General features: G+C 41.1%; 5 protein-coding genes and 1 long non-coding RNA gene across 15 annotated transcripts in view; 2 read left to right on the top strand and 4 right to left on the bottom strand.

The window, feature by feature from the left end:
* Positions 1–884: 884 nt before the first annotated feature.
* hsd20b2 (hydroxysteroid (20-beta) dehydrogenase 2) lies at positions 885–4,587 on the top strand. Its single transcript, XM_005922129.3, has 11 exons — positions 885–1,113; positions 2,053–2,099; positions 2,614–2,689; positions 2,766–2,876; positions 2,968–3,035; positions 3,141–3,185; positions 3,286–3,320; positions 3,412–3,493; positions 3,630–3,695; positions 3,795–3,944; positions 4,028–4,587. Exons 1-11 carry the CDS (start codon positions 963–965, stop codon positions 4,139–4,141), a joined length of 945 nt encoding a protein of 314 aa, XP_005922191.1. The 5' UTR covers positions 885–962; the 3' UTR covers positions 4,142–4,587.
* Positions 4,588–4,768: 181 nt separating this feature from the next.
* Positions 4,769–6,204, bottom strand: LOC121814535. Its single transcript, XR_006054405.1, has 3 exons — positions 6,146–6,204; positions 5,290–5,385; positions 4,769–4,892 (listed from the first exon to the last, which is right to left on the bottom strand). It is a non-coding gene; the product is annotated as an uncharacterized LOC121814535 (long non-coding RNA).
* Positions 6,205–8,466: 2,262 nt separating this feature from the next.
* slc12a9 (solute carrier family 12 member 9) lies at positions 8,467–19,318 on the bottom strand. Of its 2 annotated transcripts, none has more exons than XM_005922124.3 (14): positions 19,037–19,318; positions 17,042–17,279; positions 16,790–16,924; positions 16,550–16,687; positions 16,137–16,439; positions 15,926–16,033; positions 13,567–13,678; positions 13,334–13,491; positions 13,167–13,249; positions 12,963–13,087; positions 11,673–11,865; positions 11,399–11,573; positions 10,271–10,417; positions 8,467–10,175 (listed from the first exon to the last, which is right to left on the bottom strand). In XM_005922124.3, exons 2-14 carry the CDS (start codon positions 17,244–17,246, stop codon positions 9,349–9,351), a joined length of 2,709 nt encoding a protein of 902 aa, XP_005922186.1. In that variant the 5' UTR covers positions 17,247–17,279; positions 19,037–19,318; the 3' UTR covers positions 8,467–9,348. The 2 variants fall into 2 exon arrangements, with proteins under 2 accessions (XP_005922186.1, XP_005922187.1); XM_005922125.3 differs by lacking the exon at positions 19,037–19,318 and adding an exon at positions 18,429–19,018.
* Positions 19,319–22,699: 3,381 nt separating this feature from the next.
* On the top strand, positions 22,700–34,954 carry gnb2 (guanine nucleotide binding protein (G protein), beta polypeptide 2). Of its 2 annotated transcripts, none has more exons than XM_005922127.3 (10): positions 22,700–23,629; positions 25,326–25,405; positions 25,521–25,559; positions 26,064–26,170; positions 27,190–27,253; positions 27,491–27,653; positions 30,850–30,916; positions 31,029–31,230; positions 32,163–32,379; positions 34,124–34,954. In XM_005922127.3, exons 2-10 carry the CDS (start codon positions 25,349–25,351, stop codon positions 34,228–34,230), a joined length of 1,023 nt encoding a protein of 340 aa, XP_005922189.1. In that variant the 5' UTR covers positions 22,700–23,629; positions 25,326–25,348; the 3' UTR covers positions 34,231–34,954. The 2 variants fall into 2 exon arrangements, with proteins under 2 accessions (XP_005922189.1, XP_005922188.1); XM_005922126.3 differs by having other exon boundaries at positions 22,701–23,629; positions 25,323–25,405.
* Positions 34,955–36,220: 1,266 nt separating this feature from the next.
* mink1 (misshapen-like kinase 1) lies at positions 36,221–68,365 on the bottom strand. 3 transcript variants are annotated; one of them, XM_014333520.2, is made up of 32 exons: positions 66,982–68,365; positions 62,146–62,211; positions 61,540–61,722; positions 61,341–61,451; positions 60,629–60,719; positions 60,405–60,535; positions 60,264–60,318; positions 57,682–57,760; positions 56,280–56,455; positions 56,117–56,186; positions 55,822–56,032; positions 52,966–53,073; positions 52,268–52,354; positions 49,402–49,578; positions 49,144–49,314; positions 48,602–48,868; positions 48,218–48,297; positions 47,997–48,100; positions 47,805–47,896; positions 47,491–47,514; positions 46,540–46,691; positions 46,314–46,431; positions 44,316–44,432; positions 43,940–44,051; positions 43,587–43,736; positions 43,347–43,490; positions 42,742–42,876; positions 42,506–42,606; positions 42,230–42,379; positions 41,994–42,153; positions 41,773–41,912; positions 36,221–41,451 (listed from the first exon to the last, which is right to left on the bottom strand). In XM_014333520.2, the coding sequence occupies exons 1-32, from the start codon at positions 67,036–67,038 to the stop codon at positions 41,368–41,370; spliced, it is 3,903 nt and encodes a 1,300-aa protein (XP_014189006.1). In that variant the 5' UTR covers positions 67,039–68,365; the 3' UTR covers positions 36,221–41,367. The 3 variants fall into 3 exon arrangements, with proteins under 3 accessions (XP_014189006.1, XP_005922190.1, XP_014189008.1); XM_005922128.3 differs by having other exon boundaries at positions 48,602–48,760; positions 66,982–68,364; XM_014333522.2 differs by lacking the exon at positions 47,491–47,514 and having other exon boundaries at positions 66,982–68,364.
* A 724-nt stretch (positions 68,366–69,089) lies between these two features.
* Positions 69,090–70,217, bottom strand: part of pld2 (phospholipase D2) — a 20,177-nt gene continuing 19,049 nt past the window's right edge. For all 6 annotated transcript variants that reach the window (XM_005922118.3, XM_005922120.3, XM_005922119.3 and 3 more), the window contains one exon: positions 69,090–70,217. This exon is cut by the window's right edge and continues 1,508 nt beyond it. The gene's annotated coding sequence lies outside the window, so the exon portion shown is untranslated.

The raw sequence follows: 70,217 nt of genomic DNA, 5'->3' as shown, positions 1-70,217 counted from the left end.
TGACCCATTTTTACACAAAACACACTTTATTTTGCCACGGGGAGTCATTATGGCTCTGAACACTGCAAATGACCCAGTTCAATTTTTATCATTTTAATGATAGCAGCTTGATCACAGCTCTAAATATGCTTGTGTAGCATTTATGGGCTATCACATGTATTGTTGCTCAGACAATTATCGAGAGCATTTTGAGTTTATCAGTGTACAGACGTTGGTTGTTGCATGAATGGATGGGACTGTTTCTACTGACAATAAAGGGTGACAGATTGTAACTGCAGCTGAGATTTATCAGCTGTCAGTAGCTGTCACAACTACGTTATTGCTTTTATCTGCACTGACACCATTTGATGAGTTGTACTTCCAGGCTTTTGACGATTAGATTCACATGTGATTGCTGTTAGAACCTGCTGCATCCTGCAGGGCGTTAAAGGGAAATCCTGACATTTATACGTACCATACAGGACTCGGGTTACAGAAAGAGCTGTATATTGGAGAAAGTAAGCTTGGGCTTGAAGACAAAAATAAAAAACAGAAACACTACAACTGCAGCATGTTTGAAAGACATCTTAACAAAAAACTTTGCATTTTGTGCCATCGGACATGACAGTTACAACTAAGAGCTTTCCCTTGTCGTTTAGCATGCTTACGATCAACTGCAACTTGATGTTTTTATGTTAAGTGAACAAACTCTTAATAATATCATTGTGAAATTATAGTGTACAACTCTGTAAAGACTCAAAAGCTTAGGTGTGCTTCCAAAAAGTGGTCTGTAATGGAGGTTTAGGGCCATATGTGTCCAGCAGGGTCACCTTTCACGACAGCAGCATTCAATCAGGGGTGGGGTAATGTAGAGGAGGAGGGGCGTTACAGATAAACAGTTTTCACTGCCCAAAGTTTGGCAGTTGAGCCACTTTTTTGGCATTTTGTACTCTGAGCTAGAAGCAAAGGAGCTCTGCAACAAGATGTTGTTTGCTGACCTACTGGCCATCATTGGAGGAATGACTGTGACTTTCTACCTTCTGAAAATCACTTGGAGATGTTGGTGTGGATTTAGAGAGTTTGTTTTATCATCAAAATGGCAAGTGGACTTGAGAACATACGGACAATGGGCAGGTAAGGTTAAAGAAGAGGAATTACAGCGTACTCTTCAAATGTAACAGTGCCAGCTGTGGCGGTTTTAGGGTCAGGACTGCAAAGCCCTGGACATGGTACATCTTTTCTTAACATTTTTATCATGCCAACTCTCAGATCATCACAGTGTCTTCGGTTTACATAGAACTGACTGGTTTGCAGTCAAAATACATGTGTTATCTGCTGCTATGTTGGCCGCCACACAAATCTCTAAGCTTATCTGGGACAGGTCTATCTATCCCCAGAGCACAAACTAAACAAGGAGAAGAAGCGTTTAATTTTAATGCTCCACGTATCTGAAGCAAACTCTCAGAGAACTAGAGGCCTGCTGCAGCACTCCTTTCATTTAAATCAAGGCTGAATACTCTGAAATCACATTCTTACATTCCACTTGCAACTTTTACTCTTGTGTTGTTACAGTTCCTCCTAAATGCTTCTAAAATTACATTGTTACTTTGGAATGACTCGTTGAGATGAGGCATGCAAATAAAGTTGCATTTGAGGTATATGTTTATCTGCACTAAATACAAAATAGTCTAATTCTACACGAGAATCTGTAACTGGATCTTTTTTATTAATAGATACAATTTTGCCCATGCTTTGACTGCTATTATTCCAGTAAACCTATCAGATGATACTGATTTTTATTATTCTGCTTTTTGATATCCTCTGTCAACTAGCAATCTTACTAGTTGGTTATCACTACATTCACAGTAATGCTGGTTGTGCCGTACTGCTGATCAGAAATAATGGAAGTTTCTGCTTTGAATCCACATTTAAAAATGTATTTTTGTATAAGGAAAGCAAAACACATTATCTTTGTCCACAACAAATCCATGTTTAAAACTCCTGCTGGGTTTGACAGGAGTGTTGAAAGAAATAAAACTGATCTGACGTTTTTCTGCTTTCCCCTCTGTGCAGTTGTCACTGGTGCCACATCTGGTATTGGTAAAGCTTACGCCACTGAGGTGAGTCATCAGCTCCCCTTAACAATCGCTCTCTCTCCCATCCTACCCCCACACACACACACGCACACACACACACACACACACACACACACACACACACACACACACACACACACACACACACACAGCTATTTTGTAGCCGAGACTTTCTTTTGTTACTTTTGTCACTTCTTTTCACGGAAAACAGAAAGTTGTGAATTTCAGTATCTTATAATGTAGCTGCGTCATTACGATGGAGTTTTAGGTACTGTGTAGTCATGCAGCAATTAATATCGCCTCATGATGTACTGTTGATGTGATAATCATTCTTGCAAATATATTTTTGTTCACGCAATGTGAAAAATTATCAATTTTACAGCTAGCTTATAAATAAGTTTTCACAGTTAATAAAATTGTTGATAGCAAACTCCAAGACCAAGACATGTGTTTTTTAAGTTCAGAATTATAAAACAATTTGACTGACTTTGTCTCCTTGTTGTGTGACAGCCACAAACTCTCTCTTTTTCTCTTCCAGCTGGCACGAAGAGGCCTGGATATTGTTTTAATAAGCAGATGTGATAACAAGCTTCAAACTGTTGCCAGAGAAATCGGTGAGTTCAAGGAAAATACTACTTTCTGCGGCTATTGCGACAAAATAATCAAAAATATATTGTTTGTTTTCGTCAGAGGGTGTGTATGGAAGAAAGACTCAGACCATCCCAGTGGACTTCACACATGGCTACAGTATCTACCCTGCCATAGCCAAGGAACTACAAGGCCTGCAGATTGGAATTCTGGGTAATACATACCCACCTACTTTCCAACTTGCCTTTTTCTTACATACTTACTTACTGAAGCTGCTAATTTTGCATGTCCTTATGCCACATAGTTAACAATGTGGGAATGACCAGTACTGACTGTTTTGCCTATTTCCTGGAAATACCGGATGCTGAACAGGTAAGCGTTGTCGTGTTTTAATGTTATTATCTAAAGTTAATGAACTGTTTAATATATTTCTTCTGATAACAATCCTTTTTTCATTTTCTGTGTTTTTCTGACCAGAAAATCACTCAAGTGATCAACTGTAACATACTGTCAGTCCCTCAGGTGAGAGGTCTTTGTGGGTATTTCTGAGTAATTTTCACAGCTTTCTCCAATAAATAACCACTGATTGATACCTAAATGAGTTTATGTTGTCTCAATTCAGATGACCAGACTGGTTCTCCCAGACATGGTTAACAGGTAAAGACAGAAACATTCAAATTTAAAGTGATTATTAGGTAGCAAGGTATGGGATGATGTAATGGATGTCTGCCTTCCATCTTTGACCCAGAGGAAAGGGGCTGATCATCAACATCTCGTCTATGACAGGTGTCCATCCACAGCCTTTGTTGACGCTTTACTCTGCCTCCAAGGTGCTGTTTCAGTATGACGTACTTGCACTCATTGTTTCAGATATACGCTGACCCCGTCACACTGTAATGTTTTCTCACTGGCACACGGTTTGATGATGCTCACTTGTTGGTTTGTCTGTTTTCTTCTTTATTCCAGACTTTCGTAACATACTTCTCTCAGTGTCTCCATGCAGAGTACAAGTCAAAGGGAATTACTGTCCAGGTAAATTGTGCAACTCTGGTCAAATTCCAAAATTTCATTTATTTATTTATTTTTTCAGTTAAAAGCCAAATAACTCTGGCTCCCTTAATCTCTCCTCAGTGTGTGGCTCCCTTCCTGGTGTCCACCAACATGACAAAAAATGTGAAAGTGAACAGCTTCATGAAGAGCGCTACAGCGTTTGCTCGTGAGGCTTTGAACACAGTGGGTCACTCCAGCTGCACCCCTGGCTGTCTATCACACGCAGTCCAGGTCAGTTATAAAGTGCTAAACTGTTATAGCTTAGAAATGATCCCCTCCAATACGTTAACATGTCACTTTTCCAACAATTACAGAATGCGCTTCTTACAATGCTCTTGCCGGACTGTCTTCGGATGTCGACATTCCTCATTAGGAAACTACGAAGCTCATGCAAGAAAAACGATTGGACCGGTGAAAACAGGGAGTAGTCATGTGACTCCATCTGCACTGATATTGAGGTTGTTTTTTTTCTGCAGGAGAAAATTATCACTCAAATATTACTGAATTACTTCAACTCTATGGTGAATAAAACCCATTCACGACTGTTTTAACTCTTAGACAACAAACTGGTTTCACCGTTTTACCTTAGGCATGTTGACATGGTCAAGATGACCTGATGACGTTCAGAATAGGGATGAAAGGTGATCTGTGTGACTTTGTATGTGGCTTGGTTTGCTTTCAATCAAAGGGTTATTTCATACCCCTGAGAGAGTTTGATTGCTCTTTCATACAAATATGAAAAAGTAGTAAACTGATTACAGCAGGGGTTGGCAACCCTAGGGTTAACTGATGCCACGCCCATAGCTGGACTGGCCGTCAGGCATACCGGGCATTTACTCGGTGGCCCGGTGACTTTTTTTTTTCTTTGTAACTGTATAAACAATGAAAGGTGGTGGATTGGCCAGATGCTGGTCGGTGTGTAAAAATAACTCAGTTGTTTGGTGGTGGCTGTCAGGGCCGTGCAGAGACGTTTAAAGGGGCGGGTGCTTAAAGCTAAAAAGGGGCACATTGAACCAGGCTGAATAACAACAACACACATTCATCAAGAATCTAATATGGGTAACAAGGCAAAGCAAACGTAGCCTATGTTTTACCTGATGGGTACAATGTTGCTGTTAAGGTGTTGCTGCTGCCCCTGCTGCTGATAGTGCTGGAGGGCAGGGCTGTGCTGATCTGAGACTGTAGACATTAAAAAGTCCATAGGAGAGATGGTAGCTGATTAAACAAGTGTCATGAGATAATAACAAAATGCAAAGATTGGTGACAGCGCTTGGAACCATAAGGCAACAAAAAACTTGAGAAATAAACTAGACTGTGAATCACTCTTTGCTTCTCTTCTTCCTTCCATCCCATCATTTCATATATCACTCTCCACTTGCTGTCATCTGAGAACAAGGCACAACTTGCTATTGCAATAAACTATTATTTAATTATCCACACTCAACAACTCTTACACTTAATCTATAATAAAATGATGACAGAAAAATGTTATAGAAGCAAAACATTTCAGTTGTGCTTATTATTTTTGTTTATACTGGAATAGCTCTCCAACAACTGGTACATGTGTTAATGTTACCTGTGCTCTTTGTAATCCAGCTGCTGAGGGATCCACTACCTTTAGTAGCCTCACACAGCTCCTACTGTTTCCTCCTCATGTCCTTACCAGCCATGTCTGGACAATGATATATCATGAGTAATAATTTAAAAATCCATATACATAAAACACACACATGCACACACAGTGACATTTTAGACCTTCTTCAGAATACTGTATATACTGTGGGCACAAGTTTCCATCATGGTGCTGATCCAGAATCCTTCCCTTATTATTTATTACTAGAGCTACAATAATAAAGCAATGAGGGGAAAAAGTAATAAATATGAAATAATGTATTTATGATGATTCCATTTGTTTCACTATCCACTCTGTGCAGGGGCAAAGCTTATTACATTTTTAAACTGTAGAGATACAATCATTTTACTGCTGTAAAATCCAAATTTTGTCTTATTTAAAATATAAATCTAATATAATCTGCTTCTTAATGTATGTTCTTTAAAATACAGCGTGTGTTTTTTAATATATTATAATTATAATAATATTATGTGGACATGCATATTAGATCGTTTTTAGTGAAATATAATCCCCCAGAAAGGCAGGAAATGCCCTGTAACTTACTTTAAAACTAAATATGTTCCCTAAAACGGTGACAGAGCTACAGACCCATGACAGCCTTACCAGGTAGCCAGCAGCTATGACCAGCACTACTTGTGCAGTTAATAAAAGGACAGGTAATGTTTGTCACGCTGTTGCACACACAGCACGCTCGTTTGTTTCAGTTCGTCAGTTGCACAAGACAGCTTACCAACGTGTACGTAATAAGCTAATACTCCTGTGTGCTACACACTACAGTGTACGCTGTACACCTACTTACTGGTTTTGTCGCATCAGTCTGTGTCTCTGAGTTAACTTGTGTTTCTCCTACAGCTCCGGACCGCAAAAATGCGCGTGCTCTTTGTGAGCTCGTTCCCGGCTCGTAACCAGCGCGTTCTGCCGTCAAGGGCGATCATTGGTTAAATGTGATCATGTGACTGATGCAAGCCAGATCCTTTTATTTAGCAAAACTGTGATTAATAGTTAAATATTATTGTTGAGGGGCACAGACAGGACTCCGCACGCACACACACATATAAAAAGAAATAATTAAAAAAAAACAAAAAAACAATTGCCTCAACAAAAGGGCACTTTGGGCACCCATCAGGAAAGGGGCGGGTGCTCAAGCCCCTTCCGCCCCCCCTCTGCACGTGCCTGGTGGCTGTGGTGGTGCTTCCTCAGATTCAGTAACATTAGCAAGTGGTGGAGGCCAGCAGGTGGATGAGAGAAAGGGGAGGCAGGAGGAGAGACCCAGGCGGCCCGCCGGTCCGAGTGTCAGGTGAACTGAACTTCAGGTAAGAAGTTATGACCTGCAGTCCATCTGGGTCAGATATAAACCAAGTTTAGGTGGAGTTTATTTTCGTTGTGCTGACTTTTTACAGTCAGTTACAATAACTCTTACTGCGTACTAGCTAGCATGACGGAGTTTCTATACAGCTGGGTGGGTGCTTTGATGGTACTAATAGTGAACTTTATTTTATTCATAAGGTTAGTTAGTAGAGTTGCCAACCGTCCTGTAAAAAGACTGAATCGTCTCGTATTCAGAGAAAATATTATGCGTTTCGTATTGAGGTGAAAAGGAACAGTTTGTCCCGGACTTCAGCTAGAATAAAAAAAGACACAAAGCTGGAGTTATTCTGTCGTTACGCTGCACAGTTGCCTCTTCTTCTCTCATTCTCTCCCCCTCTCTCGCCTGTTGCTACTTCAATCATGAAACGATCAATGATCCGCTGATCGTTTGTTTATCACCAACTTTGCACCAGAAAGAGGAAACCGCCGGATGTCGCGCTAAACAACAGCAGCACGTTTAAGCTTGATCAGCTGTTGTTAGAATGTATTTAATATTACTTTCTACTAGCTGATGTTTGCTGGAGCCACAGCTGTAAAAGCTGCTGGCCACGGTTTGTATATCTGGTGAGAGGGAAACATGAAGATGAAACCAGGAGATGTCCTTACTGAATCATCAGAGCTGAACAGGTGATGGAGAAACAGGTTTACCTTTTAGGTGACATGAATGAGTTGAAGGGAAGTTATGAACTGTTTCTGAGAGACAAATAACACCAGGATCCTTTTTTATGTAGCTGACAGCTGGTACCTGTGCAGTGGCGGGTCTAGCAAAGTTTTGCCAGTGGGGCCAGGTAGGGCATTAACAGGGAAAGGGGGACACAAAGAAATGCCTTCTTATTCTCATTTAAAATGTCTAGCTTTTAATAAATAATTATCTGAAGCTTACAACCAAAGTTTCCATCTGGTGTAAAATGTATAGAAATCATATATATAACATCGAAGCAGCTGGAATCCACAGCTGTGTGTGTTCATGGAGCTTGCATTTTCACCTGCTGGACATCACTACCTGACAAGTTTAACTGTCTTCAGAACATTGCAGAGGCCTTACTGACAGTATTTGGTTCTACATATCTGTGTAAGCAGATTTTCTCACATGAGTGTCCTCAGGTAGCCGTCTTAATGCTGGACACTCGGAGACCTGTGTCTCTGAGTGGGAGACCAGAGATCACATTAACATGTGTGTCTCTGTATTAACAAACATGCCATATTGGCCCAGTTTATTTTTCTTATCATTGTTGTGAGGAGACCATAAATAACATTTGTATTTTCTGTTGTACAGTTCATTTGCGGTTATGGATAAAAAGTGTCTTTTTTGGTTTCATCTGTGAACAAATATAATTCTATAAAGTGGTTCTATATAGTGTGTAACCGTTAATATAGAGCGTTATTAAATTTATTGCTAATGCAATCATATGGCACACTGACTTCTGAGGAAATTTTAAATGGCACTCGTCATCAGAAAGGTTGCCTACCCCTGGATTACAGTAAAAACACTAATGCAGTAATCAGGAAAGTGAGCAATCAAGAGTGCAAACTGTTTTAATGGGATTAAGATGAAAAGTGCATCAACACAACAACTTCTATCTTTAGCTGTGAAGTATGTGGAAAAACTACAGCACTGTATAAAAACAATGAGAGAAGTTAACGTGGGTGGAGTAAATTATTCTGCAGTAAGAGTAGTGAGAATGACTTTTCTGATGTGAGAATTGCACTGAAGGCAAAGAAAAAAAAATAGTAATACAACTGGCAGATATGTAGATTTGATCTGTTTTTATTACATTCTGTGGTTTGAACACATAAGTGGTTACAACAAAAATATTAATTCACATAACAGCTCCAGGGATGACAACAGACAGTGCCTGTGGCAGTAATTTCAGTAATATTAGAGTGAAGTACTTTTAGAGTCTGCTCTGCTAGCACCAAGTCCAATCCACTTTTTTTTTTCTTTTTTAAATAAACACAAATAATAGCAACAAATGTATCATTCTAATGTCAAAACTGTAACAATTCCTTTTATATCACTGGGGAAAAAATTCATAAATTGGCATGAGGACATGAAAAACAACAACAAAAACAAATAAATACAAATCTGAATGAAACAGGGTCCCAAACAAAAGACGTCTTTAGATCTCTTGGTCCAGCAACCAGCAGAAACATGAGAGCGAAGGAACGAAAGTAGGCAGCAAAAAAAAAAAGTACAAACGAAAAGAACACAATGTCATTTAGAAACTGGAATTTATTCTGCACTCGTTTTTGTTAATCCAAAGCTCAGCATTTCATCACTGAAATTATAGGCAGATATATTCTATATGTAATGCCCTGGGCAACCCGCGCAGCTTAAAACAACGTGCGCGTTTGTTACGAAGAGCCTTTGGCCTGATTTTGTTTAGACAGGTCTGAAGATAATGCAAGAAGAAGGTTGTATCAACAAAAGCAAAGTATTCTCCCGGTTCCTGGTTCAGTTGAAGCCAGTTCAATAGTTCAAGTATATAAAAATAAGGAAATATCATATTTAAATGAAAGACCTCAAGTGCTACTTGACCATCGTTGCTACCCGCATTTAAGTGAACAATGAGATAAGACACTATTTCAATGACAAATCGTACTGCGATGACAAAAAGTCATCACCGCACATGCTCAGAGGTCAGTGTACGTGACTGGGGTGACGCCGTGAATTAGAAGCGTTGGACCTAATTCATTGGTCACTGCTTCCAGCTGAGCTAGAAACACCTGTGACTGGCTGCGGTGTGAAGGAGGTTGAGGTAAATACAGGAAGCGAACGGTAGCTTGCGAGCTGTGCTCCATCAACATGTGGTTCACTGCTGACAAGAAGCTCTTGGACGGAGCTTGTGCTGGCTCTGCGGTGGGAGTGTGGTGCTGCACCACAGAGTCCCACGGCACGATCTTTATCGACGCCCTGATCCTCAGCTTCCTCAGCAGCTCTCGAAAGGTCTCTTCGTTGACCATCCATCCCTGGTCGCTGGAAGCGGTTCCCACGTTGAGGAAAATTCTCATTTTTGCATGCCGCCATTTGTTGGACATGTTGAGTACGCAGGCCATCTGCAGCAGAAAGAGGCTGCACACGTCCTCGTAGTCACGGCTGCCCGGCTGGAGCAGGTTGAGCGGCCACACGTCTATAATCCGCTCCGAGCCGTCGACCTTGCTGTCTTTATCTTCTCCCTCTAACTGGAAGAAATACCGACCCAGGCACACGCTCTTGTTCATTTTAATGGCGTCAGAAATTATCCCAACGTATTCCTCTGGTGCGAGCCACCGCGGGCTCTCTGCATCCCGGACGGGGGGGAAATGAGCCTGCAGTGAAGGCAGGTCAACCCCAAAATTAAATTCATCCTCGCCGCCTCGTTCCACTGCTGTGTCGCAGAAGGCAGAGTCCTGCAGGAGGAAGTCCTCAGGAGTGCAGCTGTCATAGAACCCCAAAATCAGCATGTTGGGCTTCATGCCACCTTTTAGAGGAATGTAGGAGTCAGCACATAAAGTAACGTCACACTCTGGACTGAATGCAATCACCAGAAAAGCGAGGAGACAAAAATGAGCTTACCTAGGCCTGTGATGCGAAGCAGATGCTGAGTTCCCTGTCTGACAGTAGGAGAGAGTGTCAGGTCAACAAAGGCCTTCACCCCAAGTTTATCAACTAGGCTCATCCAAAAGTTGTACTGCTGCTGGACTGGATCTGAAGGCAAGGTGTCTAAAACACAGAGTAGACAGAAAAATACATTCACCAAAACTAAGCTGAGAGCTTCATTTAATAGATGCAATTTCATCAAGGAAATGGTGAGTGGTAAATGGACTGGTTCTTATACAGCACTGTCCTGCTCAAGCACTTAAAAAGTGCTTTATGCAACATGTGTCATTCACCCATTCATAAAAGCATGTTTTTCTATGTCTAAGTGCTTTCTATCTGATATTCACACACATCCACACTCAAATAAACATCTGGAGCAACTCAGCTGGAGCCTCTCCAAGATGCCACAGAATGAGTCGAACCCTGGTCAGGTCCCCAGGCTATCGCAGGGCTAGCACATAGAGACAGACAACCATTCACACTCACATTTGCACCTATGGGCAATTTAGAATAATCATTTTAGCTAACCTAACCCACACAAACATGAGAACATGCAGACTCCACGCAGAAAGGCTCCAGCAGGATAGTGGATTGTGGCAGTATGGATTAAGGATTGAATAAAAAGAAATGTAGTTCCGCAAGGCCAAATCAATAAGGAGCTAATTATCTATCTGAACCCTCAGTTTGAAGCTACTGTGCCACAGGAAAAAAGTCAAGTGCAAAAGCTCCTGCACATTAAGTCCCCACAAGGAAACTTTTCATGTTGGTATGTGTGATCAGGCCTGTCAGAGCTCATATGAATCCTACTACTTACAGATGACTGCAAGTTGATTCATAGCGTCAGGCTTTCCAGGCACAGGACATCAAAAGGTAGGTTTTAGCTATAAATACACAATGTCTCAGCACTACAGATAACAAAATGCTTTGGTACGAATTAGTCACAGAACCCAAACAGTGCAAAACTGATACTGAATGTGAGTATCTGAGGCCTTCAAACAACAGCAGCAGCAACTTCAGTTAAGTCATAAGCAAAACCACAACGATAAGAGTAATTTAATACTGTTAGCTGCAGACGGCCATAACACGCCACCTAATGAGCATTACCCAGATCTCCCAGCTGCACATGACCCAGCACATACAGTCCTCCCTTCTTCAGCTGATTTACAAACAGGATGAGCTGGCTGGAAGAGCGGGGGTTGGCCACCATCAACAACACCTGCGGCCTCCAGAACTTCACGTGGTCTTTCCTCACATCCAGCATCAGCAGATACTTGCGCACCTAAAAACCAGAGCGGATAAAGAGAAGCGAAACTATTGAGAAACTGTAGTGCATGCTGGACTTTGTGTGTATGAGTGCGAGTGACTGTGTCCAGATAACCTGGTGGAAAATGAGAGCCTGGCTGATGTAGCCCCAGCTGCTAGTGGGCGATCTGTAGTGGAGGAAAAGCAGCAGCAGTAGGAGGAGCACGATGCTGCCCGAGGAGTACACGGGATTGATGACGAACATCATGGCCAAACAGCTCACAATCCCCAGCAGGCAGGTGTGCCAGGAAAAGAGCTGGAAGGTTGGTCTGTTAAACACGCACACAGACAAGACATGAACAGCAGGAGCGAATGGATATCACTTATATGGCAATATATGTTTAGCTTTTGAAGTGTCACAGAACAAGTGTTTTCTTATGTCCTTCCAGAATTGATTAATTGATTACACTTTCATGGTACCATAGCACAATGTTAAATGTAGGCACAGAAGGACTAAAATGCTCTCGGGCTGTGATATTTACAGTCCTGTTACTAAGTGCTTTCAACTGCTTTGCGGTCACAATCAAATCTATTAACCATTTGTTCTCTGAAAATGTCAGACGTTTTTTGAAAAATTACCATCACATCTTTCTTGTCAACACAGACTCCTAACAATTAAACAATAACCTCACGATAATACAGAAAAGCAACAAATTCTCACATTTGAGAACCTAAAATGTTTTTCACTTTTGCTGGAAACCATTCAGATTATAACCAAAATCAGCTAATGCAGTGACACATTATCGCTGCAGCTTCACTGCAACTTATCCTCCTGCTGAATTCATGCTAATATGATGAAGCTTGCTGTTGTCTGTTAATGTGACGACATTGTAGGTTCCACAATGTCAAGAATGAGTTGCCACTGACAGAGGTCAGCAGACACCACACACGTTTTTATTGTTCTTTCACTACTGGTTGATCAGTATTTATTACGACTCTACTTAAGACATTTTGCAGAATTTAAAACCTTAAGCATGAGTTAAGCATTTTAGTCATTAACATGTGCATATTTTGAAACTAGACATCACAAGCAAGGTGTGGCTCTGAATCAAAAAGCACTGGGCACAGCATGATAGTGTGGTAGCAACTTTTTACACATATAGTGCTTTATCAGCTGTTTTACACTAAACAGGGCTACATTTTATAACATGAACACTATGCTAACTTGCACATTAAGTCAAAAGTTTAAGTGTTTAAAAGTGTTTAATGAGGTGATTAATCATGCAAGTAGTAAGGTTTTGGGTCCATACGAGTTAACCTTTAAAAAAAAAAAAAAATCCTAGTTTAAAGCATTCGTCCATTGGCGCCATTTTTTTTTAACCCAGAGGCTACAGCCATCTTTTAATATACAGTCTGTGCTCATTACCTGAAATTTGGAGCTGATGCCCACTCAAGCGCCAAACAGGCCAAGTCAACTGCAGCGTAGGCAAGTAAGTAGAAAACAGTCACCAAACCTGCTATCGCATTGAGCTCCCCTGCAAACACCACGCACTGCAACAAGCCACAAACTACAGGTTAGTCAACCAGTTCCAATTTCAAAAACAGGGACCTGCGGGCTGCAGGAACTCACCTGTGTCAGGCCCCAGGTGAACAGCACCGCCACCCAAGGATTTCCTGAAGCTGATGTGATGGCAGCTGGGGCTAATGGCAAGCCTTTGAGGAAAACCATTAAAGTTTCATAATTAATCCCATAAGAAGTATAAAAAAATATATTTAAAAAAAAAGGATGAGCCTTACCAAAGAGGTGATCCAGAGCAAGAGCATGCAGGATACGGGACGCTCCTATCATGGCACACATCGCTGCTGACAGTGAGGCGCAGTATATCCCAATAGTGACAAATGGTGGCCATAAGTTGATCCGTTGCAAAAAGCCATAATCTTGAATCAACAGGGTCCTGAAGAAATATGTTTGTTATCATAACTCAAACTTCTTAATTGTATGTCATTTATATTTGATAAGCCATTCCGACCTGTCACAGGTGGCGCTGATCATGAGGAAGAGCAGGACGTAGACGATGAAAGTGTAACTGACGGCTATGATGGTGCCTTTAGGGATTGCAACACTCGGATTCTTCAGCTCCCCTGCAGAGATGAGTGGAGTAAGAGCTGCTGTCATGAAGTGCATGTTTATGTACGTGAGACCAATTTTTGCATGTTCATACAGTATTGTGCAAAGGTCTTGAACCACCACCGATTCTTGATACTTCTCTGATAAGGAGCCAGACTATTATGTCTTAAGGAATAGTTCTCCAGGCTTTCGAAAGAGCTTTTGAAGTTTTGAATTGGCCGCTTCTTCACTCATTTACACTCCAGTAGTTGCACCTGACCATCTCCAGAAGATGGTCTTTCATAAGCCACTTCACACTGACACCTAAAAGACACCTAACTCAAGGGATGAACCAGTGTTGCGTTTATAAAAAACAGACAACTTAGCGCAGAACCAATTTTAAATTGTACCTTTAGGCACTTTGTTACCAGCAGCGTGTTGCAAAAACACATCATTTGTTACTGTCCAAGGAGCTTGGAAAGAAAAGCGTCTGGACTTCTTTAAGTTGCTAGAAGACGTTTCACCTCTCATCCGAGAAGCTTCTTCAGTTCTAAGGTCAAATGGTGGAGAGTCCCAGTGGTTTACGACACCAACTGTCACCCATCTATAATCCAGTTTTGAGAACCCTTCCCAGACGCCTTAACGCCCACTCACATCCTGGGCCATCTGACCTCAGGGAATCACATGATAGGGTGGGCCCAGGTTTCACAATGAGCTCACCCGAAACCCTGGCTGATTGTGACCCACACCCGTTTTCACACCTCGGCTCATGTGATTAGGTAGAGGATCATCAGGGGGTCCTTTGTCCCTCTTTGGGGGGGACACTCCCACTGGGTTTAACTCTGGGACTCTCCACCATGTGACCCTTAGAACTGAAGAAGCTTCTCGGATGACAGGTGAAACGTCTTCAAGCAACTTAAAGAAGTCCAGACGCTTTTCTTTCCAAGCTCCTTAGACTGTGTGAATGGGTGAATGACTGAATGACTTAGTGTGTGAATGGGTGAATGACTGAATGTAGTGTAAAGCGCTTTGGGGTCCTATGGACTAGAAAAGCGCTATACAAATGCAGGCCATTTACCACTACGATGACCTGGATGACTGAAAACCTTCACAGACATCATTTGTTGCCATTTCTTAAGAAAAGATAACAAAGTTTGATAGATACAAAAAAGTATTATTTAAATGTTTACATGATTCCCAAAGAGCTATCAGCTGAAAACTTGACACATGTCAGCTTAGTGTGCAGCGTGTCCTTAAAAACTATTTGGAACCTGGACAAGTGGAGAACAAACGTCTACTTGTCCACTTGTTTCCAGGTCTTAAAAAATATCCACAATATTATCTGAAAGTCATGCCCTTAAGAAACGAGAAAAGGTCCAGCTAAGGCCTGACAGAGAACTGAGAAATAAATCTCGTCCACCAGTTGATCCATAAACTGTTCGCTGAAGCTTTATCAGAAACAATCTCTGTGAAAGGGTGGCTATCAAGGAATTCTTAAGAGAAAAGGAAATATGTACAGAGGAGGTCAAGGATATTTACAGCCATCTGTGAAACACAGTGGAGGCTCTGTCAAGGTTCTGCACTCCATTTCAGTCAGTGGTGTCAGAGACCTTGCTAAAATTGATGAAATTATGAATGTCATCAGTTTGCAAACATACTACCAATGCAGAAAAAAAACCTACCTGGGCAGAAAAACCACACAGTGGAGCACGATCAGTCATGATCAATCGAAGCATCGTGACAGAAAATGGAACAAAAAGCAGCCAACATCCAAAGACGAGCTTTGAATGTCTTTCAAGAGGCCTGGAGAACTATTAGTGAAGACTACTTAAAGACATGACAGGGTGCATTAAAGAATAAAGTTGAACACACCAAATATTGACTTTCAAGCTTGTTAGACTCTGTTTTTGTCTTTTCCTCTCATATTTTCATGTATCTTTGCACTTTTCAATAAATTATTCCATGCATTTAAATTCTTTCCTCACAAAATATAAAGAAATGAGGGATGACTCAAGACCTCTGCGCAGTGCATAATGCACCATGAGGAGACCTTGAGAAAACAGTCAGAGATCTTTTGGGTATTGCGGTAACGCAAGATAATATAAGAAACGATAACAGGAAGTGAAAGTCCTGCTTTTAAATCTACCACTAGATTTTGGTAGAAACTGCAATATCTGCCTCTGAAATGTCGTTCAAATAATCAAAAAGACGTAAACGTTCAAGAAAAAGGAAAGTATTTAAAAATATCGCTAGTAGCACTGTCACCCCCAACAAATTTTCACCTGACATGTTGGCTCCAGCCATGATTCCTGTGCAGCTGGTGAACATGACCGCAAACACGGTGGCAAAAGACATGACAGAGTTGGTGCTGTAGTCCAACGAGTAACCAGCTAGAGAGAAAGGGGGGGGGAAAAAGAGGAACCTCAGCAAGACCTTAAATAGATGCTTCCCTGTCCTTACAAGCATTAACACTTGTGGCCCATCTATACTTACGGCCCAGGTTGTTCTTCAGTGTGGTGGCGCTGAAACCAGTGTAGCTGGCGTTGTAATGGAGGGTCTGGTTGCTAGGTCCGTGGTGGGTAATGGTGAATTCTTGAGGTTTGACTGCTACAGAACTGATGAAGACAGACAGCAGCGATACAGTGACCACCAGAAGGATGACGAAGGCAGTGCGGGAGTAGATGTGGGCGCCCACCAGACACACAAGCAGACACAGCAGAAGGATTACTGCAGAATACAACACTCTGTACCAGTAACCCTGTGAAAGCACCCGCACGCCCGTGGACACAGAGGAGTCTAAAAAGAAAAAAAATCAGGCAGAAAACGTATGGGATAAAGTAAATGAAGTAGATCATTTAATGGAAAAAATATATATATAGTGAAACAAAATACGAGTAGGACCTTACCGGGATCTGCACCAAATACATCAAGTATGGCTTCTACGAGACCTAGAACATAGCCTCCACATGCAAAGATTTTTGCTAGAAAGAACATTAAACCAATACTTCCTCCAAACTCGGGTCCCAGAGACCGGCTTATCATGTCTGATTGTGTTTTTGTTAAGGCTTATGGTTCACCTGAAACTGTGGCAAAGGATGATTTTAAAAAAAAGAAGAAGTTTGAAACAGTTTGGTCTGTAAGGATACAATACGCTCCACCGCCCTGTATCGCACCATTGGTGGAAATAGCACAGATGGACAGTATCGTAAGAGATATGATGGTGTAGGCTACAACCACCATCAAAAGAGCCTGCAACAGGCCCGCATGACCAACCACAAACCCTGCAAAGAAGGAGATCACACCACGTGAGTCACTACAGCACAATGACGTGAGCCATTAAAAACATGCCAAGCGTGGCTTTTAAAAAAAAAAAATCTGTTCAAACATGCGCCTCTCACCTGTTCTCAGAAATAGCACAATGCTGAACATTGAGAGGACAGTTGGCACCATAACACCGAAAAACGTGTTCAATTTTCGAGGATTCTGATTTGGTGTCCCGGAGCTGGATTCTTGGGTGGGGTCCGCATCCGTGCCACATACCGCTGCAGTCACATTCAGACCGCACACCCCTGAGGTGATCAGGGGCGTGCGTTCGTTTGACATGGCTGCAGAGAAGAGGTTCTGCTTAGTCTACTCCTGTGGAAAAAAAGAAACCAATAGAGACCGTTTTAAAACCATTTTGAAGCAGTTCTACAGAGTTTAATCTGCTTCAGGCAGGCAGCAGCTGAACTTGGAGTTGATGGCCTGAGTCACTTCTACCTTGTCTGTCTGCTTTGTGCACAACACAGATTGCTGTCATTTGTTAAGCCCAATTTATCTCTCACTTATCTCCCATTCTCCTTTTGTTGACTTGGACATATGAAAGCCTGCAGGCTAAAGGGCGTGGCACGGTCAATAGGAACTCCATTTTCACACAGTTTTGAAATCACGCTGAGAATTTGCCTCCTCGCCCCTTTCAGTGCCTCCTAAAAACAAGTGATCATCATGTGAAACAACAGCAAATGCCCTAGAACGTCTTATAAATACTTACAAGCCCTGATCAAGTAGTTACTCTTCACCAGCTGAGAATTAGCTGGTTTAAAAGTAAGTACTTTTGTTTTTTCTTTATCATCACGATCAAACGCTCACATGCTGCAGAAAGAATCTGCAGGCCAAGTTTATAGCAGACTTCATTATGAAGTTCCTGCTCACACTTCAGGTCGGTATTTGTAGTCACCTGATTCGCAGCTGCTTGTCTGTTTTGACATACAGGAGAGAGAAAAAAAAAAAAAAACAGCAGCCACCTCAGCTGAGCAGCAACCAGGTGGCCTTGCGTGTTTTGTTCCTCTCAGCATTCGCTTTGTAATTGTTCCTCAAGGAGATATTTTTCATCACTGAACCAGCAGAGCAGCTTTCTGAAAGCTATTAGCTCAGCTACAGAAATCACATGATAGGAAACCCAGACTGCCACCTAAGTCATACACAACAGAGCTTGACTGAACATGCCAGGTACATTTTCTCCAAATGATTATAGAGGGTTCTAGCTAGCAACTGATTTATGTCAATGATACTATCTGTTAAATATCGGATTAGTTATTAGACAGTTAATTTAGATCTATTTCTCAAGGATAACAACAAAAAAGGGCAAACACTTATTGGTGTCACCTGCTCACATGAGGTTTTCCTTTGTCTCATTTGAGACATAAACTAAAGAAAGCGTCAGAAAGGCACTTGAATTCACAGAGCTTCTCAGCTGTTATTTGTTTTGTGTTAGTTGCAAGTCTTTCGTAAATTACATAGGCTTACCCCCATCATGACAAACGACTTCTTGGTGGTTATAAAAGGGAAGTTAAGCATTCAGACATAGCCACATGCATCAGTTTGTGAGTTCCTGTATTCTAGTTGATGCTGAAACGGGCATTATGGCGCATGCTCTGCAAGATGCTGTCAGTGACGCACTGTGCTGATGTTTACGATGATAAATGATGATGATGATGATGACGAAAACCACGATTCAGTCTATCGGGAATTATAGGCCCTCCTGGGTCCCCGGACCCTATTTTTATAAACATGTAGGTAGGTAAAATAAATCACCGCTTCCGTCACATGTACGTTGGATGAGGGTGGAGCAACTGGAGCATAAAAACTTTACATCTCCAGAGAAGGGTAAATCGGGGCAAAAGCTTAACTATGCGTGTGCTGGTGCATTTTGGGTAAATTTCTCCCCAAGCCCGACGGTCAGGAAGTTCGGGCCGGCTGATCCCGCCATAATGTAAACAACACAGCTGATCTAAATGCTCCTGAACTGTCATTCAATCGGCAAAATCAAACATGTTTGCCACGAAACGCGCCCCGTGATGTGATGTGCCTTCACCCCGCCCCCAGCTAAAAAAACCGGGCAGAGTCAACCTTACCTCTCGGCACACTTTCAACCACTTCCTGCTTGTGAACTCCTTTTGTTGGTTTGGAAGCTGGGTGTTTGGTTGAGCCTGTGTCAGTTGTGTGGAGAAGTCTCACGGGTCAGATGCGCAGTAGACTCACAAATGTGGAAGCAATGGGCTGGCTGACCGAGATTAGCTTCCCCTAGAGTTGGATGCTGCGAAAGATGTGCTGCCCAATAATAATACAACTACCGCGGCACGCCTCGTTCCCCCTGTTATTTGTTAAAAAGTGTCACGGGAGAGCTGACACTGCTCATGTGACTGCCTACAGGGGAGGGCAAAACATTACAAATATGAGGAAAGGTACTGCTTGTCAGAGAAAACCACGCCCCCAACTGGTGGCCTCGCCAGGGCTTTATAAGTCACTTTAAATAAGTGTAGAACAGTGCAGGTGATGACTCTGGATCGCAGTCTGTTCTGAGCAGCCTGTACTGAGTACTGTATGAACACCGGCTCATTTAGCACACAGTATAGGTCGATCTGTATCCTGGAGTGCAATGCCATTTCTTCCCTCCAGGGGTCACCAAATATCAAAGAGGACTTACTTGTCAAACATGGGCACCGACTAAACCTGTCAAATAATGGCGTTTTTCTTGATTAAAAACAAAAATAAAACCCAAAGAAAATCAATCTGTTCATCTCCATCCATTCAACTCCAGGAAATCAAACCACTTCTCGATGTAATCGAGAACGTTTGTGCGGGAGTTGCATAATGTCGGTGGGTGCATAGCCTGCAGACTGAAATGTCATGCAGCATGTGCCCTCGGAAGCACTACTGCAGTATCAACATCTGCTCAGATGTTTGCAGAAGGCTCTAGTGCACGAAGTGCTGTGCAAAAGTCTCGAGCTGTCCCTCATTTCTTTCGTTTTTGCTTCCAAGTCTTGTAATTTTTTTTTTTTTTTAAAGGTATTGATTGGTTCTCCAGGTTTTTTGAAGGCCTTTTAAAGATTTTTTTTCTTTTTGGACACTGGCTGCTTTTCCCCTTATTTTCAGTTGTTTATTAAGCCACTTAACATTGACCTTTGAATCATTCAAGCTCAAGAGATGAGCCAGTGTTGTGTTTACTCAAAACAGAACACTTAGCAAAGAACCTATTTTGAATATCTTTTGGGACTTTGTTACTATCAGCCTTGTGCAAAAGCACACAGTTTATTCAAGCTTCTTCAGCTGAATCTATTTTTTTATGCCAAAGATAATGGAGTTTGATAGGCATAAAATAGTATTTGCACCAACCAATGTGATTCTCAAAAAACTATTAGTCAAAAGCTTTGTATATCTTGGCATGGGGTACAATGTGTTCTCACTAAAATCTGAGAAAATTGAACAGGTAGAAGACAAAAGACAGACCTAAGACAGCCTCACCAGGTGAAAAATATCTAAAAGATCATCAGAAGGGTGAGTGACAGTGGCTGTCAAGAAGCCATTCTTAAGGAAGGAAAACACAGAGAAAAGCTCAGGTATGCCAAATTATTCAAGAGCTGGACTGAAAAATCAGTGGCAACAGTTTTCATGGGGTGATGAATCCTAATCTGAAACTTTTGGCTTCAGGTTATCATCTGTATGTACGACGAGGACAGGAGAGAAGTGCAACAGTAAGCATGCACAGCCATCTCTAAAACATGGTGGAGGCTCTCTCATGGTTCGGGGCTGCATTTCAGCCAGCGGTGTTGGGAATCTTGTTGAATTTGATGGGAATATGAACTCTGATTTACAAAGTAACTACTTTTATTAAAGTGCAGGGTAAAAACCATTCACACTCACATTCACACCTATGGGCAATTTAGAAGCAGTCACCACTTAACCTAACCCCACTGACCTGGAGAGAACAATGCTAACGCGTTGCCCTATCAGAACAATCTAAATAAATACTCAAACCTCTTTTAAAATTGTCAATTCTGGAAGGTATGAGCATGATTTTCAGCTTTAATGCACTCTATATTAGAGTTAGTCTCTTGCTCATCTATAAACTACCCCATATTACTGCAGGGTTGACAGTCTTGCACTGGCTCACTGTGTATTAAAGAATTAAAAAGTAGTGCTGTTTGTATTTAAAGTCTTAAATGGTCTTGCAGCTGCATATGTGATACATTTTGTGTCCATACATAAACAGAAATGCATCAGCTGTGGCTGTCTTTAAATCAGAGCGGATGAAATACAGCTTTGGAAACAGCTGAAATGGAACTGTTGCTGGAGGACAGGTTGCTGTTGTGTTGTTTTATCTAATAATTCAGTTTAATTCCAATTCATTTTTATTTATATGGCACAAATTCAAACCAACAGTTGCCTCAGGGGACTTTATATTTAAGGTAATGACCCTACAGTATTAGAGAGAAACCCCAATAATGACACAGTCCCCTGTGAAGAAGCACTTTGTGACAGTGGGAAGCAAAAACTCCAGCAGAACCAGGCTCAGAGAGGGGCAGCTAACTGGATGAGTATGATGGGAAAAATAATGTGAACATCTTGACCATGAATTTTAAGGAACCCATTTATTTATTTTTATGTTACTTTTTTCTTGTAAAGTACTTTGGTTTTGGTGATATATAAATAAACTTTACTTGCTTACCTACTTTATTTTTCAGCATCACAATGATCCCAAACACACACCAATGCAGTAAATGCACACCTAGAAAGAAAAACACACACTGCCACATATAAGTCATGGACTGGCCTCCCCAGAGTCCAGACCGTAACTCTTCCTGAAGACTATTTAGAGAAATTACAAGCTGCCTAGCACAGTTCAGGCTGTGTTGAAGAATAAAGGTGGTCCAATCAAATATTGACTTTTAAGCTCGTTAGAATTGTTAAACTTTGTTTCTGCCTGATATATTGTATTTCCATGTGTGTTTTAACATGCTTCAATAAATCTCTGCACCATTTTCCCATTGCTAAATATAATGAAAGAAAGATCTTAAATATTCCAGAAGTAAATTCGAAGTAACGCGATTACTTTAACTAAGAAAATCCACACTTAAGCGCTAAAAGCTTTTTGTTACTTCTCTGCAACCTGCATTTCATTCATTTTATCATTTCTCTGCAAAAAAAATAAAAAATACTCTCAAAGAGTTTTCTCCACAAAAAGTTCCCTTGTGAGGGTTGACTGATTACAGTCATTCTTGATCCCACTAAGTTGTAATATCGTAGATTCATGTTTGTGCATTCATCAGGGGACAAAGGTGGGAAAACTCTGCACACACATCATCCTGCACGGTGAAGGTCAAACACCCAGCTGAAGCAGAAATGCTCGTCAGGAAACAGCACGATAAACAGGACATGTTTATCAGAGGAGAGGGGCTTTACGGACACATCCTCAGTTTGGTGCACTCATAGATTTATGGGATAGATCCGAGTACTAGTCAAGCTCCCACGTGATTCAGTGATTGTTTAAACCTGCTAAATCTTCTTTCTTTTTTTCAAACATGCATTGCAATATCTTCATCTCACTGAAATCGTCTCAATGTCACGTGAAATTAGACATATAATTCATATTTTCTGTAAAACGCCTGAAAATCCATCAATCATATGCTGTAGATTTTTATAAATGTAATCGACCTGTGTCTGGTGAGACAATAACTGTCCATGTGAGCACAGGATCCCCCGAGTAGTGGTCTGCACAGGAAGGAGGAGGCGGGGTGCATTGGATTTACGTGTATTTAAAAGATGGGTGTGGTTGACTTCTTCATGCCCGGATTTGAGGATCCTGCAAGCGCTCACCGCGTGATCCGGCACCCTGTTACTAAATGATTATATTCAGCAAAGAAAAGAAAAAAGAAAAAAAAACAGGAACCGTGTGGATACTGCCCAAGCGGTAAGGGCCGCCTCTGGTTACTGTCTGCAAGAGGAAAACACAAAACCTAGCGTGAAGGCTGGAATTCTAAACGCTTCTTCGTCCTTTTTAAAATTTAAATTAATCAATTTATTGATCATTTATATTTGTTGCACTTTCCGGATTTTACTCTGTAATTCACTGCCGACTTGGAGGCGTCTATCCTGATGAAGTATCGGCAGAGGGAGGAGGAAACCAAAGAGAGGAAGGAAACGAGGATAACGTCACGAAGACTCGGAGTAAAACGGACTGAGAATAGTGTTTAATGGACGATCCCTGATGCGGGCCGGGGAAAGAGCTGGGGCCAATTCCGTCTGTTTACGCCGTATTGGACGAAGATGTTTTTGTTAGGTTGCCGTGTGTGAAAAGTGGAAACGATCCGTAGAGGAAACAGCAGCTCGGCAGCAGCAGATATCATCTTGTGTGTGTGTTTTTTGCTCAGGAGCTCCGCTAAAGCAGAGAAATGGAAATGTGTGCAGCCCTCCTCCGGTTGCCTGTTTACTGAAGGGTTTGGAAACAGGCTGATCGTGACACACGGAACTTTTAAAGTGGATCTCCTGTGAACTTGATTTTTAATGACTGAAAAAGACTTGTAGTTAAATCCTCCGCGGGATTTGTCTTTTTTTCCTTTTTTTTTTTTTTTGAGGGGGGGACGTTGCTTTCAGTTTCTTTCTTTTTTTATTTTTCTTTGCAGCAGGGGGAGGAAAAAGGGCAGGAAAATCATCGGGAGAATTAACAGGTAGCCACCCATTATCCAAACGCTGTGACAGCAGATAGGTCAGCCTGTGTGTGTGGCTGGGTGATGGTGTGCGTATGGCATCATTTTGACCAAATACGATTAGCTACATCCGCAATTTTAGGAGCTCGATGTCTAAAATGAGATGTGATGAAGGCCTTTATGACTGTGCTGATCAATATGTGAGGTGATGTAGCTAGGGTAGGGCCTTTTTTGAATTATGTAAATCTCTAAATCTAGACAGTGAAATAAAAATCTCTCTCGAGTGCATCCTTTGAGACTGGCCTGTACCCTCTTTCTCCTCAGTGCTGACTGTATTTCATTGGGGAGGCTCTTAGGCCATGCGTTCACATCCTCTGCCATCAAACATCCACTCATGCCCGGCATGCAGTGGTTGGAGGCAGATTTTAGCCATGCCATGTTAGAGCACCTCCACATCAGATGTGCAATCAAAGGGGTGGGGCCAGGCACTCCTGGCATCTTTGCGTTTTTGTTCTACCACATGCTCTCGGAGGTTGGTGGAGTGCCAGAAGTGCTGGGGACACCGAGGACCTGCCATATTAACCTTTTATAAAGAGCATGGCCTAGCATTAAGGGTCGTGTCGCTGCTAGGCCATGCATCATCAGTGCGGCAGTGTGATATGCGTGTCCTCACTCTCTGCTACTCCTTACCCACTGACTTCAGCACAAATCTGCGTGTCCGCCAGTTGATGCTCAGAAGCAGCAAAAACATGCATCTGAGCATCTGGCAGGACCCATGGCCTGATATATGATCCCCCTCCCCACACCCCCTTCTCTACCTCCCTCCTCCTCATCCTCCTCTCCTGCAGCATCTATTCTCCTGATTGGCTAAATGAGCAGCTGTGCCAGGAGACTGAGACCCACGATGCACCCCTTTTGGCTTCCATTAGTGCTGTGTGATCCATCTGGTCGCAGGTCCCTCCAGGGAACAGTGGTCTACTGTAGCTAATTGCTCTTCCTTGCACAGTGTAGGCTACTGTATGCATGCTATCTGGGGTTTTTATCTTGAATTTGAATAGCTTCACATATGCAAATCTATAGGCCACCTGTTTGGGAGAATATTTGAATGTGCAACTGTTTTCCCATGAGGAACAGGAAATACTGTAGTGCACGCCGCTGGAAAGCGCAACATAGAGATGAACAGTTTTCGTGTACCTGTGTAATTTAAGAAATTAGGGACTCCCCTGTTCTTCAGCGTGAAGTGTTTGTTTAAACACAGTCAGCGGCTCAAATGAAGGATTGCTCCATCCTGCATTAGTGCAAAGTTGGACTTGTATGAGCATTGCTACCAGGCACCAGATAGTGAGCATTCACTCACTATCTGGTGCCTGGTAGCAATGCTGGCTTTTTGATAGCAGCTTAGTCATTGCAGATTATTCTCCTCAGTTAAACCAGGATGGGTGGTTGTACAGCCATAAACAGATTACAAGTTGTATTTTTTTCCCTCACTGTGGGTTCAGTAAACCTCAGAGATTAAAATTGGGATTTTATTTGATTATTTTATTTCCCCAAATGCAAGTAGCGTTCAATTATTGATGAAAGTAGACCTCTGGATTAGTAGGTTAGGAAGTATAAAAATATGATAATCCCAAAAGAACTTAATATGCACTGATATTCATTTCATTTAGATTTATTTGATAATAGAGTGTGATATTTAAAGTCGTGCCCCATCCAGCAGGTGACAGCTCGGACAGTTTCAAAATGAGTGAGCTGGAACAGCTTCGTCAGGAGGCCGAGCAGCTTCGGAACCAGATACGAGTGAGTGATGTGTGTCTGCTCTGAACAGTTTTACCATTGAATAAAATACTGGAAAATTTGTTATTTACTAGCGGTGTCCTCTTTTTTTCCTTCCCTGTGACTTCATAACCATTAGGACGCCAGGAAAGCATGTGGAGATTCAACCCTGACACAGGTGAGAGCAACTGAATGTGTAAGATGTATGTCAGTCACCTGGGGATGGGTTAACCTGGCGTCAATATGGACCTATATACTTAATAACATGATATTGGGCACAGTGGAGAAAGCAGGAAAGCTATTTTTTTTATTGTTTTTGATCAAATGTTACTCTATAGGACAAAAAATCCATCCCTGCTACTCTCAACATGTCTCCAGGTTTCACCTGCACAGAGGAGTGACCTTTTCTTTTTGTAGCACAATTTAGAAATAATAGATGACGGCCATTTGTTGAACCAGCAGTAGTATAAATCATCAATAATTTCTGAATTTATTTTTACAGGTGCATTATTCATATTGTCATATTTGACATGTGATATTAGTTATTTCTGTACCGGTCTTGCCTTCGGTGTCTGATAGCCACTGTACTGTTACTCTTTAGCAAAACTTTTCTGCCAAACCTTTTATCACACACCCAGTGAATGATCAAAAGAGTGCTAACTTGCTAACTTTACTAACTTAGATAACCGCTGGTCTGGATCCTGTGGGGCGGATCCAGATGCGGACAAGACGCACCCTCCGTGGCCATCTGGCCAAGATCTATGCCATGCACTGGGGTACAGACTCTAGGTGAGTCCATACTATTTCTAATGCTTTTGACTGCTTCTTGGTTTAATTTTTCTTTGTATACTATAGATTAAAGTTCCACCTAAAATGGTTGAGTGTAATCGGCCAGCAAAGCCACTTCAGGTAGCCACTTCCTATCTATATTAGCTAGAATAGAAAAAGGCGGATACAAATAAATGTTTGACCTAAATTTGGCCCACATCTGCATTTTTCTGGGTATTTAGCCTTTACTGATGGAGCTGACTCAATGTGAGTCTCCTCACCTCAGTTGAGCCACAGATCCACCTCATATGGATCACATCTGACCCACAGAAAATTTGCAAGTGGTGTAAATAGACTTTAGGCCACCTGTGTCCATCCTGGGAATTAATTTCAGTTCATTGGCTGTTTGATGGAGCTTTTAGACTACTGCATTACCCAGTTTTCCAAAGGAGAAAAAGATATAAGTCCTATAATAAATAATTCCTGTCTGTAATGCTGTGAAAATATGCTCCACTCTTTGTCTTCATGATTCAACAAATGCTTCGACAGCTATTTAGTGGATTGTAATGACACATGGGACATACCTGCTCGAGATGAACTGTAGCACGTTTGGTGAAGATGTAATGCTTGATTTTCCACTCACACATGCAAATTGCCAGCGCTAATTAGTAAATGCTGAATGAACAAGCCAAACAGTCATAGTGGGCTTGTTAGCAGGCTCGCGTTAGCATTTAGCTCAAAGCGGCACGATACAAAAGCACAAGCATGACAAGCATTGCAAGCATTTTAATTTTAGTTCTGTGAAATCATTTGCTGACTTCAGGCATTAACCATGAACATTTCTGGCTGAGGCAAACATTAAAACAACTGATTCTTCACCTTGAACTCACAGAATCATCTCAGGCTGCAGTGTTTTGACAGGAAAAGCATGTTTCAACAGGTTTGGAGCGCAGTGTGATAACAGGACTCAAATGCCAAAATTAAAGAGATCCTGTATTATTCAAAACTTTTTTGTTTTTTTTCCCCTTTTGTGTCTTCAGGCTTCTGGTTAGTGCCTCTCAAGATGGAAAACTGATTGTCTGGGACAGCTACACAACTAACAAGGTAAAATCACCAAAAAGACAAAAAGCACGGCACGTCTCCAGCTGGAAGACTTGTCTGAACTTGAAATGAAAGTGGACTAACGTCTTCCTCTTGTAGAAGTGCTGCTGACTTTCCATAATGGCTTCTTTCTCAGTGTTACTGTGACTGATTGTAAGAGTCACAGTGGCATCGTCGTGTGTGTTTTCAGTGTTAATATCTGCCCATTTTATGCTCTTTAAACTACCTCTCTTTTCTTAGATACACGCCATCCCCCTGCGCTCCTCCTGGGTAATGACCTGTGCGTACGCTCCCTCGGGGAACTACGTGGCCTGCGGAGGCCTCGACAACATTTGCTCCATCTACTGCTTGAAGACACGCGAGGGCAATGTCAGGGTCAGCAGGGAACTACCTGGCCATACAGGTGAGAGAACATGGCGCCCTAAGCTAACTATGTTAAAATCCTCTCATGAGTAAAACTGATGAGATGTTTCAGATGAGCGTACGCCCCCGTGGGAAAGCTCCACTCCCAAACCTCTAAACAATGAAGACTTCATTTACATGGTTAATTAATTGCAGTCTTAATGAGCTGAGATATTAACTCCTGTCTGTGTGACTCTGATTTGTGACACTATAACTTCTGTATGTATTTTATTTTTGATTTTATATTTTCAAGAAAAACGTGAAGTAGATGATTTATTGAAATGTGCAAACATACATGTAAATACAGTATGTTAGCAAAAACTAGGTTTGCACAATTGTAACGAGGTTGAAAGTCCAAATTTGGTATGACTGCCTTTATTCTTTAGCATATTCTGAACTCTCTTAGGCAGTTTGATTGTATTTTCTTCAAGAAGTCGTCAGGAATAGTAGCTTCTTGAAGAACTTTGCAATGCTCTTCTTTGAATGTTTCTGCCTTTTGTTCCATTTTCTGTCACAATGATCCTTCACTGCTTCAATAATGTTGAGGTCCAGGCTCTGGGGAGGCCGATCCGTGACTGACAGCGATCTAAAGATGTGTTTGTTCTACCCAGTTCTACCCATTGTCAATGCATTGACTATGTGTTTAGGGCCACTGTCATGCTGAAAAAGGAAGCATTTGCTAATTGGATAATCAGATGCTTGTCAGAAGGTATTGCATGGTGGATCAAAATCTGGTGGTACTTTTCCCACTGGCTGAAATGTCATCCCAAACCATCACAGCCTCCACCATGCTTTACAGATGGTCGTAGATACTCACTGATGTACCTCTCTCTTGAACTCCTTGGAATGTATTGAACCAAAAGATTTCAAATTTGGATCCATCACTTCATAAGATGTGTTGCCACTGCTTTTCAGTCCACTTCGTGTGTAAAGACCTGTTTGGGATGCCTCTTCTTGGCAGCCACCCTTCCACTGAGACCATTCAGACAAGGCTTCAGTGAACAGTAGAGGGATTAATGTTATGTGTTGACACAACACTGGTTCATCCCTTGAGTTAGATGCCTTTTTCTTCTTTGAATGATTCATAGGCCAGTGTTACAGGGCAAATAAAAACATTCCTCTGAAAGTGGTCAGGTACAGGGACTGGACTGAAAATGAGTAAAAAAAGCAACCAATCTCTAAAAAGCCCTCCACATTTTTACTCCTTCTAGAGCAGCTTTGCACAATTTACAGTTCAAAATAAGCCCCATTTATCCTGGCACTTCTCAGCTCATCCACTGTCTGAAGCCAAGAATTTTAGCAGCCTTCTTCCTGCTTTAAAGCCAGCTGTCTTCTGATTGGCTGCCTCTTCAGTTTGAACAGCAGGTGGGTGGGGCTGCTGTGCTTAAAGCCAGAACTTTTTCCCTCTTCACTGACATCATACAGAAGACAAGAATAGAAAAAAGTGTCTGAAACAGGGCATTGAGGGTTTTTTTTGTTTTTTTTTTCTGTTCGTCTTTAATATGAAATGATATAATTCTATGTTTCTATGTTATGTAATTATATGTATATAACAAAGGAACAGTGAAAAGCATAATAAGTCACATTTAAAGAATAGATAACAGAGTCTGATTGGCTTAAAGAAGGCAGGTAAGAAGGTTACAAGAATCAGCCTGATAATGATGGAAATAATGATGAGAAGAGTTTGACAGTGTGGGAAATCAGATGTAATAAAAAGAATACAACAGCAGGACTGGCACAGACACGCAGACATACAGGCACCACATGTAAACAGATCTTTCCTCTTGAACCTATGGAAAAGCTTCTTTTTATTGCCGTCGTGGATAGATTATTATGACCACAGATGCAGGATGCAAACATGCCACATGCCCACGTGTTTGCTCACGGAAAGAGTACACTCTGACGTGCGTTTCATGAGCACACCCAGCTTGCTCACACACTAATAAAAGGCATCTTAGAACTACATTACATACACAACTTTAAACTTACGGTTTCTTGCACTCGTGGACATGAAGTTTCGAGATTTTCACGAGTTCATTGAACTGTTCTTTTACCAGGTTGGAATCTTTTTTATTTTTTTACAGCAGACATTTTTAATGACTTAAAAATAAGAATTGAGTGCAAAACTTTGATTTTATTTTGGTGTTTCTATAATCCAGTATACACAACACCACCTGCTAATATTTGGTTAAATGTCTTTTAGCAAGTTACAACTCGGCCAGACGCTTTTTGTAGCCACCAACAAGCTTCTGGCATAATTCTGCCCGGATATTTTAGCACTCTCCTTGGCAGAATTGGTAAAGTTCATTTAAACTGGAGGTTTTTCCCTTCGCTCTTAAATGATCTGTTATTGCGTATTTTTCAAATGTTTGTGCAGGATTTTGTATTTGTTTTGAATGTTTTGTACTTATGTGATATAGGTCTCTATTGAAAATTAGATTTTTTTTAATCTCAATTAGATTTTTACCTGGATAAATAAAGGACTAATTTGAAAGAAAAAAAAAAAAAAAGTCCAGAAAGGTTTAGATCGAGGTTTTGGGAAGGCCAATACTCCATCCATCCATCCATCCATTCGCTTCCGCTTATCCTTTTCAGGGTCGCGGGGGGCGCTGGAGCCTATCCCAGCTGTCATAGGGCGAAAGGCGGGGTACACCCTGGACAGGTCGCCAGTCTGTCGCAGGGCTAACACATAGGGACAGACAACCATTCACACTCACATTCACACCTAGTGGCAATTTGGATTATCCAATTAACCTATCCCCACAAGCTGCATGTCTTTGGACTCCAATACTCCAATATTTTAAAAATAATAATTAATACCTATACTATAAGTAAGGTCAAAGGTCTCCAATGGCTCCAAAGTCCTGGTCATCTGCAAACTTTGCTGATGTGTCAATGCATCTATCATTGCAGCTTCAAAGAAATTTAAAAAATGATCCCAAAAAGACGCTTGAAAAAGAAGGCTTTAAAGTAGTAATCATGTAAAATATGTCAACAAGATATATCATAAAATATCTAAACGAATGAGTAGTTTTAGTGGCGCAGAGACAACATGTAGCTCTATATGTACACTCACAATAAATTTATAGTCATATTTACGTTTTACATTCTTCTCCTATACAGTAGTAATTTAATGTAAAATGCGTCATCAAGTGTCACTGACATCATCCGCGTGTTTGTGCGTTCCGTTCTCTCAGGTTACCTGTCATGTTGCCGTTTCATTGATGACAATCAAATCATCACGAGCTCAGGAGACACCACATGGTGAGTCACACAGATCAACACACACATGTGCAGCCTAAGCATCGTTTTCCTGCTTTCCAATCACTAACCCTGTGCTTTTTTTGTTGTTGTTGTCGTTGCTTTTTTTGCCCAGTGCACTGTGGGATATCGAGACGAGTCAGCAGACCACAGTTTTCTCGGGCCACACCGGTGATGTCATGAGTCTGTCCCTTTCGCCCGACCAGCACACCTTCGTGTCGGGAGCCTGCGACGCTTCAATCAAACTGTGGGACATCAGGGACAGCATGTGCCGGCAGACCTTCACGGGCCACGAATCGGACATCAACGCTGTCTGTGTGAGTGTCCTCAGGGACCGGGTGCCCTTGTAGGCCCAACTGCTTTTATTCTTCTTAAAATCGCGGATTATATATTTTACAAGTGCAGTTTAGAGCTCTTGTTTCAGAAGAGTGCTCTGGCCGTGGAGTTTTATGAAGCTGCATCACTGATGTGACAGGCAGAGGAGACCTAATGAAAGATGCTTTTGAGTTGCATTGTGGGAAATGTAGTATTGGAAGGTCGCTCAAAAGCAGCATCTTAAAATGCAGTTTAGAGTTTTAAAAGACAACAGGACTTTTATTCCAATTTACTACATTCAAAATCAGGGTTTAAGGTGTGAGGATGAGAAACCCCCACAACACACACAAGGTCAGCAGGAGCATAACATGTAGGGGTTTTTTTAGCTTGACCCACATCATAGATTAAAGAAACTGGATGGAGTTGGTATGCTTGAGACACCATTTTAGACATTTATTCTCAGACACATCATGAGTTTCTGAATTCCTGGCACTGTTATAAGCTAATCTGTGGCCTTAAGTGGCACTCTGGCGCTCCTGCGTACTGTCTAACACGTCATCAGCAGCATCAGCTCCAGGATTTGTCTTGGTGACGTCACACACTGTCTCCAGCCACCAGCTTTGGGAGGGATTTAAATGGGAAGCGCGCTGCAGGATTAACAAGATTATCAATTAACACCATATCTGAACATCCTGATCATCTCAGGAGACGATCTCCGGTTGGGAGTCTGGGTTGATGGCACAGGCCATCTGACAGTGTGGCAGGTGGACAGATTCTGTGTTAAAGCACTGATCCCATTCAGTTTTCTGTCTTATTAAGGGATTTAAGAAAGGCAGGAACTCTCTATAGCAGCTTATGCTGTAACTATATTTATTTATAATTAAAAATATAAATAAATAATAAATAAGAGTCATCCTCATTTTCTCCTCCCCAGTTCTTTCCCAATGGCAGCGCTTTTGCCACAGGCTCTGACGATGCCACCTGCAGGCTGTTTGACCTCCGCGCAGACCAGGAGCTAGGCCTCTACTGCCATGACAACATCATCTGTGGCATCACCTCTGTGGCTTTCTCCCGCTCCGGGCGCTTGCTGCTGGCTGGTTATGACGACTTCAACTGCAACATATGGGATGCCATGAAAGGAGACAGAGCAGGTGGGTGGAGCAAGCGAGAGAACAGAGAAAAGGGAAGGTTCATCTTCAAGCTAAGGTGAAGATGAAGTGATTATCTATCAATTACACCACACGTGTTTTTGTAGTATTCCTTCTTTTGACTTTTCAGTGCTAAAATAAAAGCTTAGTTTAGTGATTCATTTTTGCACTGCAGAGGGATGATTGTATGTAGGTGTGCAGTTTTCTGATGCCTGAAACAACAAATAGGTTTATACAATGTTCAGTTTAAATGAGAGGGGAGCTTGGTATACAAGTACTGCTGATAACAATGATTTAAAGTACAGAAATAACAAATTGGTTGTAATTTTTATTTTTTCTGGTTAGAGCCTCTTTCCACCAAACTCCTATCTGAGCTTCAGCTGTAAGAGTTCAATCAAAAACAATGAAAACACAATCTGAATAAAAAAAAATAGTGCGACTAAAACTGCTTCTAAACGGAGTTGTCGTCGCAAAAAATGTAATTCTTTATTTGTGTTTTGGGGTTTGTTTGTTTGTTTGTTTTTGAGGAAATTAAGCTGCTTGCCATGTGTCAAGATCAAGGTTATTATAGCTAAATTATAGCTAACTAAAATTCAACTAAAACTAAAACTACATGTAAAAAACATTACTGGTTTTACCTCTGACATATGTCCTCCCTACAAGAGTAATTAAAAGTCTAAAATTTAACACTGTTTAGGACCCTAAAACAAAAAGAACTAAACTAAAACGAAACATTTTCAAACAATAAAACCAAACACAAAAATCCCCCCATGAAACTAACAAACTAAACTGAATAAAAAAAACAAAAACTCAAAATGAAATAACAATAAAAACGAATTCTAAAATGCTAAACTGTAATAACTCTGGTCACGACTTTTTATTTTTGCATGCGTCTGTGGAAACAATCACTATTTTACTTCTCATTTTTCTCTGTTGCCAGGTCAGCAGCTAAAGTATTTTATACAAGATGTGTCATGTGTGCTACTGTGTACTGCTAATCAAAACACATTTAAGAAGATCAAAAGCAGAGAATAACCTTAAATCGTTTAAATAAGTGAAAATTATGCCTTTTTCACAGATTCAGAAATGGCTAAACTTATAACTTAAGTGCAGCTTTGAAAATTAATAGAAACAAGTCCTTCAGAGGCCCTTTTATCTGTATTACTACAAGGTCAAGGCATTATTAGGACAGTACTGTACCACAGGAAGTATAATTATTTACTTCAGAAAGTAGCGATATATATTGCAGGAAGCAGATCTAGAGTGTATACTGCACACGATCTGATATCAGATCATCCGTATGGCGCACACATGCTGGTGAGTCAGAAGTTCATCCTACCACAAAAAAAAAAAAAAAGATATGAAAGCATAAAAAGAATTGACAGTAAGTTCAGTGATGGAAGAGCAGCACAGTCTGCCTTAAGCACAGTCATTACAGTAGCAGGAATTTTAGTACAAGTGTTGGGACAAACTTTCCAAACAATGATTAGTTTCCATTGTAGAAAGAACATCGTGAGTCTGTTTGGCCGCTGATTGCATCAAAAATAAATAGATAAAAATGAGGTCACATTTAGATTTTAAAGATTCCTTTTGAAAAACAAAATCTTTGTCTGCACACTTAAGAAACAGGGGGATACAAACCGTAGCATCGATCTTAAGTTAACAGTATGCTCACTGTTTGATTTTTGAAGAAGTGCATTGCACAATGACAAGTTGACTTTTGGTTTTTTTTTTGGCCCTCCTGCAGGAGTCCTGGCAGGCCATGACAATCGCGTGAGCTGTCTGGGCGTGACGGATGACGGCATGGCGGTGTGCACCGGGTCCTGGGACAGCTTCCTCAAGATCTGGAACTGAGCCATGCACATAAACAGCGAACCACACACGTCCAACAGACACCGCTCTTATCTTGGGACACAGTTTGCACCCTGTACTGTCACTGTATGTAAGATTCCACAGACGAACCGCAACATTATACTGTACATAATATATATGACTTAGATATGAGCTTACACACACACACACACACACACACACACACACACACACATGTATTGTATGCAGGATAAGATAACAAGACCTAAACACATGCCCACACTACCTACCGCCGATGAAAGTGCACAGCAGCAAGGCCACAGTGCAACACACACATGCACATAACAGGTCAAAATATGACCAAATACAGCCGAATATTCAGCTGTTCGGCCGAAAACACAAATCCCATCAACACTATCTGACGCACTCATTCTCACACACGCTTATCATGAGACATACTGCTTCTCGTGTTAAGCAGTGGAGCGAACGTTACCCGATATTTTCGTCTTATGACTTTGCTCGAAATACACTTCAGACTCATTTTTCTTTGTTGTTTCGGTCTCTTTACCACACGTATCTCAGCAGTGGTGACGTGAAGGCGGAACCACCTGAGTGCATTTACATAAAGAAAGTAAGAAAGAAGGAAAAACATTCACCGATGAACAGATGATTGAGCTCAATGAAGATATCAACTGATTTTCATCTGTTTCAGAACGTCACGCAGTCACTGTCTTCACCCAGTTTTTTTTTTTTCCCCCCCCCAATTCTACACACTTATTTTATCCCTGTTCTTCCTGTGTGCCTCAAATACACTTATTAACAGAGGATACTGAGACAGTTACATGAATCCAAAAACAACCTGAGATTAAGAGAAGTTGAGAAGTAAAAGCACGTCTTATTGAGTAGGAGCCAATAATCAAACTTTGACTTTGTCACTGTATTATCTGGACATTACTATAAATTGTACATATTATTAATAAATAACTGCCTCTCCTGCCTTTTATTGTGTTTTCCTTTTAAAATTGTTTCTAAAACTGACACGTTTAACTGAGTATTAAGTGCATATTGTCAGGTATTCTCATTATACAACCTCAGGTTTTTACTTAAACCTGAGATTTGAAAGTAGCACTGATATAGACATACATGGGTTATTGGAATATACAGTCCCCTGCCTCTTTATTAGATATATTAGGTAAAACAAATATCTAATCAGCCAATCACATGGCAGGAACTCATTTAGGCATGGTCAAGATTCGAAAAAAGTCCCTTGGTGTGATGAGTCTTGATTTCTGCTGCGATATTCAGATAGTCAGGCCAGAATTTAGTCCTGTCAAATAACGAAACCATGGATACATCCTTTCAGGCTGCTGCATGTCAATATGAACCAAAGTCTCCGTTTCCTGCATCTTGTATAATCTATGCCAAGAAGTAAAGCAGTTTTGAAGGCAAAAAGGGGTCAAGAATAGTGAGGTGTGGCCAGTAAGTGTAGTCTTAAAACTTAAAGCTGGCACACAGCAAACTTGGTTATCTGCTTAATTAGACATATGTGGCAGCAACCTGAACCTTCAGTCTCCAAAGAAATTTTATGTTGAATGCCGATGCACGTCATAGCTTTTCCACTAACTCATTGTTAACAGACTTTAGGTACATGGAAGTGTCTGGCGGATGCTTTTGTCTTTAGACACCAGGGGGTGCTGCAGCTCATTCTGCATCTCTGACTCAGAAAATGAGGACTGTGAACCAAAAACAAATCTTGAAGAAAATTTGTTAAATCTATTTACAAGTTAGGCTATGAAGACTGAGTAGTGCCTTTTGTTAAGTGGACCCTACACAGTTGCTTCGTAGTAACAAAGGAGGAGTGACAGGAACATGAAGTCCAGGCAGACTTTTAGCACCATGATGTGGCTGAACACTGAAGTACATCTCACTCCGTTCACTGCTGTTGTGTGATACGAAACCAATGTCATAATACTATAATTCCCTACTGGGCATTTGTTGCAGTGCAAAGAAAAACAATTCAAACAGACTCAAATGCGATCAAGGTATTTTATTTTTCAAACAATCTGTATTAAGACATGAATTCATTCAACACAATCTTGAAAGTTTAAAGTTTAGTCTATGAAATACAATCTGGAGTTAATCTCTCACAAGGAACACAGACGCGCGCGCACACTAAAACATTGCAAAGATGTCTTTCTAAAAAACGAACCAAAAAGTTATTGAAAAAGAACAGGAGATATTGTGTTTCTGTCCAAAGAGCCACGTCGATGTAGAGCTCCCCATGTTTTGATCTGCCTCACTCCCCGACTACAGCTGCTAATCCTGTCACACGGGATTGATTAGAAATATAAGTTAGAAGAGAAGAGTGCCTCATGAGATGATTATCTATCAGCCATTTATCGATACTTAAGAGTTCACAAAGGCAGTTTTTGGATTACATCAAGCGTCCCAGCATGTGATTGTGTTAAACCGACATTTTTTTTTTTGTGTATGTGTGATTACAAACAAAAGCGAGAGCACAGAATGATTTTTGTAACACACAAACTAGCCTATGTTAAGTCTGCCGAAGGCCACTGGAGAATCACGACCTGCAAGTCACACTCGCATGGACAATTTTGAAACTCTTCAAACGCTTGTATTGCTTTAAATTAAAAAAAAAAAAAAGGAAGAAAGAAAGAAAGATGAACAATCCTCCAAATCTACAACTCAAGAGTCAAATCACACAAATTCAGCGGTCAAGTCTGTCCAAGCTTACGGCCAGACTGACGCAAATCTTCCCAGAAAACTAATGAGCTGTGAGGTTCAGGTCTTTTAATGGTCGTTGGCACAAAATGAAATAGCACTTTCACAGCTTAAGGTGCATTTAGGGAAATCATCAACCATAACCACTCGTCCGTCTTCCAGACCGCAACACCATTAGAAGATTTTCTGCTGCACGACATGAGGCAACAAGCTGAGTGTTTGGGAGTGACGCTCTCGGTCGGGTTGGCGACAAACGTTTGTCAAAAGGCTTTCATGGTTAACGTTAATAATTTAGCTGCAGTGCTCTCCAGAAAACCTGCCAGCACAAACCATGCAGTTAAAATGACGAGAGTTAAGTGATGCTATGGCTTTTTGATTTTGTTTACATGGAAGTGATTATTTTTTTGTGTATGCAGGATATTTCACGTAACTGCGAATGGAGTACATTATGGAAGTTATGCGTTTAAACGAGGGGAAAACGCACTGATTTTACACATCAAAGCTTTGCATACACTCAAGCTTGAGCTCTCCTACAATTTGGATGATTTTCATTTTTTCACAAGCCGTCCATCATGCTATATGTGTGAAGTAGCCAGATTCATGTTTAACACTTCAGAATCAGATCTTTTTATTTCCAGGCATGCATCCACTATCCTGTACACTGAAGCTCCCACAATCTCACACTGCAATTTCAGTTAAAGATTCAAGTGTGCAAAAATGTAGTCTCATGCAAGAATTTTTGTTGGCCTTCAGCCCCGAGCAGCGCGACCCGACATCACACGAAGCACCTACTGACACCAAAAACAGACTCTGACGTGTAAAATCAGTGGAATTACTTTCTATACTTCATGAAAACGAAAGATTATTGGCTCGTTTGTGGCGTGTGAAGAGCCGATGACCCCACACCACAGACTATTGGGCTCCTAACATCAGTGTAGTTCTGTCTTCATGATCATTGCGATCATCTCCTGAGAATATTATCAGCCTGTCACCCCCCTGTAGGCCATTTACACCAGAGGGCAGATCCAACCTCAAGTGTCTGAATCCCAGCCACATCTGACTCCTCCGCTAACAACAGACATGTATGTTTCTGTCTGGATAGATTTTTAAGACTGTCCACATACACACACAGTTGTCTCCTGCTTAGCTATAACAACTCCTAATTACACCCGGACTAGTTTAATGAATGACAGAATGAAAGAGGGGAATATTTGGTGGAGGGGGGCAAATAAAATATCCCATCTCTCCGTTAGACTCGGGTATAGCTTTGATCTCTCAGCCTTAAAATACATTGTGCTTAGATTAATAGAGCGGTACACACTTTCATATAAATACAAATCTGTCGTATAGATGTACATTCACTTTTTATTTCTCAATATAGACTCATTTACATATTTTATAAAATAGGCTTCTCAGGATAAGTCACGCTACTCTCCCCACTACAACATTACACAATCAACATGTTAAAGAAGCGCTTAGATCACCTGTGCAGAATGAACCTACATTTTTAGGAGCAGACATCACTCACACACAAACACACACATACACACACAGTTTAACTTGATGTGTGCACATTAACTTTTGTTTCTTCCTCTACATATTCATGGCTTTACTCTATGCTGGCTCCTGCTGTGAGTACATCCTCAACACGTTACACTGGATTAACTGGACATATATTAACTTATCTGTTATTGCAATTCTCTCAATAGATTCTTGTCTGCTGATTATTTGAAGTTAGAATATATGTTGCCCAAAAAATAAAACAGAAAGAAAGAAAGAACAAAGAAAAAGCATTTCAAGTCCATTTAAGAGATAATATGGATTTTACTTAAGTGCACTTAACTGGCACAGGACATTAATCTTGACGAGGGAGCAAATATAATTGTGCCTCTTCTTCGTGTGATTTCAGTAAAGAGATTTTTGGGGGTGGGAGCGAGGGGGCGGGCATATAGGGGTGGGGAGTGGGCTCACAACCCTTCCAAAAAAAGCATCTCACCTTCCCGAGTCCAAGGCACTGCTTTAACTGTAAACATGGCAGATTGATAAAAAATAAGGATTTGATCATAAAAAGCACGAGTGCCAGAGCTCCGGGACGATTGTAGTTGTAGACGTTTGAAAAGTAGGTCATGGCACATAAAAGATACTTAGGAATAAAAACACATTCGCTTAAGGGGAAAACAACTTTGATACAGTACTATATAATCTATTTCAATGGCTTACATGCACACCAAAGTATCTGTGTGAGATATACTTGTAAATGTATGTTTGCTGAAGGTGCTTTCCATGCCCATTTATCGCATACTCTCAGAAAATTAACCACCTATTTATAGAACTTTCGATTCAACGCTCTGTCCTGAATGTACACTGCAGTCTTGATAGCCTTCTTCGTTTTTTAATGAATAAAATATATCTCCTTAGCTTAAAGAGCAGGCTTTAACAAACCTTCCTACAGATCACTGGCTAAGATTCAGTTTCTAATTCTTATAATATTTACATAATAGCTCTGATGTACAAGTTGGTGAACAAACAGCACATTTTCCCAGCAACCACGCTAAACATCCACCTCTGGCAGTGCAGTGAACCAAGTGACTCACTGAACAAAAAGCTCCATTCATCAAGCCTCTTCCTGATAAGGCTGCCTCATGCTTGTACCGTAGTGTTTGGTCTAGAGGAACAACCAACCTCGCGCTTAAGCAGCTTCCTGAAGTCTAATTCCTCTTAAAAAAAATTAACAAAATCTAATCTATGCAAAGGAAACACAGAATCATACCATAACACCACTAACTCACATTTTGGATTGGTATATTGAAAGCAAAATATTGGTTAGTGATCTGTAGGAATAGTTTCTTGGTCAGCATCCATAAGCTCCTCTTTCCCTTTGGCCTTGCTTCAAACCTCTGCTGCAAAATATATACGGTGAACTTTGGCAGAATGTACAGATATAAAATATATTAAGTCTCGTGAGTTTCAGCTGTGCTCTCCAAAGTGCCTGATGAGATGGAGCCCTCTGCGGTACAGCAGAGTCCCCATTAATCGAATCTTTCTACTGGCCCAGGACAAATATGACTTCTATCACACACAGAGGGCTGTTCTACCGCAAATGCCTGGACAAACACTTCTCACGAAAAAAATCCACACTAACAAAATAGTCTAAGAACTAAAATATAATACAGTAGAGTAGATCAGAGTGGTAGGAAGGTGGCAAACCCTCCTCCCGTGTCTCACTAACATCCTCCTCCTCCTGACAAATCTCCCGTCCCCTCTCTCCCCTTCAGAGTTGCCGTCATACTCCAACACTGCTAGCCAAATATATGAACTCCCCTGCTCAAAACACTCCACGAGAATAGTATATATTGCAATATAATGGCAACGTAATTACAGTAAAATTAAAAATACCAGTAGGCTAATACCAATACAGAATCACTACATATAAATATCAAATTTGTGTAGTTTTGAAAATCTATGGAAACAAAAAAGTTTAGATACAAGCCTGATGAGACATACAACTGATTGTTTCGCCTAAACTACAAAAAGGCAAAGCAGGAAGTTTTCACCGTACTCATTCTGAGTACCGTATAGTATGGAGACTTCTGATTGATCGTTCAAAGTGAATTTATTCTGTTATTGAAGGATTTTAGGCTTATTTGCCAGTGATTAAGAACTGAACCATATTTTGGTTTGGTCAGAGAAACAAAGTAAGAGTTCCTTTAACTGTCTACTGTAGATTTTTTAAAAAAAAAGAAGAAGAAGAAGAAAAAGAAAAAAAAATTTAAACAAGCTACTTCGCCGGACTTTGTCCCTTTGTAATATGTTTGTAATAATTCTTTGAGCCTCCCTGAATCTGTAGAAGCCTCAAAATAACCAGGGGCCACGAGCCGTTGCAGGTGTTTATCGTCTCACGTCGGCTATGCAAGAGGCCTGCAAATGATTCGGATCCAAGTCTAAGGTGCTATCTATTTACAGCTTCATTTTGATATATACCATTAGTAAATAATGCCTTCCTCAAAAGTACTGCAGAACCATCAAGGAATGTTAACATACTTCACAATTAGGAACTAAATATTTACGACTGAACACGGGTCCACAAAGAAAAGGAAATCAAGACAAGAATATATACAGTACAAATGAAATAGATGGTATCAACATATGAAGCTCATCGGCTGTTTTTCACGGTATCCTCGAGGGAGAATGTTTTCACGGGGTCACGGTTGAAACTGCGTCTTAAGGAGTGTAAGTTGGAATGGATTTTTTTGTATGTATCTGTGTGTGTGGTGTGTGTGTTGTGTGTGCTATGTGTGTGTGTGCGTGTCTCTTTGGACTATGAGTGCTTGAGTGTGAGCTTGCTGGAGAGAAAAGAGAGAGTGATGTTCACGTTTGGTGCATGCGTTAGCGCAAATTTCGGATGCACTTCTTGCTTCGATCCCTGCTGGGGTCCTTTCACCAGTTCATGATGCAGTTTCTGTTCAACGTCATGAAGTAAACCTGGCTGCTGCCTCCGGACCGCACTGATGCGAAAAACACCTGAGGATAGACACAATCGAGATGCATGTTATTCCTTTTTAAAGATGTTACCAACAAGCTGCATCCAGAAGCTGATCAACGCTGTTAAAAGGTGTTCATGGCTGGGACGGTGTGCTGGAAAGGCACTCGAGGTAATCACCGATTCACATATAAATAACTCTTTGTGTATCTCATGAGCTTCGGGGTTCTGGTGACAAGATTACTTTCTTTCAGGGTAGCTGCACACCTCTGCAATCAGTGGCTAAGCTAAGCTAATCAGCTGGAGGCTCTGTGTTCATACTAAAAGCAGAGTTAACCTTCTACAAGTGTTTCTATGTTTACCTTATCATTTCTCTCGCAGAGGAACTTCAGCCGCTGAGCTCTTTTGTGCATAAAAACACCGTCCAAGTGGCCAGTCTCCACAGAGCGGATCTCAATGGCCTTTTCTCCCCAACCCATGATCTGGTTTGAGCAGATATGAGCTGCAGAGCACAGTGTAAGGTTAGGACCGGATTAACCAGTTATAGTCTTTACAATTCAATGCTGCTTGGTGTGACCCGTACCAACAGATGTAGGCATCTCGCCCCACTGCAGGACAACGTCCTTTATTATGCGCCCATATGTGTTGACGTAGACGCCCTCGTCCTCATAGCACAGCAGCATCTCCATGCCGTCTGAGCTGGGCAGGAACACGATTGCGTGTGGTGTCACTTGGCTCTGGATCTGTTTGAGATAGAAACCCGGAGGGATGAGCTACTGTCTGCTTTATATTTTACAAATCGTTGCCGTAAAAACTTACGTGAACGGGAATATAAATATCATAGTTGTTTCCAGAGTCCACATCAATGGCGTGGAAGCCAGCGCAAGATCCATAGATGACCTTCAACCTCTGGCCTTCCTCCACTGTCAAGTCGACCAAGACAGGCCTGTGTGGCAAATCTGAAAAAGACTGGTTTAAAGGGGTGAAGGGTGATAGGATGCAGAAGGGGAGAATGAGAAGATAATCAACTTGAACCCGCTTCTGGTTGACTGCCCTTGCATAACTAATCCAGCTCATACGAAAGGGGAGACTTACCTTGAAGGCCATGAATTTGTGATAAGGTTTGGGCGCCCAAGCATAAACTTCCACCGCATTCTTCAAAGCAATCACCAGGAACTTTATCCTCTCGTATTTCACTAGACAGAACAAGCACAAGGCCATCTGACATCAGACACTTGTAATTAATAATTTACTGTGCCGAATGCATTCATCACCAATTTCTCAGGAGTTTAATAAAGACCACGGATAAAAAGCCATCATCTGTCACTCACCCACTTTGTAGTGTACACAGCCCTCCATCTCTCCCACTGTGGTCCAACCCTGCTTCTTTTCTACCTCAGGATCATTGTGGAGGATCTTATTCCTCAGCCATGCCAGGTAGTAGACACGCACTTTGTTTTTCTTGCCTTAATAGATGCACAGAGAGAAAGATCAATTATAAATCTGACTACATTATAGTAATTATTTAAGTGCATTTATATAATGTGGTTACATTATTTTTTTTTATCCTGCAATTAAAGGTCGGGAAATTACAAAATGCCACTAATGGCACAATTAAAAATGCACGTTTTTCAGCCACAGCAACACAGTCTTCTCTCAGTCTACTTGCCTTTTTAGACTTTGGCCTCACAGAAAGGAAATTAAAGTTGAAGGGTCATTGTTTTTGACATAGCAGAGGAGACTCACAACATATGACACAGCTGTCAGTACAGTGAGTGAATAAAAAAAAGCAGTGAGAGACAGCTTTGTAGGGGATAACAGCCAACTTTTGTTAGTATTTTCAAATGTAGAAAAAATAAGCTTGTTTATCATCTCATGACCAAAGGACAGACAAACTTAACCAGCTGCAGCAACAGCAGTGGGCAGCAGTTGTGACCTGATATGGTGATGAGCAGGTTGAGGCCCTCCAGGACGTCCATCTGCTGGAACCTGCGAGAGTTGATGAGGGGGTACACCTTGCCCTGACCACTACGATCCAGTAGCTTCAAACCATTCTCCGTGCCTACCAAAAGGTTCACACCTAAAGACACACACACAGACACACACACACTTCGGTAAGAGTGTTTGCATTTTGCATTGATATTTTTTCATTAATAAATACTGAACCGGTTCTTACCCCAAAGTGCAGCGCACAGGATCTCAGAGTTAAACCTCTTCTTATACTTGCGGATCTCTGGTGTGTCATTAGGAGGACGTGTGTTGGTGGGATTGACATTCACCATGGATCCTTTCCTCACTTCCATCTTCAGCTGATCAAACCTGGAGCCTACACATAGAAGCAGCAATGGGAATGGCTTATTTGAAGAGGGAAAACACAAATCAGTACAAAATACATATATACTAATGTTTCAATAATCCTATTTTAAATCAACATTACATCCATTTTCAAGTCATCAGACTTATTCTTGTAAATAAAGGAAAAGTATTCTGATGCAAAAACAAGGTTAAGGTAGTGAATATTTCGCTCACCACTGACAGATATGTTATCGCCTGTACCTCCTGGTGACTGGTACATCCCCAGATCCACAAAGGTAGTGAAAGAGGATTTGCCAGATGCCTTAACCAAACCTCTGGACTGATACTGGGAGAACAGGATGTGTGTGTTAGTTGTATATTCTTGTTTAAGTCTACATTTCTTCTGAAAATGTATTTTTCTTCCATCTCCAAGTGTTTTAAGTGCTTGTGTGGCATCAAAACAGCTTTAAGAGCTGCACTACTGATATTTGTAAATGCATTCAGTTATGGGTGAACTTCGTGACTGATCTGATGGTAAATGTGGAACACATCGGGAGGGAGGGGGGAGGAGGAATTTAGGGCTGATATACTTAGCATCAGTAACACTTACATCGTAAACAGAGTCCTTCCCAGGAGAGGAGTGAGTGGCTGAGTCAGTGGGGGAGTGAGAGGGCTGCACCACATCTGGCAAGTTAGTGTATCCGTTATGGCTGCGCTTCTCTGGGGTCTTTCAGATGAAATAAACACAAAACAAACAAACAGAATTATTAAGTATTACATAATGATATGACAGACTCAGATTAGGATAATCTGCTGCACCAGTTACTCAGAAACATTTAGCACATAAACAGTGACTCTGACTTTGAAAAGTTACTTTAAATGTTCAATACTGTAACAATCAGTAATGGACATCGTGCAGTTTTCTGTCTCCATTATGTGAACGACCCCAAAATCATTATCTGAGTTGTAAAGGCTCTGTCATGCACAACCACTGGATGCTTTCCCAGTCGAATTTCTTTCAGGAAAAACTGAACATGCACGAGCTGTTTTAAAGCCACATTAAGGAAAAATGAGTAACAAAGAAAATAAAAGTCTAAACTGACAGGAACCTACATGCACAGCCATAAAAGCTATTCATTAAATACAAATTTATCATAAACGTTTTCACAAGTTTATGATAAATTAAACCCTATATGTCCTCAAAACGGTATCTTACACATACTCGGGAATGAATGAATGAATGAAGAATCTCATTTGCACGCTGCTATAAAATGTGATCCTGTCAAGATAATATTTGACGTGCCCCGCCAGGCTGGAGGACTGTCACTGTTCTAATGTGTCGCAGAGGGATGTGGTGCTGTCACTGGAAATGGTTTTAGGATTTGCATTAAAAACGGAAAGCATTCAACATAAAAGCAATCAAGATTCTTCCTCTGTGTGCTCAGTGTGTTGTGTATGTCATTTTAGCACTAACGGCAGACTATTTAATAGCACCATATATTTCCCTGGTGATCATTAGTATCCCTCAGATGGTATAAAACATGGACGCAGCTTCCAGGTCAGAAAATGAAGCCAGTGCAGAAGTTTCTTAACCCTGAAGGCTACCAGATGGTGATAATTGTGGTTGCAAAAAGACATTCTGTCCTACAGAAGCATATGTGAAATCAGCATTATCTGGACCTCTGTAAACCTTCCTCATGAGTTAACGATGAGCTGTTTTGGGTCATACTGAATAAAAAATTAAGTCTAGTTTGTAAATCTTTGTCCCACTATGTCTCAAAAAGGAGAATTATCTTGGATAGACTCATTTCATCCCTCCCTTCCTCCTCATCACATCCCTTTTTTTTTTCTTTTTTTTTTCTTTTAACTGAAACGGAGACTATAGAAACGCTATTCTCGAGGCTTCAAAACACAACATTAGAAACCAATCGATGGCATCATGGTAAAAATGTCCTCCTTTTATATAACTGTGGCCTGTCCCAACTATACATTTTGTGCACTTTCAAACTCACACACATATGCACAAAACTACTGCACTTCGTTAAAAGTGACAACTCATTATGAGCCGGCTGGAAGACACATGCTGTCATGGCTGTCTGTCAAAAAAAAAATCAAAAGACATTTGACAATCTAACTCGGGCTGGCTAAAGGCTGTCTTCAGGCAACATAGGCACTAAAATAAAAGGAGTTAAAAGAAAAGAATAATTAAAGTTACTAACAACAGCTGTGCAATACAGAAGCTGTGGTTTCACAACCTCGCAGTCCACTGTTACGCGACACAGTGTTGTACGTGTTCCGGTTTCTGATTCACTTGCGAGTGCTTGTTAAGCACTGGTGCAAAATGTGGAATCTTCTTTGCTTTCAGTGCATTGATGAAATCTGAAAGCTGCCAACATATTTATTTGTGCATGTACAATGACTCCACATTACATAATGTCTTCTTTATTTGGCCATTTGTATACACTGTATATGTAAAAAAGTATAACACCGTTGACGTGGACCAGAGGCTCTTGTCTTCCTGCTTTACAATATTCTGTGACACAAACTGTGTTGATTTCTCCGTGAACTCAATGCATTTTAAGCATCATTACATATACAGATGACTCACCCTCTGTACCAGCATGGTCTGATCCCCATAGCCTCCAGCTTGCTCTCCTTCTCCTGCCTCGCCCTCATCTTCATGAACCACCATGGTGTTGACTGAATCAGTGTCTGCATCTCTGTGGCTGAAATCAAAAAGGATGTAGGATGCTGATTTTACACAAGCAGGTTACTCTTCATTTAAAAGCAAAGCTCACACTGATCCCTGAATTGTAAGTATTAGTTGGTGTTACCGATCTGTGGGGCTTTCTTCCTCCTCTGCTCCCTCGCCGCTTTCGCTTTCTTCGCTACTCTCGCTGCTTTCCGAAGAGGACGAGTAATCGTTGGCTTTGACTGGAGGTCTTGGCGGCTCCTCGGCACGCTCCTTGGCAAAGAGGCCGTGGTCCTGTCAGACAGGATTGCACATAATCTCAGCTATCAAAGAAAATAGCAGCTAACACGACAGCATTACACAGTATGCAAGTGTTTCCCATATACTGCCTTTATTTGGTATATCGTTTTTTCCTACTGGCACACAGACCAGGTCGCTGTCGCAGTGGCGTTTGCCCAGTCAGACCTGGACTTCACCATGTTGGACTGCAGCTGGTGAGATCCAGTGTGAGCTGGATCTCAAGAGCGAAGCATGTGAGTGAGGGTCACTCGACGAGCCTACAGAGCTGTCGAAGCTGCGGCCTGAGATGGTCCAAGCCCATCGAAATCAGATCTTACAGAGGAACACTAGCCTAATAAACAATAATATTTAATAATAAACCTTGAAACACGTGTGTGCTTCGTTTTGTGTGCTCAACACAAGCACACCTTCCCAAAGCGAAAACTGCTGCTGCCACACATAAATCTAATTCTATGGGAAACACTTCATGTACTACTGATAAACAATCCAATCCAAAGACAGCTGGTAAGGCAGGCATCGGGATGATGAGCTGAAAAACAGCAGCGATGCAAATGACTCATAATGGATGCAGGTGTTTAGTGAAAGGTGTTCAAACTGCAACAGAATACATGCAAAGTCCTTAGAAAGGATTTTACAGAAGGAAGTTCATTTTATTCCAAGAATAAAATGAGATTTACGTGATGAAAGCAGGCAGTGTAGGGCATGCCTTAAATTCTGTACAAACACTGACAGTAAATGCAAATACCAAGTCATGCAGGAGCATCACAAGCACAGAAGAGACATTGATACTAACCTCCCCTATAGCTCTCTTGTAACTCTGCACATTTAAGGTAAAGTTAAAAAATAGGGATTTAAAAAAAGAAAGAAAGAAAAGGAGCAGCATATATCAGTACTGGCTCAGGAGTAAAGTTGAAGTGAAGAGAAAACCTCGAGTTAGTTTTCTATTAATTCATTTACAGAACAGGTGCATTTAATTTAAAACTAAGCGTAAGCATAGCGTGTTAGTGTGTTTTTTTATTTTACAGATGCTTGTCTGTGGCGAGCACCCCTTTGAGTTCTGTTAAAGCTGGCTATACAAGTAGGCACAGTGAGGAAACAGCCACTCACAGCAGGACGCCCAGGCCGGGAGGAGGTTCGAGATTCTCCTGGCTTGTGACGAGGATCGTGGGAGAGAATGGGCGAATCCATTTTGGAGGAACCTGAAAATAACAACGTCACAGAGAGTAGTTATGCTTCTGAAAATATGCTTACTGCAAAGACAGTCTGCTGAGAAATGGCACTGGGGAGATGGGAACTCACTGAGGATGCGATGCCTCTCTAAACTGCCCGTCTGGGGAAGATTGGATATGATGCTCATGCTGTCTCCTCTCTCCCAGCGATCATTGCGACTGAGATCTGGATTGCTGCCATGAGGTTAGAGTGAGGATAAAAATCAATTAAATCAAGTTGTCATAGATATTTATTCTATTAAAAAGGCACCAAAATTAAAGAAATCTCAGATCAAAGCATGTCTTCAGTACCTGGCTCTTACTGGGTGCCTTATACCAGAGGTTAGGTTGGTGTTGAGAGCTGTGGCGATAGACGCAGTCCTCTGTGGAATCTAAGAAAAACGATGGCAAAGTCTTACATTTTCCAGGCAGCAACAACTTTCATGAAGACTGTGTCTTGTAGACCAACCACTCGAAGATGCACAACAGCTTTTATCATGCAAATTTATTCCTAGTTGGTCGAGTCTTCCCTAGATGTAAGCAAATGAGCTCAACGTACTACCAGCAGCTTCTCTATGAGGTACGCATTTAATGTCTCATTAATAGCTGCAGCTCAGTGAACAGTTGAGGTAACAAAAAAGTTCAAACTTAGGTTGGACACCGACTACAGAGTCCAAAGCAGCTGCTGAATCTTACCTTGGGTGGAAGTTCTACATCTGGCAGGCGGATCCATGGGCCACGATCCTCTCTGATTTGGTGTGCCTGTGGTGCCTGGGTTTCAGAAGTGGGGTCTGAATTCTGACGCACCAGCTCTCTGGAGTGGATAGGGCGGGGTGTGGGGGTCAGGGAAGGATCCTGGGTAGGGAAGGCGGACATGGTCTTAGTGGGCTGGTCACAGAGTGACTGAGAGCGAGGGACAGGGGCAGCATAAGGCTTCAGAGGAACCAAGTGAGCCATCTGGAACTGCAGGGGACAGGAGCAGCAGCAGCAGCACACCGGGAGGGAAGCGCAGCAGTGGAAAGAAGAGCGAAAAAGGAAGGCAGGCGCAGCGAGGGTGAATGGTCGCATTTGTAGTTCAAGGTGATTTTGAGAGGGAAAAGAAGAAAAAGAAGGCATAAATAAGATAAGAAAAAATTAAGTTGAAGGCAGCAGAGGAATAAGAAATAGGAAGGTATAAAGCAATTGTATCTGCTCCAATTAAGGGCAGATTATTATTTCAAACTCTCAGAAACACCCACCTTGCCCTGCCCTCCTTGGGGTTCAACAGGCCTTTGCATCGGTGGGGTCTGCGCAGACTGGACCGCTCCTGACTGGCTGATTGAGTCAGAGCGTGACTGGATGGCAGTGTCGGAAACAGTAGTGCAGATTTTGGGTGAGCCCTGTCTGTTGAGCTTACTTCTCTCCTCCACCTGAAATAAGGCGTGCGAGAGGAGAATTTACTCTGTAGTGTTCGCTGCTTTTGCTGTCTAATGATTAAAATGCCGGAATGCTGGTACCTCACGGGCCCAAGTCGGTTTGTTGTTGGGCTCCAGGTTTTTGTTGTAGTGGTAAAGCTGAGGTTTCTTGTCTTGCTGCTGTTGTTGCAGAGACACCAGGTAGGCATGTTCCTGCTGCAGCTGTCTCTGCAGCCGCTCGGACTGACGCTGTTCCTCGAGCTGCTTGCGTTTATATTCCTGAGCAGAGAGAAACACTGCACTTAAGACATTGCTTGCCTCAGACTGGACACAAAAGCACAAGTCAAATCTGCAGATTACAGCAGATGCAATGATAATACACCGGACCTGATTTCAACCAGAGACAACACATGTTTAGGGCTTTAACATATCCAAGTGCTCCTATTTCAGTCAATTACCAGCCCACATGAAAATAATATTGATCAGGTCTGTAGCTAAATGCTTTTGTGCCGTATGTTAGACAGTGCAAAAATGAGTCATCTGACTTATTGGTTTTTTATTGAGTTGTAGGCATGGGTCTCTAACCCTTTTGATGGCCAGTGCATTCAGAAGAAAACATGAAATAACAGAGAAGTCAAAGCTTTGGAGGTTAAAATGAGACTTTCTACCATGAGTCACCACAACATAGGCTAAACTTCACAGTTTTCTTTCAATCGAGAGTGAGTAACGGAGTCCTTACAGGCAACGGAGCACTAGATTTACAGGCCAGCTGATGCTGCATTGAGTGAGAGCAGTTTTAACCATAATTTTCTTTCGTCAAGCGAATACATGCACACTACAGGCCAAGAGGCCTTTTAAAAAATTAAGACAGGGATGAATTTACAGCTTTCTTGCAGCAGTTGAAGAAAATAAAGCCTTCTAAAGGCAATGCAAACAACTTCGTTGTTTACACGTCTTATGTAGAGGTTTGCACAGAGAAATGAATTGTATTATATTATAACAATCCTGTTATAAGAAAAAAAATACTGTCTATATGAAATATTTGTTCAGGAGTTTATCACATAACAAGATAAGGAACCAAAACATCAGAATAAAAGAATTAAACATTCGCAAACTGACAACGTTTTCAGAATCAGCTTGTTTTGGATGACGTGGACAGCAGGAGGTTTCTCTGATTATGTATAGTTGGGAGTATCATATTTCTCTACATTGATTACTCAAACTGTACTGATCTTCATCTAGGAGATGATTATAGGAAAACGGAGAAAGAACAGAGTTTTGTGTTTTTGGCAGTGAAGTTGCAGAGCGCCCTCTGGAGGTCAAATTATGCACATCAACAGTTACAACCACGCTGAACGGTGTTTCTTTCATCTCTTCTTTGCTTTGTTTCATTTGCATTTATTAGCTCTTCTGAATGCCACTTTTTGACAAAAACGCACAAATATGTATTTATGAAAAAAATGCCAAAACCTCATTCCACCTGTGAGGCATCATTTGAATGTTTGAAAATAATAAATTTCCTTAAAAGTCCTGATCTTAACCCCGCGGAGGTATTTAGGGCATGTTGAATAAACTTTTTTTAAACATATTGATGAAACAAACATTGCTTTGTAGGAGGTTTGGTCCCAAGTTCATTTTCTTGACTGGTTAAATCTAAAGCAGCAACAGAAACAATCTGATGGAGGCTGCTGTCGCTAAAAGAGCCTCTGCAATTCGCTGAGTTCACTTCTTCCTTCCTGATCACTCAGCGCTTTCATGAAAACTTGTACAATTGTGACCGTTTGTGCATTATCACTTCAGTCAGAATATGTTCGTCAATAATTGTATCAACGATCAGACCACATTTTGAATCAACTTTGAAATGTCAAATTCAAAAGGATTCAGTGTTGTTCACATCCGTGTAGCTGTCGATGTGAATACCTTCTTACAATGTAATTTGGCTGACTGGAAACATCCTGCAACTGTCACAGATTTCAAGAAGTTGGGGTTATGACCTTGTGACTAATGGTTTTGGTTAATAAAAAAAAGTTGTGAAAAACTGTCTAAAGCACTACAGAAACATTCCTACTGGGTTAATGTTCCACCTAGACTTAATTTAAAATAGCAAGAGAGGAATGCTGCTCACTACTTGACGATGTACTCCAATTGTGAGCTGGAGGTAGGCTTACAGTTACTGAACAAACTGGATGTATTAGAAGTAAATACTGTGATCCACAGAAATTTGGCCTACAAGGCCCATACACCTGAATATTTTGTCTCACTGCACTGTAGGGCAATTACGTGCAGCACACACATAAACGCCCCTTTTATGCCAAACCCAGAGGAAGGATAGCGCACTTGTTTTCAGCCTTGTGCTCTGGTTCCCTGTGAAGACCTACATACCCACAGGAGCTCTGTGCAAGACATGAGAAAGCATTTGAAATTCCCTGACGCCTAAAGTAAATAGGATAGGATTATTTTTCCCACTCTACAAAACAGAAACAAAGGCTTCAGTCTTGATGACAGCAACTCCTACGCTCCACAGGTGCACGCAGAAACAAAGATGCCACGAGTGCAGCGATTCTACCCTTCAGTGTGCGCAAGATAACATTATACAATGAAAACTGCCCCCAAAATCTAGGTCACCGCATGTCTTTTAAATAACACATATTGTGGGAGCTACATCCATATTCTGGAAAATGAACCGCTTATTTACATCAAGGTGCTCCACATGTAGAATCTTACAAACTCAAGCTGAGCTTTTATAGTCTGATTGAGAAAGAAAAAAAACAAAAACATCTCATCTCTGACTTTTATTCCATTTAAAAAGCATCTAAACCCAAACACAAGCAGGCTTGCAACACTGCAGTGTTTGGTTTGGGAAAAAAGCTGCCCTCCTTTTCAGACAATATATTATAACCAGGAGATAAATGTGCAAGTCTCTGCAGTTTGAAGAGGAAATGATTAAGGAGTAATAAGGACTAGTTACCATTAACAGCGCTTGCTCCTGAAGCAACTGCTGTTGGAGGATTTCTAACTGCCGCTGCTCCTCTTCTAACTTATGCCTGATAAACTCCTGAGGAAAGGTAACAAGGGAGGAATGATAAACATTGAGGTGATGAAGGAGGAATGAGAGCATGATTGGGGGAGGGGAAAGACCATAGAAGCAGAGTTATGTAATGTCAATCCAGTAACAGAAACCATGTGTTGCATGGATTAAAATCAACAATTTTAGTCTCAAAACAGTCACCACCCATGTTAAGAAGCTGCAACAGAGACTAATCAAATGACCATTAAAACATACTGTCAGCACTAAACAGAGACCGTGAGAAGTGTCTAGATTTAAAATGAATGGCAGTGAATGTAAATATTTATCAGGACACTGTGACTGATCTAAGGGACCAGACTGATATTTTAAAAAGGGGCTATTTGGCACTAAAAGGTGACTGTGCCATGATGCCAGACTCTTGTTCTACTGGGTAGACTGGAAACAGCATAAGAGGCGCAGAGAGCTCACCCACAGAAAACTCATCTCTGAGTAAATACACTAATTTAGACCCTTGCTGCTATGGCAACCTACTCCTGGAATTTCACCACCAGAGCAACCTGCACAGTGTTGCCGCTGGACACGCCTACACTTCGCTCCGATTGGCCGACTGCAATCCCACTCCTCCTGTGGTTGGTTACCTGCTCCCTCTCTGCCAGCCTCCTATCTTCCTCCCGTCTCATATCGTCAAGTCTCCGATGGGGACCCTTTTCTTGCTGCCTCACCATCTCTCCCTGTTTTCTCTGTTGCTGGGAGAGAAGGGTGACAGGAAAAAGAGTAATGAGCACAGAGGATGTGGCTGCACAGAGAAATTAGCCTACTGTTAAGAAAATTCTCCCCTGCAAAGATATGAGGAGGGTGGGGGTGAGAGCTGCAGAAGTACAGGGCAGAGAAAGGAAGCTGTGAGTCATTCTCACAAACACACACCTAATGCATCCTAATCATCTTTTCAGTGTACTGCTTTGATTCAAACTTGAAGTGACAGTTTTTCCACTTGTGACTGGGGGCGCTTTTTATCTGCCTTTTTCTAAACAGAGACCGAAACACAAAGATTTGTTCTTTGTGGGGAAACGAGAGCCCCCGCGACTTGGCAGCGGCACTAAAACGCACTCGTACACTCAGTCATCGCTGACACTTTATCGGTAAACAAAAGAGGTAAATAAGATAGACAAGGAGGTGAAGATTCATTAGAACGCACCCTCGCTGTAGTTATAACCCTGTACCAATGTTGCACAACGATTACAGCAACAACAGCAGTGTAGGTGCGCTAACATGTGCATCAAATCCTACTGAACTCCCCAGAGATTTCACAGATTTCCCCCCCACCCCATCTCTAATTCACTGGGTTATGCAGGCATGTCTTTCAAAGTATTTAGCAACATGCTCAGCCTTTTCATTAATAATGTCTAACATAACATCCTGTCAAATCCTGACTGTGTGTCAGCTTCAAAGGAAGTTCAGATGCCGTGCAACAAAGACAACATTTTCATACAATTTATTGTCTGTAAGCTTTGAAGGGGTGGATATATCAACACTATGTCAGCTACTGTTAGAAGTACAATGCTGTACTTCTAAAAATATAGAGTGAAAGACTGTTCAGGGCCGAAACATTGTGAATGAAGGTACTGAAAGAAAATAAAAAGCATAAGAATATTTCATTTCCAGTGATTCAGATCTGGAAATGTGTGGTCATTAATATTTTTTTGCTCTACTGCAAAAACTCCATTCATTCATCCTCTTCCACTCATCACACATAAATGGTTTTCTTACATTATTAAATAACACAAGCGGCCCTCAGTGCTGAGGTAAGGTTAGTGTAGAGCACTCGATCTTGGGTCACTATCAATCATCGATTCTCAAATTGAGAAGAAAAAAGCATAATGACAATACATTTTGTAAACTCCATCACTTCAGAATACTTTGTTCTAGTCTACGAGGTGACCTGAGCTTAGTTCAGTACTTATAACTAGTTATTTAGTCACGTAGGTTGTGAAATCGAGACAGACAGGTGAGTGTACTGATGTGTCTGTCTCACTGGCCAATTTCAACATCTAAAGTATTTAAACATTGTTACTCTTACATGTGCTTTTGTAAGTCATGCCAGTTACACGGCATGCGCAGACAGCGTGAGGAAGTAAATCTAAAATGTTTTGCCACTGCCGAAAGCAAACAAACATACTGAAATCAAGCTCAAAGCAAGAAAAGGACCAACCAGAGACCGTTATGTGGCTAAAAGAGAAGGACAAGTACGGACAGACAATGAACTACACTGCTTGAATTAAGATGTGCTGTCATATTGCATAATGTTTTCGTATCATGAGCTGGTAGTAAAACGTGCACATTTCTAATGATCGAAGATCAAGAGTGGAGGCAACTCAAAGTAACATGCTCTTGTTCCATCTCGAACAAAACATGTGTTTGCATTTCATAAATATTATCACCATAATTAATCAAAACTAACAACTCAAATCTGATGATAAGCAGCAAAGCGGTTGTGCAAATGTGGAGTAAACACAATATTAATATCTCAGAAAAGAACGAGCACTTGTAAAAAACACGGGCCTCCTTATCAGTCTTTCCTCGTTCTTATTTAAGGTGGAATCCATTTCAAAGTTTAATTCTCAATCACAGGAAATGATTCTTGTCTCAATTCCCACGACAAGCTGCAGTAAATATTTTACGTCATGACTATTTTAAAATTACTGCTTTATTCGCTTTAGATTGTTTCGCTTTAGAAGGCCGTCTTCCTAAAAGAGTGGCGTGCACGAATAAATAAGCTATGAAAAGATAAACATTAATCAAGCTGTGCTATGCAGGAATTCCTGTTATTCCGACTAGTTTTAGTCGTAGTAAAACAGTGAACCCAGATCCAGCAGCCCCCAGTGACAGCTGGGCGAAAATGCCCACCTGCTCTTTTGCTGTAAGACTCATGTTTGTGGGATAAGCATGAAGCTTAAGCTACTAATTAACCAGATTAGCATAATGACTGGCAAATGCTCAAAAACACACCTACCAGGGATTCTGAATGTGCTGTAGCATCTCCTTTTTCTAATCTATACAAAACCTAAAGTGTAGAAGTGACACCAAGCAGTTTCTTTGACTTCATTGGGGTATTTTATTTGATCGTGTTTTTTTCTACAGGTTTTGTTATAGGTTATATTTAATTATTCTTAATGATTTGGCAGCTATGACACAATAATTTCCCAACTTCTGGAACAGATAAAGTCTCAGCTTATTTTAGGGGCAGGTCTGAGCTGTAACTAACCCTCTACAGTCACACGGAGGAACAAGAGCAAATGTTTCACTGTGTACAGATCTTTTTTTTTTTAGTGAGAGGTCAGGCTTTCTGTCCATATGCTAAGTTATGCCAACCTTCCTGTTTTGACACCCAGATTAGCACAGAGATGAGATGGGTATCATTCCAATTCCCACCAACGAAACGAATGAGCATATATCTCCTAATGTTAGAGTCTTCCTTTCAAAAGGTTGAATTTTACCTCTTCAAGTCTGCGACGCTGTTCCTTCTGTTCTTCGATGCGTTTCTGTCGGTCATGCAACAGTTGCCTCTTGTGCTCCTCGGGGTCCCGGCGCTGAGCTGCCAGTTGGGCCTGCTGCCTCTTGTGAGCCTCCGAGCGCTCTTTGTTCTCCTGCTGCAGACGCTGGAAGTCCCGCCGCAAGGTGGACTCACCCGGCACATTGAGGATTGAACTGAAGACCAAAAATCAAGATATGAGTGAAAAGAGAAACTCAAACAAGTCAATAAGTGTCCTTTGACAGAAATGCTAAAATTACCTTGACTCTCTGTCATCTCCACGATTGTCCTCCTCTTCATCACTACCACTGTACTCGTACTCTGTTTCTTCTGTAAGGAAAAATAAATTCAAGTCACTCTAATGTGAATTTTTTTGCTGACTGTCTGTGAACACTCTACAAAGCTGGTGCTACACTTGCTTACCCTTCTCTCCTCTTTTTTTGCGCGTACGGTCAATATGGTCTTTGAGTTGAATTCGGACCTGGCGTTCAGTGGGCTGATCCCTGATGAAGGAATGCTTGAGCAGCTGCTCCGTGGATGGCCGGCTGGGATATGTCTTTACAAGGCAGCTCTCTATAAAGTCAATAAATTTCTTGGACCTGGCAGGATGAGGAAGGTTAGAAGATAAGAAAACTTGAGCAGGAGGCAAGCTGATAGTTGGACAAGTACTGCACAGAATACAGATTCAACAACAATGAGACATTGAAGAGGATCTTTTCACATATAGCGGGGTAGGAAGAATCTTTATCAGTATTTGAGAAATAAAAGACCTTTTTAGAAATGTTCCTCTGTTAGTCAAATGTGAACTAAGTTGTTAAGTTTTGCGGTTAATGCTAGCACCATTGTGTGACTATTGCCTTTTCAAAAATTACTTTCACTGATGGGGGGGCTAGTCGCTGTGATTAACCAGTTAAAAAAAGAAAAAGAAAAAAAAGGACATAAACAAACAATGTGATTAACGATTGTTTGTTTCATTAAAATAAGACCATAAACCACATGATCACTGTTGAATAATGCAATGCAGCACAGTATAGTAACTGTGTAATTACTGGTATGTGCATCAGGTCATTAATGTCCATTGTATTCAACTGATCATGCACCTGGCTCCGTCCCCTACTTATTATTATTTTTTTTTTTTTAAACACTCATGTATTCGTAGAACATTGGCAGCAGCTTTTTTTCCATGACAATTATAAAAACTGTGGAAGAAACATTGCATTTTTAATCCTGCGTGAGCACAAGTAGATCCCCTACTAAGTGGGTCCATTAACGACTAGCAGGAAAAGTAGCGGGTAGGAGAAAACATGACAAATTAGTTTAAATGCTTGCAAGCAATCAAATCTGGCTCATAAGGAGAACAAGTGCGCGACCTTTAATGCTTTGAAATGTGAGGGAGATTCAGCTATTGCAAATGCACCCAATTTATCTTGATGCACAAGATTTTGGAAACTAGACACCGTCCTTCAATTTCTTGTACCATCCACACGTTTCCATTCACATACAGCAGTAACCTGATACGCCAAGTGACTACACTACTACATCAGATGTAAACCGTGCCCTCCTGCACTGACCTACTTCTTTGCCATCACAATAGACTACGCTTATTTGTTGACTGTAGTTCATAAATTATTGAATTATTATTTCAATTTAATGCAAAGTGATAACAATTACAAAGCCTGCAGTGAGGCAGTATGTTACCAGTTTATTACACAGAGGGAAATATGCTAGAACATTGTTTACTGAATGCACAATCCAACACACGCTAAGAAAAAAAAAGGCTTTTCAAACACTTTGATATAAGGCACTGGTAAGGCTGATAACTCACCACTTCTTCGATTTAAGTTTTGGAGGGGGGTTCCTGGGGATCAGGAAGAGGGCTCTCATTGGGTGCATGTCACACAAGGCTAAAGAAATAAAGGAGATTACTGGGGTTAAATCTTTCCGTCCATGCTGTGAGTCGATTTACAAAACAAAGAGCACATCAGAATGAGGGTAATGTTAGAGTATCATCCACTTCCACATGTGGCAGTTTGTGAATAACACATGCCACCATTATACATGTTTTCTGCATCCTCAAACATGGTTACAGCTGCTGTTATCCAATCGTTCCCAGTGCCTCAGGCTTATTGTTACACTGAATGTAAGAACAAGGACTGTGAGTCATTGTGTTCCCAGCGTAGGTAGGTAGCTAAACCTGACTGGTTAGCTTTAGACTTTCACAGTAAATAGGCTTTTGTAACACAGTCTTTAGGACATATCCAACGTGACTGAGGCAGGAAAGAGGAAATTTTCATTTCAGCATTTTAAAGTATGCACAAACCACAGGAATCACAGTGAGAACATGCTCCATATAACATGCACTAAAGAAATGGTTCACCCACTGACACGATGTTGGCAATTTTCTAAAAATCCCAGGAGTAGAAATTATTTTGTGCAAACGGTTATCTGCCGCTGTCCCTTTCAGTGTTTTACTACAGACAGTCCAAAAGCTCAACACTCAAACAATTACCTTTAGGAGGTTAAAAAAAAAAAAAAAGCTAAAGATGAGCAAGGAGTGAGCATACTGTGCAACCAATGCTTTGATTCACCCTGCAAGGATCGTGAGCACATTACTAGAACCGGCACAATAAAGCTATCCCAGTGAAACTGTGACAAATATCATACAGAATCCTCGCCAACCCTGCTGATGATGGACGAATTCCCAGTAAATTTAGGTCATGTGATCAGTACAGAAATAAAAATACCAAGTGCAGATATTTAACTACTACTGTGACTATTTAACCTAATTAAGAATAATGTTTACTTGGAAGAATATTGATTACGGTAATAAAGAGCAAATTCAACATTCAGAACTAATAACTGACTATAATGCCCATCATGTTGTTATAGAATATAACAAAGAGAGCCAAGGCCAGTGTGGGCTTTAGCATAGTTATTATGCTTTTATTACACTTTTAAGCAGGTGTTAACCTGTCTTGCATTTAGGATTGGCAATATTATATTTTAAAAAAACATATATATTAAATTGACACCAATTATACTAATCAATACTCAAAATTACTATTCCATACTCATTTGTGTTGCTATAAATAGTGCCATCGTTGCCTCCTCCAGTCGACACAAAACTTCACACAGCACTGCTGCAGACAGGCAGGCACACAGCCCCTCCTCTCACTAACAGCTAAAGTAGCTGACGCTCACAGCACCAAACAACATTTCAGGAGGAATATCGAGCGGTCGGGAAAGGTCCCGTTTCAACAACACTGAAGTTTTAAACAGTTATAATCTCTATTTGATATACAACACACACGCACAGTTATGTTGTTCCTGTATTTTTTTTTTTTACACTATAGCAGACAACTTAATCACAGTGTTATTGATCTTATCATTTGCATTGTTTTAACCTCCATTAAAAGAAATGCTTCTTCTATCTGTATGCATTTTTCTGGGTATCAGTACTGAGTTTGAAATTCTAGTATTTTGACAATATACGCTAACTATACAAACTATACTTTATAATATAAATAAAAATCTACTGACAAATGGTTTCAGCATTACTATCAAAAGCAACTATTTTTAAAAATAGAGGCTAGCTGATCGCTTTATTAGTGGCAACCAAACTTCAGTTATCACTCTGATACAGTCAGTACATGCTGCATAATTTATCACGGTACAACACTATCTTGACAGTTGGTCTGTGTGCCGCGTGTCATTCACAGCAGCAACATCATGATCTGCAGGAGCTTTCTGAACTTTCAGAATGGTCTAAAGGGACAGCAGGGCCTCTACTCTGAAAATAGAAATTTTGTTCATCTCAAAGAAGGAACTACTGCACTCGTGATGTCAACGTTTCACTAAAGGGTTCAAGTTTACACACCAGTTTTCTGTAGGCTTCATACTGAATGGTGTCACAAAACCACACCAGCCAGTGAATGACTCGAGTCTTCTACTCTAAAACTCTGCACATATATCAGTTTAAAAACAACCACCCACTTATCAAATGTAGGAGCGCACTAGGCACTACAAGCTACTCGTGTTGAGCTACTGTTCGACACCTTCTTTACCAAACTTTTTAGCTGCTACTCTTCAGTGAGATTTTTTCTTTGCTTCTTTGCATTTAACACCAAATTTCCATGCAGACAAAGCTCCCTGCTAAGCAGACCGGAGAGATCTGTACAAGCAGCCTCCACAAGCCAACTGGCAGCTCACCATTTCACTACCTTGATTACAGTGAGTCAGCCGTCCATCTGAAGATACAGACAACAGGGCTGCATATGCAAGACAGGCTCATTCATGACGTCTTGCAGAAAGGGCTTTGAAATTATGAGTTATCTGTTGCTATGTTAATATGCACTATTTAGCAAAAACTGGTTCAAAAAAGTGTGCATAGGTTACAAAGACACTTACGAGGAGCTCCTTCGGCCATCTCAATAGCTGTGATTCCCAAGGACCAAATATCACTCTGCAAAATACACAGGGGCCCAGGGTCAGCCTTGCGCTTTGTTCATACAACATACTGCACATAAACAATACTGTGGCTGGTGTTACCCTGTAGTCATAGGTGGAGTCAGGATTCTCATCGCAGGCAATGACCTCAGGTGCCATCCAGTACGGTGTGCCAATAAAGGTATTTCTTCGCCCAACTGTCCTGTCCAACTGGGCGCTGACCCCAAAATCGACTGAAAGTGAAATAAAGAAACGAGAAATAAGAGACAGAAAAGGGTCCGAGACTGGGTCTGCTTTAGTAATGCACACTATCAAAACTAACATACCCAGTTTGACCTCTGCATTCTCTGTTAGCAGAACGTTCTGGCCCTTGATGTCTCTGTGGATAACTTTATGGGCATGGAGGTGAGACAGACCCTGTTCATATAAAAACAAGACAAAAAAAAAAAGATCAGTATGTAACAAGCTCTGCTGCACACACGTTAGTGGCAAAAACAGCAAGTGTGTGTGTGTGTGTCAGCCTGGCATAATGTGGCCTTGTAGATACCTGCTCTGACAAGCACTAACACAATAGCAGCGTTGAGCAGTTTAATCGGCTTTCTGCGTTATCCACACATCTTTGGGCTGCTCTTAAAAACATGATAGCATCACAAATGTGCAAAATTACAGTCACACATGAGGCTTAACAGTTGGATTTGAGGTTGTGAAATGGTGTAGTACAACCCAGCGTACTGTATAAAAGCTGTAATTAGTAGCATTCACCTGCCCTGCTACCACAGCTGGCTTTGTTTTCACCTTGACTTTGCCTACGTGTGTGCCTTATCTTGACAAAAAAATCTGGTCAGGGAGGAATGTACTTCTGTGGGAACCAGCGCATAGGTGACTTTCCCAAGTGTTTATTGGTCCATCTGTCTCTGGACAGACTTTGACACTACAAAGTGACAACTGTGCACATGACAAAACTTCACTAGTATGTGGAGGAGTGTGGTCTGTCAACCCTTTGGCATTGTGGCTAAACATGGCTTCTTGATTTCTCACCCTTAGGATCTCTCTGCAGATGTAAGCAATCCAGTCCTCCTTTAGAGAGCTGCCCTTAGTGTTTTTCACCAGGTCGGTCACTGACCCCGCCCCACAAAACTCCATCACCAGCTATGAGGAAACAAACACATCTCACTTAGAACAATTAATGAGGCTTGCAACCATTAAACCATCAGCCCAGACACAGTGGCAGACAGACCCAAAGCTGGTCGTCATGTCCCGGCGGACTCTTCTTGACAAAGGCACCATAGTATGTGGCTATGTTGCGGTGGTGGCTGTATTTTTTCAGCATGTTTATTTCAGCTTTGATCTCCTCTTCTTCCTCCTCTGTAACATCCATCACCTTGATGGCAGCCAGCTGGCCCGTCTTCACGTGACGTCCCTGAACAAAAAGCAAGTTGAATCATTCTAACACTAATCAGTAATATTTAAAGTGAATCTTAGATTCTATCTCTCTGGAACTCTTTGAATTTGGTCCATTAAGTGTGGCTAATTGCTTCTTCACATCATTTTCCTGTTCTTAATTTACATTTCCTTTTACTAGAGTGCCTTATCTTCCCGTCACTGCCACTTGAAATTTAACAGCCTGATAGCTGAAATTTTCACTGACATGACAGTGGGCTAAATCTGCTTTAATCTAAGAAGTTAATGTACAGAACGTTTAAAGAACAGACACTGAAGGAGGCTGTGCAGCAACGATCCAAAATGCTCACTCAATGCACAAGTGATAATTCAGGCACTGATTTTTTTATTCTCCATTAGAATTCGTGCATTACTCATATGTCACAAGGGCATCATGGCTCACCTTGTACACCTGTCCATATGTGCCATTGCCAACGACCTCGACCAGCTCGAAGATTCCTGCTGGATCCTAGTAAAGAGAGCAGCAGTTTAAAATGACTTACAGTAGACAGGCAGAGCAATTAAGATACATCATTTAATCCACATCAGCTTGACATACTAAAGACAGACAAAGCATTTCAACAAAAACAAACCTAATTCACTTTTCTTTTTCAACATTTAGGAAAAGGCAAAATTACAATGACTGCACTCAAAGCTCACCACATTTATTTTTGTTTTTAAGTGGGTGATGCTTGCTTTGTTCTTCTTTGAATCCTCCACATTTACACTTCAATGCTGACCCCAAGTGCGGTTGTATTTCATGTTGCTGTGCTCATATTTCTTGGGTAAAGACTAACCCTTAAATACTAGCACCCTGCTAAACCTCACCTGTTCTTGAAACAGCTGCAATCAACTAGCGGTTATATTAGCACAAAGGCTAAATTAGCACGAGACTGAAAACAAAACAATGCTGAGGCCCCGCTGAAGACAAAGAAAGATCTGTGTAATTTTTTTTTATGACTGCAATTTCAGAAGTTGTGTACTATCATTAGATGTAAGCGTAGCTACAGATCTATACCCCTTAAGAACAGTGTCATAAAACCACATAAAGCACATGGGCTTGTGCAGAACAGAGACCACAGACAAAAACAAATAACAGCAATCCCAGTGGCTTCTACTGTGTACACCGGAGACAATATCACAATTACATATTTCCATACAAATGATCTAAACTCAGTGTTCTCTGCCACCCACAAAACTTTACACGGAGGAAGCAGACACTCAGAGACACTAAATATTGATACTAGATTAGATATACAAAGACAGATTCTGACAATACTGACATAAAACTTCTGCCTTTTTTCTTCATCTGTTCATTCTGTGTTTCAGTACCACGAACACATATTTCACTGACACTAATAATGAGTAGGTTGCTTTGACTCAATTATGCAACCCCCTCCTCCCCAAGAGACAAGGGAAATGACAAGCAGTTCCACTTTCATGCAATTTCAATATGGCTTTAAGAAGATGTGTGGGTGGCGAGACTGCTGCTTTGGGTTTAGATTGTACACCATGACCTATCCTGCTTTCATCCATTTCCAATGATGGGGTTTTTACGCCTTCAACAGGGAGGAGAAGATTTTCCTTTAGGACAAGGAATTACGATAAAGAACAGCATGATTGGGAAAACTTGGCAGTATATCGGGGAAGTGACCAAAGATTCAATACACATGGTTATATGATGAGATAAACATGTTAAGTATAGAGGACAGAAAAGTGGGGAAATGGTAACGCAAAACAGGAGGGGAGGCAACAATGTAACGATAGAGTGGGTGGCGAGGCAGAGACTGCATCTTCACCCACGTAAGCACAGAGTGGGATGAGAGGAAAGATATGATGGAAGGGGAAGGATACAGTGATGTTCAAAGAGTAGCACCACCAGCAAAAAGTCAATTAAAGTGTCAGCAGTGAACGCCAAACAAGCAAGGTGTCAGTAAAACTAGGCTAGAAGGGGGAGGTTGTAACCATGTGGCTGTACCCATGTACAAGGAGGGGAACCTCAGTGACTAACGCACATAATTGAGCCAAATAGTCAAGATGGTAAGCTAGGTTTAACAGTATGCACTGTAAAATATAGTGGTGATGGTTAAAGAGGAAGGAAAACCCATTTCCTGCAATGTCAACACCGCTAAGAGGGGATGTCTTTTAAGAAAAGAAAAAGATGTGGTTACAGACCTGCAGCAATCATCAAAATCAAAACTCATCGCGTGCCTTCAGCGATTAGAATCAGGGAACAATTTTATTGTTATTAAATTGTAATAACACATCAAATGTGTGTAAAATAAGAATAACAAAAATTACAGGAAATGGCTATAGATTTGTTTTAACCTTTTCAGAAAGTGCAAATCAAGCATTCCAGAGCTTTCATTAATATTACAGCTATTTTCCTCCTTTGCATTTTCACCTAACTGACAATTGAGTATTGCACGGCTTATTTTAATTAAGTCTATTGTTATCGTTCTAAAGTCTATTCTTCATTTTCGGGAAGCACACTGTAACATTGGGTTCGATAAGTCCTATACAAATAAACTTTATTATTGTCATTGTTGTTGGTGGCTAAGGTGATTGACTTTTTGACTGTAGCAATGTAACAAAATACCTGAATTTCATTTGCAATTTCTACATATTGGCTAGTGGCTGCTGCTCAGGAGGCTGAGCAGGTCATCTACTAAGAGGAAGGTTGGTGGTTTGATTCTTGGCTGCTCCAGTCCGCATGCCAAATCGTGCCTTAGCCAAGATGCTAACCCCAAGTTCCGCTCCAATGCATCCAGCAGAGTGTGAGTGTTGGATAGAAAACACTTAAAAAACATAGAATAAAGTGTTTGTATGAATTTGTGTGAATGTTGGCAAGCGGTATAAATTGCTTTGAGTGCTCAGGCAGAGTAGAAAAGCCCTACATAAGAACCAGTCCATTGGCAATGTAAGTGTTTCTGCATAAATAATTTGTTGATGCCTGTTTGCAGTGAACTGTTGTTATGTAATGCTGGGCCTCTTCTGTACTGTGTAGCAAATTTCTGGAAAAATGCTGTGATTGAGCCACTGATTTTTTTTTAAAGCCCATTTAATAATTTCAAACGCTTTTTTTTTTTTTTTTTAATCTAAGAGTGAGGTCCCCTTTTGTTTGCGCAGATGTGGATGACGCAGTTCACTGTCCTGCCAACAGTTATCACGTTTTTCAAGGAGTGATGGTAACACCAGAGATATGCTGTAATGCGAGGCAGGTAACGAGGAGAATGCTAGCCAGTAAAAAACTGACGCAAAAATATTGAATTAAACATACCCTGAAAAATCTTTATTGGGGAGGAAAACACGACTGTTAAAGCTCAAGAATAAATAAACATGCTGTCATAATCTGACGCATACGTCTATGTTTTTGTGATTGTATGCATCTACTTTTGTTTTTTGTTGTGAGTTTTATACAATAAGTGGTACTTAATGTCTGTTCAGTATGTTACATGGCTCTGTTAATGTTGATCAGTGCTATCAACCTGCCATGGATTGCAGAGGAAAATTAGCTTATACAGCTAAATCTGGCATATTTACATTAAATGGCTCTCACGCTCATGTTTACAATAGTGCAATGTCCCTTTTGGATAAATTTAAATATATGAGTGATGGTGAGTTACAGTGACAGTAAACAAAATATCTGTTTACAATAAAATTTTAAACTGTCATTTGAGAAAACTACAAAAACAATTCGACACTTATTTATTCTGGTGGCTTATCATGTAGATTTTGGTGGTGAAACTTCTAAGATGTGAAAAACAATTAGGTAAATTAATATTATTTTCCCTGTTTAAACACACCAGTAACTTAACCTTAGCAAAATAAATGACTAGTCATTGACCTGCTTAATCACTATTATCTAGTGCAGCATTAAGTATAAATTCTCTAAGATGCATCTTTACTGGTTCTGTTTCACTCATTAATCAATAGTAGCAGAGCTGTCATGTAACAATTTGGGGTCAGTGCATTGCCCAAGGAAACGTAGCACGGGATCAAACAACCAACCCTGCATTTAATGGACAACCTGCTCTATCACCTGAGCCACAGCCATCACACGGTCAGTTTTCTTCAGTGGAATACCCAGCCATAGATAGAATCACAAACAAACTACTATTTATTTCCACATCTCAGCTGTGGTGGGCAACAAATCCTGGGTCATTTTTTGCACCTACCCAACTGTTCTTATAAGCAAACTGCTCCTTAAATTACTAGATCCACCATTTAAATACACAATAAATTATTACTAAATGAAGTGCAAGATTAAATCATTACTACAATTTTTAGAAACTAGGTCACATCTGCCTGTGTTGTTAGTGAAGGCTTAGGTGAAATTTCCAGGTGAAACCTCAGAAGAAGGTCAGGGAAACAGGACAAACCTGCCCAAACAATCAGTATTTGGGTAAAATATCCTGATCTGTTTAGCCCCATTACCATGTGAGAGCTACACTGAAATACTAGAAATTCCTCATCTTTTTCAGAGGGATTCCTATGAAACCCTCTTACTTTGTCAAGAAAATGATGGCATTACTTTAAACATAGGTTTGAATTGGAGTTATTGGGTAGCCTTTTGATCACTTTAACTGTAGACGGGGATTCAACAGTCAGTCAAACATTATCGAAATGTTAAAAGGGATGTGACAGATTTCTTGACTCTCGAAGAGTTTCTAATGTTGCAGAAGTTAGGATTTTCAAACTGGGGACTTTAATGGGACACCAGTTAAAATACAAAAGGAACAAACACCAGGTCTAATTTCTTCATGAACAGTCTGATATGTTACATTATATCAACAATATTACAATATTAGAATGTTATCAGAACGACACAGATGTGCCTTTTTCCTATGGAGTCATAAACCTCCATAAAAAAATACCACCAGAAGACAAAATGTTCTTTAAATAAACCAGCCTTCCCATTACATGATGTAATCACACAGTGGCCCAGTGTTTTATAGATACTGGTGCTTATTTTCCTCCCAAACCAACAAATTAACATTGTCAGGGCAGGGTAAGGTGGTCCTTTAAGGGAGAAATCCCAACATATAGTTGGAGGATTTGTGTACAGACTGTACTGCCTATAACGCAGGCCGATTGATGTTTATCCCACCTTAACTTTTTCGCGTGGGTGTTCAATGGTCGTGCTTGTGTCTGAGGCGAACTGGCATATGACATAACATCTAATGAGTCCGTCTGCCATCATTTTACAATTCACTTATCTGGTAATAACAATACTCACCCTCAGAGCTGCGAGGTCTATGTCATCCAGGCTTCTTGTGGGGGCGTTTTCAGACATAGCTGGCGAAACTTATCACGCTGGCTAATAAGTTAGCCACTAATTTGACAAGAAGTGCTTAAGGGGGATTTAAGCGGCCGATCACGCGAGGTTATAACGGCCTAAACCCAGGGGAAATACAGCAAAGTGGCGGTCCAACACGCAGGAGCTGTAGCACTTAGATTAGCAAATGCATCGCAGAGAGCGGACAGACGCACCCAGCTGGCTAGCTCACGTCAACTCTGACCGAAAGCTGTAAATGTTATTCGCACTTGTTTTACATTAATGCCGCCTGCGGCAGCTAATCAAATCGCATGCAACTTAAAAAGTAGGATTTTTTTAGACAGGCTGTCAACGTTGCTGTTAGCCGCCCATTTGATATCGATCTAATAACTGGCAGGTTTCAAATGCAGAGCACCTCCGCTGTTGTTAAACACCTTGCTGCGTTCATTTTGACAAGACGCCGCTTCTCCCCTGCTCTCCAACATCCCAGCTAATCTCACATATGATACACCGATGCGTGTCACCGAGGGGGGAGAAGAAGAAGAAAAACAACTACCAGACAGGTGTTGTGTGCTACTGAAACATTCCTACTTACACTGATAAAGTATGCTATTTTTTTATTATTATTTACGGTTTAGCAGCGCAGTGATTGTTTTACTAAGAACGCAACGTCTGATGTGATGGCGTCCCCGGGTCCGTCCGCACCGCACCAGAACCGACCGTCAGGCTCTCACTGCTGGCCTTAAACCTCCCGGGATTTTGTCACAGATTGGGAGCGTGGGGAGGAAAAAAATGGGGAAAAAAGGGCCTCGTTTCAAATGCGATTCCCTGCGGCTGCAGTTGGCAAACTTGTTAACGCGAGTTAAATTCGCCCCCCGGGTTTCGTCCAGAGCGCACAAATAATCCGAATACCGAGTCAGGTGTGTGCGGTTAATCTAACGTTTAACTGGCCGGCTGGCTAACGCAGCTAGGCTAGCGAGCTAAATTGTCTTTTCCAGAATAAACTTTCCCTTTCCTTCTTCATCCATTTTCTGTGTTGACAGTCGCGCCTAGCACTGCCAACCTTCCGGGGGAAAACACGGGCAGACGAGCAGGCACTGTGTTATCGGCAGCCACCGTAATACTTGTAAGCCTGAGCACTCGACGCTTCAAAGTTGAGCGCTGCCGTCGATCTCCGGCGTCCAGATTTTATGAACTTGCAGTCATAGTCCGCCACTGCTAGAATCGGTGCAGTTTCTAACTGCGGTATAGCCGCCAAACTTGTTATTTCGCCATGTTTTGCTTCCCAAGTCCACTCCTCCCTCCCACTCGCAGCCTAGATGTAGTCTTGTTGGGTTTGTACTGACGATTGGCTGCACGCAACACTCCTGAAGTGTTTTCTCTTCTCGACTGGCTACGGTGCTTCATCAGGGACAAATTACCCGAAATTACAGTGGACTTCAGCCTACGCAGCTGCCTCTGTCTTGTTTGAGCTGCACAGCTAAGATCATCCCTAGGCATACCTGTCCTGCTCTGGCCTTCTGGGTCACTGGATACACGTTTAAGGCTAAAATACTGCTGAATAAACAATGCAGATTTTGGTAATAAGTGCCACATCTAACAAATATTCTCCTCGTCTTGGTTTTATGTGTGCGTCATCCAGCAGATTGGAGATTGTTATAGTCAGTTTTCCATTAGAGCAAGCTCACCTTTATAGTGCTTGTCAATACTGCATGAATCAGTTCCAAAGCTTTTCCAGATAAGCACCTGACTGTTATTAAAAGAAGAAGAAAAAAAACAGACTGTATGGCAATAACCTGAACAATGCATTAGTCATTTAGTGAACATTAAGCTTTCATGCCACGAATACCAGTTTCCTGTGTAAAGCACATGCTCTCTCTTAGAGTAACTATTTGCTTAAAGGATATCCAGCTAACAAAGGATATTGCTTCCATGGTGACAAAAGTAGTTTAGATATAAACAATTAACATTTCCCCTTTTCTGTTTCTCTTGCCATGTGATAGACACGTCTAGACAGTCATTTTAGTTGCGTTAAGATTTTATACAGAATAGAAATGCATGCTGATACACATTTGAAAGTTTTATTTTTTAAATATATTAAATCCAGTTTGAATGCAGTCTTTTCTTTTTAAAAAGAAAGCACTAATGTTTACAAAAGTAATACAAGAGAAGGCTGAAAAAAGTAAATTTTTCAAACAGAGTAGATATTCGGATATAAAAAACAAGTTCATGTTAAAAAAAACAGAATAAAATACAAGTTGCTCATAATTGCACTAACAAGACTACGTAAGAATATTGGTCATCGCTCTCTACCCCTGAGTGTTAGTAACCCTATACATTAGTAATTATAAGGTAATGACATTGATCTACAGAGACAAGGTTTCACACAGTGACTCTCAGGAATGAATACAAACACATTTCAATGAGTAATAAATTCATAAAAGTGGTTTGGGAATGCTGATTATTGGTCTATTAAAAATAAAATTCATGAGAGAAACCGGTATATTACAGGCATTTCTGCAGAACTTAAAAGGAACACCAGTTAAGACAACCACTTTGGGCTGCAAGAAAGAGGGTAGAAAATATATATATGGAAGGGCTTATAGTGTCTTTTAATATCTTACATAGGTAAGCATCCATATTTCTAAACACAGATGCTTTAACTGAACAACAATCCTGTGAGACACTTCATGTAGACTTGGTCGCATGGGGCACCTGTCCCATTCACAGACAGCTTTGCAATGGAACTGCCAAGGTAATGTTTTTCACTCATAGGTGTGTGTCAGAAGCTCATACAACAGTCTGGATTATTCACTTAACTGTGATTTACTGTCATTGCATTGTTCTGGGTCATCTTTTATCTGGTCTCTTTAAAAGAAACATGTGCAAAGGCTCAACCCCCTTCCAGAACACACACACACACACACACAGTAGTCATAACACTAGCACAAGGCTAGGAATGTAAAACAGAGTCCCATTTACAAGTTTTACAGACTGGCCTTTATCCCCTTCTGCTGTTTGTTGCTGTAAAAAACTTGTGATGAAAGTGCATGTAATAAAACCTGGCCCAGTGCTTCAGATATTGAAAAATGAGTTACAGTTTTGCCCAAATGCACAATCTACAGTTGCAGAAAAATGTACATTCCCCCTCGCTTTGATTTTCCATCAACCCTTAGAATCCAATTCCTGTTTTTCTA

The sequence above is a fragment of the Haplochromis burtoni genome, unplaced genomic scaffold (assembly GCF_018398535.1).
Source record: "Haplochromis burtoni strain Fernald_Lab_line unplaced genomic scaffold, NCSU_Asbu1 Contig_56, whole genome shotgun sequence".
NCBI classification, from domain to species: Eukaryota; Metazoa; Chordata; class Actinopteri; order Cichliformes; family Cichlidae; genus Haplochromis; species Haplochromis burtoni.
The sequence above is the reverse complement of the archived record's forward strand: the minus strand, read 5'-3'. Positions and strand labels throughout refer to the sequence as shown.

Excerpts from the sequence above, each read along its gene's own strand:
- hsd20b2 (XM_005922129.3), top strand. The coding sequence starts at position 963 with ATGTTGTTTGCTGACCTACTGGCCATCATTGGAGGAATGACTGTGACT. Across the intron at positions 3,494-3,629 it reads CGCTTTACTCTGCCTCCAAG|ACTTTCGTAACATACTTCTC; the intron begins GTGCTGTTTCAG and ends TCTTTATTCCAG. Across the intron at positions 3,945-4,027 it reads GTCTATCACACGCAGTCCAG|AATGCGCTTCTTACAATGCT; the intron begins GTCAGTTATAAA and ends CAACAATTACAG.
- slc12a9 (XM_005922124.3), bottom strand. The coding sequence starts at position 17,246 with ATGTCAAACGAACGCACGCCCCTGATCACCTCAGGGGTGTGCGGTCTG. Across the intron at positions 13,679-15,925 it reads GGCTGGAGCCAACATGTCAG|GGGAGCTGAAGAATCCGAGT; the intron begins GTGAAAATTTGT and ends TCATCTCTGCAG. Across the intron at positions 13,088-13,166 it reads TCACCTGGGGCCTGACACAG|TGCGTGGTGTTTGCAGGGGA; the intron begins GTGAGTTCCTGC and ends GGCTTGTTGCAG.
- gnb2 (XM_005922127.3), top strand. The coding sequence starts at position 25,349 with ATGAGTGAGCTGGAACAGCTTCGTCAGGAGGCCGAGCAGCTTCGGAAC. Across the intron at positions 25,560-26,063 it reads GAGATTCAACCCTGACACAG|ATAACCGCTGGTCTGGATCC; the intron begins GTGAGAGCAACT and ends TTACTAACTTAG. Across the intron at positions 27,654-30,849 it reads GGAACTACCTGGCCATACAG|GTTACCTGTCATGTTGCCGT; the intron begins GTGAGAGAACAT and ends CCGTTCTCTCAG.
- mink1 (XM_014333520.2), bottom strand. The coding sequence starts at position 67,038 with ATGTCTGAAAACGCCCCCACAAGAAGCCTGGATGACATAGACCTCGCA. Across the intron at positions 60,319-60,404 it reads ACTCCACCTATGACTACAGG|AGTGATATTTGGTCCTTGGG; the intron begins GTAACACCAGCC and ends TGTATTTTGCAG. Across the intron at positions 46,692-47,490 it reads ACAAGAGAGCTATAGGGGAG|GACCACGGCCTCTTTGCCAA; the intron begins GTTAGTATCAAT and ends CCTGTCTGACAG.